We start from the raw sequence: 71,742 nt of genomic DNA, 5'->3' as shown, positions 1-71,742 counted from the left end.
GGAAGGAGAAATAGACAAGATCTACTGAAAAATAGGGAGCAGGGGGTAGGGTGGGGTGGGGTCGGGAGGGCAGAAGGGGAAGAGGAGGGGAGAACAAGAAGGAGAGGAGAACATGAGGGAATGGAATGGTCAAGATTGGGACTGGACAGAGAAGGAGAAAAAGAAAAGGGATGGATACTTGAAGGAGCCATTATGGGGCTAGCAAGAAATCTGGCCCTACGGAAATACCCAGGAATCTGCAAAGATAACCCTGCTAAGACCTTAATCAATAGTGGAGAGGGTACCTGAACTGGCCTTGCCTGTAATCAGATTGATGACTACCTTAATTGTCATCCTAGAATCTTCATCCAGCAACTGATTTCGGAAGCAGATGCAGAGATCCACAGTGAAGTACTGGGCCGAGCTCCCAAAGTTCAATTCAAGAGAGGGAGGAGCGATGGTATGAGCAAAGGGGTCAACCCCATGATGGAAATCCCCACTGAAATAGATTACTTGAGCTGATTGGAGCTCACTAACCCCAGACAGACAGAAGGGGAACCTGTATAGGACCCAACTAGACCCTCTGAATGTGGGTGAGAGTTGTGTGACTGCAGCAGTCGGTGGGGCCACTGGCAGTGGGACCAGGTTTCATCCCTAGTTGCTAGATGTAGGGAGAAGAGGCTTGGTCCTGCCGCAAAGTGATGTGCTAGACTTTGCCTACTCCCCATGGGAAGCCTTACCATCTCTGAAGAGTGGATGGGGGTGGGGTGAGGGAAAGTGGAAGGAGCGGGAGGAGGGGAGGGAGTGGAAACTGGGATTGGTATGTAAAATAAGAAAAGACTGCTTAAAAAAACAAATAAATAGGCCGGGCGGTGGTCCCAGCACTCAGGAGAAAGAGGCAGGTGGATCTCTGTGAGTTCGAGGCCAGTCTGGTCTACAGGAGCTAGTTCCAGGATAGCCAGGGCCATTACACAAAGAAACCCTGTCTTGACAAGAAGATTATCGTGGACATACCTTGAAAATGCCATCATTGCCATGTTTTTACTTTTAACTGTCAACTGTGTTTAGAAGACTTGAAGAACCGATAGCCCACATACATTTTACTATATATATTTACATGGCTCATTTGCTGTATCTGCCTCATCTTGGCTCTTCTTTCCTAAGCTTCCTGTCTTTCTCCTGACATCATTTACTTCTTATGGAAGGAATTCACTTCAGTAATTCTTTCCCATCAAGCCTGCTAGCAACCAAGTCTCTTAGAGTTCCTCCAGTTGTGTGTCTTTATTTTTTCTTCTTTATTCCTAACAATGTCCTCCAATTGCTGCACAACACAGAACTCTTAAGCATTCAATTCCTTTTATTTCTTCAAAAATCCCGTGACGCTTCCTTCTGGCCGCTATGGTTTCTGATGAGAAATCCAGTTAACTATTTAGGTTTCTTTATAGGAATGTTGTTTTCCTCTGAGTCCACTGGAAGGTAGTCTTTTGTCTTTCGTTCCAGCCATGTGGTTAGGATGTCCTGGATGTGGCTTGCTGCTGCTGGCTTACTCTACAGACCATTCAGTCAGCTTCTTGAACCATTGGTTTACATCTTTTTCCATCTTCAAAAGCCTCAAGCCTTAATCCTTTCCCTTACTTTTTTCTCTCTCTCACTTCACTAGCTCTCCTTCTGGCTGTGTGTGTGACATAGCCAGGGGAGCTTGTGTTGTTTCCATTCAGTTCCTTGAAGCACTCGTGACTTTTCAACGCACATCTGGTTTTAGTCTTTAGAGATGAAAGGTCATTCGGTGATACCCTCCAACTTCAAAGACTCTCCCGTCCTTTTCAACGCACATCTGGTTTTAGTCTTTAGAGATGAAACGCCATTTGGTGATACCCTCCAACTTCAAAGACTCTTCCGTCCTTTCTAGTTTGCTACTGAGTCCTCCCATGTTACATCATCGTGGTTGTCACCGTATTTCTCAGTTGTAAAATTTCCATTTGGTTCCTCTCTAAAATACAGCTGATATTTTCTATCTTACCTTTTCTTTGAAGGGTGTTTTCTAATAATTTCAATATCTGCTTTGTCTTGTCATTGGTGATCATTACATACCTTTCTCATTTGAGTTGAAAATTTCATGACCAAATTATGTCCCAGAACTTGGAATATTTCATTATAAAATACTTGTTCCTCATTTAAATTTTATGTAGGATATTAATATTATTCTATTTTGAAATTAAAATATAATTATATCATTTTATACTTTCCCTTTTCTCCTTCCAGCCCCATCCACCCCTGCTTGCTCTCAAATCCATGGCCTCTATTCGCTTTAATTGTCATTACAAATATGTGTGTGTGTGTGTGTGTGTGTGTGTGTATAATTGTGTGTGTGTATATTATTGAATACTTAAGTATAGTCTCCTCAGTATATATGTTATTTGTATGTATATGATTTCAAGACTGGCCACTTGATTGTTGATAAAGAAAATTGAGGGAATCTTCCCTGAGGGAGACTGTTTTCTCCTGCTTTCAGCATTCCTTAGTTACTTAGTTATTTGTCAAGGGTTTCCTACTTCTTCAGCCAAAGCCAACGTCCTCTTTCGGGTTCTGCCCAAACCAGAGAGTCCACAGCGTTGGAGGAAGTACTGCATTTCAGTGGGGAAGTACTGGAGATGGGAAAGCCAGAAGACACAGCAGTTCATCGGCACTTTGAATCCTGATGTTCTCTCTCAATCTGCCTTCAGATTGCTCATCAGTTATCGTAATGCTCTCCCATGAATCCTATGCTACATGTATAATTTTATTCTATAATGGGCAAGAAAAGTTAAAATATGGCTTCTACCATCTTCTTTAGAACCAGAACTGTAAGTTCAGTTCCTAAGCTGTGATTAAGTTCCACTGTTCGGCTTCCTCTTTCAAAACCACTGGGAATCAGAAGGAAGAACTAAGTATGTTTTGTCTTCATTAGAACTGAGTCGTTTCTCTCACTGTCCTACATATGTGCAAAGCGAGTCGGGATTCAAGACTGTGTCTGCAGTTGTAGATCCCAAATCCAAAGGAAGGATCAAGATTCAGATAGAGGACCTGAGACACAAACTCCCAGATCCTTTTCTCACACAATAGGGCCAAAACACAGAGCCTGGACTCAACCTCTCATCAACATTTTTCACCAATGAGAAGCATAAGAGCCCATCTGCAGTCGAGAGAGTAATGCTCTCCAGCTTTAAGTTTATCCAGGATGTAAAGATGTTCCTTTCTGAGGAAAGGTAATCCAGTAATTAGCAAATGGTTACTACTAATTACTGGTTAAGATGGGGGTGATGCCTACAGTCTGTCTTGTGTGGCTACTAAGAGTGGAGAAATGCCAACAAAACCAGCAATTCTCCCTCTCTTGAGTAACCACTGAGGCTCCTGTGCTTTTGTGTCTCCCTCTGGCTTGCAGCAATGTCTTCAGAACTAGGCTAGTTCTTCAACGGCTTCCAAATATTGCGGTTGTTCTAGTGAATGGCAAATTCTAAAACTACACAGAAGATAGCATTCATAGAATTCTTGTCTCTGGTTTCAGCTCTACAGTAAAGATTGGGCTTTGCACAGGTGTTGCAGCAATTCCACAATGACAAGGTGACATTCTCACTTAAGGGGAAAAAATCAATTTGTCTTCAACTTCCCTACTGTACATTCAGAACAAAGAAACAGTGGAATGAGGCCTATTTTGCCTTTACATGTAGAGAGTTAACCAACAATCTATACATAGCTAAACTTTGTATACAATTTAAAGACAAATAACATTTTTTTTTCTGGGAGCATGCAGGAACTGTTGATACGCAGCTTACATGAGTGTTTCCCCAACAAACTATTGAAGATGACGTTCAACAAAAAGACTGGGCTGGAGGAGGTTGCAGTGAAAGACATTTGTAAGAATTACATCATAATTAACAGACTTTTTAAAAACCTGACCATTATTATTACCAAGAGAATGTAACAAAAAAATTAGCAAGCTGAATAATGACATAATTAAACCAGACATGGTGATGCACACCTTTAATCCCTGCACTTCTGAGGCAGAGGCAGGTGGATCTCTGTGAGTTCAAGGTCAGCCTGGTCTACAGAGCTAGTTCCAGGACAGCCAGGACTGTTACACAGAGAAATCCTGTTTCAAAAAAAAATGAAAGAAAGAAAATAAAGAGGAAAAAAGGAGAGAGAGATAATTAACACAGTGTGCATATATGAAATTGTGAAAAAATAAAAATAATAAAATATAAAAATTATGTAATTAAAATGAGAGAGGAAAATGTAGATTTTTATTTTCATATCCTTTATATCCAGGGACCAAAAGTAAGACTTAAAAGGTGATAGACATGGGCTTTAGAAAAGGCTGAGTGATCAGGTGGCTCAATTGTCAGGAATCTCAGTGGTCAGGAGGCTCAGTGGTCAAGTGGCTCAGTGGTCAGGGGGCTGAGCCTCAGTGGTCAGGAACCTCATTGGTCAGGAGGCTCATTGGTCAGGAACCTCATTGGTCAGGAGGCTCAGTGGTTAGGAGCCTCAGTGGTTAGGAGGCTCAGTGGTCAGGTGGCTCAGTGGTCAGGTGGCTCAGTGGTCAGGTGGCTCAGTGGTCAGGAGGCTCAGTAGTCAGATAGCTCAAAGGCACTAGTAATTCCAGTTCCATGAGACACCACACCTTCTATCTTCCACAGGCACCTGCATGTGTGCGTGCACATATGTTACATATCATCACCCACAGGAACTGAAAGCTTTTCTTCAAAAGCAGATAAACAGCATATCTATAAATAAATTTAAATTGGTCTAAATATTTAACAAAATACAAAAATAAAAGAAAAATGTAACAAATGGAAACTAACGGTGACACATGAAGAACCGTGGCAAGGAAGAAGATGCTGTGACATCACAGCCTCTGCTAACGGGTCTGTACGTGCATTACCCGAGCGGCAGGAAGAGAACCTGCACACCAGATCGAGCAGGGTTCCTTGTTAAGGGTGATCTGATGTAGGAGCCGCCTCATAAACTGCGAAGGTCCAGCACCAAGATGCTAAATGACAGCGAGGGCACAGCAGAGTTCAGGAGCCTAAGAAATAAACGCTAAACTTCACCATAGAGATGCTACCAACGTAAGACAAAGCCCTCACTGGCATTGCACTGTCCGCCTGTGCCCACCATGACCCTCTCGCTGGGAGTCAGGAGGGGAGGCAGGGAGGAACTAGGAGTGTGGGGGGGGACTGTAATCAGGGTTATTATATAAGAAAAGAATCTATTTTCAGTAAAAGGAAAAATAATGATGATCTGACCCTCTCCACCCAGTTAAGCAGATGAAAAGGAATTTTGTCTACTTTCAAATGTAATTATCTCATTAAAAATATAACCAAAGTCAATGAAGCCCAGGTGGTGGACTTGACCTTGCTATTTCAGAAACAAAAATGAAACAAAAAGAAAACTGAGAATTACGTGAGAAATGGGTAGATCCATATTAATTTGGAATAATATAAATATAAAAACACTTAGCAGGTCGAAGTGAAGTGTATAGCTAAGGTGACACAATGCTTTGAGACGTCATCAGTCCTAGAATCCATACCTCCTTAGCTCTGTGTTTCTCTATCCAACCAGGCTGGCTTCTACAAAAAGAATATTGTATATTCTTGCTTGGCTACTAGTAAGACTTTAGATCTGTGGGTCTCAACCTTCCTAATGCTGTGACCCTTTAATACAGTTCCCCATGTTGTGGTGATTCCCAAGCATTAAATTATTTCCATTACTACTTCATAACTGTAATTTTGCTACTGTTACGAATCTTGAGCTAATATCTGATATGTAAGGTATCCGATATGCGACCCCAGGTTGAGAACCCACTGCCTTAGATTCTAAGGGCATGAAGGATGGTGGCAGTGCTGTTGGGAATATTCTTATAGAGGTAGAGAAAAATGTATGCATTGCTTTACAGACTTTATTTTTCTTTCTAGGTAACGCAGATCGTGACCAAGCTACGTGTATGTATTGCTGTCCTTTATTTCTCAAACAAACTAGCCACTTCACATGAAATCTAGCTTTCTTCAATTTCTTCTGTGTTTACAGATTACCAGTTCTGGTACCCACCTTGGGAAGTACCCCGCCCACTTGTATGTGATCCTCTGTGCCTGTTTACCATTTTCCTGAGAGGGGCGTGTTTTATGCTGTGCGTCATCGTCGTTTTCATAATACAGTCTCGATTTCCAGACGTCTTAGCCGAAAAGCAGATGCTCACTGACAGTCAAAGATTTTCAACAGAGGAGGAAATGAAGAGCAAGGAAGAAGGCGAGACCGAGGGGGCCAGTGAGGAAGGAGAGGAAGAGGAAGAGGAAGAGGAAGAGGAAGATGAAGGCTAGAGAGAGGATGACCTAACAGAAGCCAAAGCCCAATAGAAAAAAAAACCAAAGCATTGAAAATAGAATGCTGAACTTTAAGAAGAAAATATACAAACCTCAACTGTAATATTTTTCCATTTTTTCTACACTTATTTAACAAATTTAAGTTGGAAAGCACAAACAGTGTGAATTGAAAGCTTGCGCTGCACAGAAAATATTAAGCTCATCAAGCTGTCTTAAGTCAACAGCAAAAGATTGACTTAAAAGTTCTTTGTGGTATCTGATAGAAAGAGGGAATATTTATATTTCCATCTCTCTGTGTAGCCTTTTTATATGTGTTAACAAGTATCTGAAGTATTAAGTTAATGAAATCATCCATGTAAATAAGATGCTTAGAGCTACTCCAAGTTTAGAATAGTCATTTGATAAATATTAGCTTGTTCTTACTATTATTATTATTATTATTTTAATTAACAGTAGTAGTGTATGTGATATTTCCATGTGATATCAAAACATAAAATGTTGTTTATGTATGTTTGTGAAACAGTTTCCTTGACACAGTTAGAAGATAAATGTATAATTCCTACTTCGTGGTCAGTAATTCATCAAAGACTTTTTGCAATTTTTGTCTTATAGGTCCAATAAATCCAAAAACAATTCATTGTATATAAGCAATATGGCTGCTTTTAAGTTTATTTGATAAAATGCACGTCAAGTAATTATTTACAGTTAGAATGTTTAGATTCCCTACCCGCGCCGCCCCACCCTAGCTGCGGATGCTGCCCACCCCGCCCCCGCAGCCCTAGGAGTTGAGTGGAGTTGGCCCACTGGGCCGGAACAGCAAGCAGCGAGCAGAGATAGGAGCCCCCGCAGTGTGGACACACTTTTGGCCGGCTGGGCCCGGGAGGGACCACGCCACCAGCATTTGAGCTAGGATGTCGCGACATGAAGGTTATCAGCTGTGATTCATGTTTAAAAGGAAACTTTCGAGGTCGCAGATACAAGGGTTTAATTTGCTACGATACGATCTTTGTGCATCTTGTTATGAAAGCGGGGCAACAGCAACAAGGCACACAACTGACCACCCGATGCAGTGCCTATTATTAACAAGGGTAGATTTTGATTTGTACTATGGTGGGGAAGCTTTCTCTGTAGAGCAGCCACAATCTTTTACTTGTCCCTATTGTGGAAAAAATGGGCTATACGGAAACATCTCTTCAAGAACTTGTGACTTCTGAACATACAGAAACATCAACAGAAGTGATTTGTCCCATATGTGCGGCGTTACCTGGAGGCGATCCTAATCATGTCACAGGTGACTTCGCAGCTCTTCTGACACTTGAACACAGAGCCCCTAGAGGTTTAGATCAATTGAGTGGTATTTCACCCTGGCTGGGGGCTGGGAGGCCCTCACCCTCGTAGATCAAACACGCACTTTACCGCTCCACGGACAGGCTCTCCTCTTCGCCGATTTCCTACTCTCCAAGCAGTAAGGAAGCCATGGATCCTAGAGCTGAGCAGTTATCTCAGTTCTCAGGAGTGAGATGTTTTGAAGGAGGACAGCTTAACTCTTCAGGGCCCTTCCGCTTCTTATTTGCAACAATTGCAGATGCAGCTGCGACTTGGGCAGCAGCATGCGCAGGCAGCAGGGCAACAACGGGGAGACAGCTTGCAATGCCGGTGTACTAACACAAGCTCCGTCAGCACTACAATCACACAGTCCACGGCCACAGCCAACACGGCCAGCATGGAGAACAGCCAGCAGGCTCTCCAGAACTCCCAGTTCCTCTTAACAAGGTCAAATGATCCCCAAATGTTTGAAGCAGAGCCAGTTCATGGAAAGCGAGCACGCAGACCGCAGCCTGTTTGTCCAGGAGTTCCTTCTATCCACATTAGTGCGTGAAAAGATCTCGTCATCAAATGAGGACAAACCAGGGGGAGAGATGGCAGATTCTGGTGCTATGGGCTGTGTAGATATCTTGCCTTTAGATGTTGCTTTAGAAAACCTAAATTTAAAAGAGAGTAATAAAGGAAATGAGCCTCCACCACCTCCTCTTTGCTGACCTCCCCACTCGCAGACAACGTCCTCTGTGCTACATTTGCCAATGAAAGTGGACAACAGCGATCCTGGGTTTGTTTGGTGATTGTAATTTCAGGTCTGTCACTCTTGTTACATTGTGGGCATTCAAAAGGAAGAGAGAAAAGATATATGGTAATCATTTCCACTTCACTAATTTTTACTTCTAGCAGGGAAATGCAGGTAGCAGCGCGGGGTGATCTCTGCTTCCTGTACCTTGGCATGCAGAAGGCTCTCCTAATACCCCACATTCAAACCAAAGAGGAAATTGAAATCTCTAATGAAGCTGCTGTGTGTATTTATGAATATTAATGAATAAAAACTGCTTGGATGGTTTACAAAAAAATGTTTAGTAGAAGTTTACAGTTAAAGGAAAAATAAGTTTACAACATGAATGGAAATACTAATATTAACTCAATAAAATTTTAGCCTGGCAAAATAGACAAAATAGCATCTTGTCTTATAAACCCTAGGCATTTCTAGTTATGACTAGCATTATATTAAAAGCTTTTTCTAAACTCAAGCAAAAGATAATTACATAAAACAACAACAAATAAGACAAAGAACCACGACCCTAGACTACCCTCTTTGACCTAAGTTTCTAGGGCTTTGCTATTTGTTTCATTTCCCTGGTTTTCTGAGGGAGAGGGATCTAAATTTTAGAAATTGATGTGTTTTTCCCATGGTAGAGCCACCTGCTTCTTCTATCCCGCGTCCTGGGGGAAAGGGTCCAGTAGAGAAATGGAGACGCACTCTGTGGTGACTACTGACTGTTATTATTGTGCGCTTGTATTCAAGGGTCGGGTAGAGAATGGAGATACACTCTGTAGTGAGTGTACGGGTTGGTATTAATGTTCGCTTGTATTCTGCTCCATGGCATCCCCAAAGCACCTCCGTGCAATGAATGCTCAGAGCCACCCTGTGAAGCTATTATTGTTTCCAGGTTTAAGATGAGACATGTGACTTTGATATGTGAAATGGTTTAGCTAAACCAGAATTGGCAGCAACTTAAATCTCTGAACATTTTGATGCATTTATAATTGTAAATTCTTTCTGACACCACGTTCAGTTCCCACATTTGGCCTGCTGGGTTTAGATCAGATTTACATGGCAGTGTCCTGTAGCCTTCAGCATACGGCTGTTCACACCCAGTAGTGAAGCATGTGGCAGCACCCCTCACATCACCACATTGGGTAAGGGTGTCCCGTGTCCCCGAATTTTCTTTCCCCCAGTTTTTTTCAAGCCCTCATATCTCATGTTCTGGGACCCTTAGCTTCTAATTTTCCTTTTTAGTAAAAAGCAAACTTCAGGTTAATCTCTTCTGTGAGCCTAGGAGATTCACACAGAACCCAGAGGTGTCTGGGTGAATTAACCTCTCTTCTGTTTTCATGGTATTGAGTTCAGGAATGCAGTTTCAGGAATGCAGTTTCAACAAGGTATTCTTTTTTTTTAATACAGTGTTCTGTCTGTATGTATGTATGCTTGCTGGCCAGAAGAGGGCACCAGATCTCATTAAAGATGGCTGTGACCCACCATGTGGTTGCTGGGAATTGAACTCAGGGCCTCTGGAAGAGCAGTCAGTGCTCCTAACCTCTGAGCCATCTCTCCAGCCCCCTCATCAAGGCATTCTTGCCTACCATAAAAATTTGTCCTTAAAGTACTTAAAGATGTCTTAAAGTACTTAAAAATGTCCTGAGATGCCACCGGCCCCTGTAGAGTTATCTCAACCAAGTGTTTGCCGAAGGAATGGTCACGTGTGTCTAGGCTGAGAGAAAGAAAGATAAGCTTCCGTAGTGGCCTTTTTCCTGTGGATGGGGAAACTCCCTGTTCTCCAGGAGGTAACCCTTCACCTGTAAGTATGCTCTGTAAGTAAGCCCTATAAATTCCTTAGTTCCCCCAGGGTAAATTTTGGTGGAATCTTACCTTGATTTGTCCTTGGAACCTTAAGAGGAGGGGTAGGCCTTGCCTAAGTCTCCCCACGGAAAGTAATTTTAGCAATGCTTAGGGAGCAGGATCAGACAATGCTTGCCTAGACGTCAGGATAGGACAAAACTCAAGAGCGAGTTTAGTAAGAGCAATATGGTGTCGCCCTTCATACAGGGAATGAGATCAGAAGTGAAATGAAGTTGATTGGGGGACAATTGCAGGGGAAATTCTGACATGGTCGTTTGTCCCTATAGGAATAGCGAGGACAGTGGTTGGGACATGAACAGGGCAGGGAGTAGTGAAAAAAAAGTCACTACAATCGGGCCATCTGGGCAGCGGCCTTCTGTAGGGGAAATCTTAGGTACGGAGTGGTATGCCTGATTGACGGATGAGGTCTGCCTTGGGTGTATGGGGATGCTCCGAGTACAACCGAAGGTCTGAGACAGACATTGCAAGGCCTGAGAGAATCGCATCAGGGGCAAAACTATCAGCAAGCAACTGCAGAGGCAGCCTGGGGGGCACTTTCTCAAATAAGGTCAGTGCAGGTGTCAGGAAGGAACTGGAGCCAGAAACGGATATACGGTCGGAGTCTCGACTCCTGGCCTCTGACTTTGCAGGTAAATTGGATGAGAGCAGAGGAAAAACGGAGGTATTTGCCTGCTGCCTCTTACAGCTGGGGGCCAATAGGGGAAGACGGCCCAAATTATAGAACCCCTCTTGAGACAGCAAAACTGGTGGGCGGAGCCAGGTAGCTGAGGAAGGGAATTACCTAGGAGTAACCAAAGGCTCTCCTCCTCCGTCCTACCTACCTTCCGTTTGGAGAAAGAGAAAGCATAGGGTCTAGTATACTGACAAAGGTCTAGCAGTGATCTGGAGCCAGAGACTATGGTAATCAGAACATCCAATGCCAGGACCTGCCGGCTCTGGGGAAGACTTCCAAACAAGCAGTGGAGGAGCCCCTCGCCCCCGCCGCCGTGTGAGGCTGTGGGGCATGTGGGCAGACAGGGTCAGTTTGAAAGCTGAGAAATATAACCCAACCCTTCCTTCCTGAGGAAAAGGCTTCACAATCTAAGGCTATCCCTCATACAAGGCTCATACAAGCCTTTGGGACAAGCGCTTATCTCAGCTGAGGTCCTCATGAATATCAGGGGCAGGAAACAATAGAGAAAGGGCAGGCGCTACTAAAAGAACTAAGTATTGGGAGAGAAAAAAAAAGAACTAAGTATTGGGAAGTGGTGTTTGATGGCCAGGTCACAAGCCTGGTCAAGACTGTATTTATGGGAGACTAAGAAAGAAATTAAACCAAGGCCGTGGGACCGGTGTAGGACATGGGTTGCAGTCGAGCTACCGGGACCTGCGTGAAGTGGGCCAATCTAACCATTTCGGATCCGCATGTAAAAATAGAAAATGTTCACGAGGTGCTAAGGCAATAGGAGCAAGTTGAGAGGGGAGGAAGCCAGGCAAAGTGCGCCTTCACATTTTCCGAATAACAGACGAGCCTGGACTTGCACCTAGCCAGAACCCTTAGCCACAAAAACTGGTGGGTAAGGGAACACCGTGTTGGGCAGCTTATGGAGGGCTCTAAGGCCAGACCAGCGATTCATTCCAAGATTAAGGGGACAGGTGATCAAAAAGTGCAGGTAGTTCCTACTGTACGCACCCTGTTGTCGGAGGTTTCTGTCCCACCCAGTATTGCAGAACTTCAGGCCCAAATAAACACACAGAGGCCTATATTAACTATAAAACTGGTTGGCCTAGTAGCTCACCTTCTTATTAACTAATTCTTACATCCTACATCTTAACCCATTATTCTTGTCTGTGTTAGCCTCGTGGCTTCATACCTTTCATTGGCGAGGCATTCTCATCCTGCTTCCTCTCTGTCTGGGTGACAACTGCAGACTGAGCTTTCCTCTTCCCAGAATTCTCCTGCTCTCATCGCCCTGCCTCTACTTCCTGCCTGGTTGCCCCACTTATACTTTCTGCCTGGCTATTGGCCAATCGGTGTTTTATTAAAAATAATACAAGTGACAGGCTAAAAGAGCATTGTCCCACGGCCGGTCTCTCAGGATGAGACCCTTTCTGGCTACTCCCCTGAAGTAATGGCCAAGGTCGCCAGTAGTTTTGAACAACTGTAATAGGCTGACATTCCCAGGGACCAATGGATGTTAAATCGCCTCACCAAGGATTAGCTCCACCCTCTAACTCTTCACTTTGAGGTGGCTTAGGACTTTCCATCATTGTTCTGCCCTGCCTCTGTATAAAGGTCATCTTACATGTGACTGGCATAAATACAAAACTTGGGAGTGTTTTCTGAGTTGGAGACTCAGTTAAGAGACAGACAGGCAAGTGAAGTGGAAGAACCAAGCATGGGGACTTAGTTCACAATGAGCACAAATGGCCAGGCCAGGTGCTGCTATGAATTCTCTGCGTGGTTGGGAAGGATGCAAGTGATAACCATCAAGGTAATTGGGGGAAGTTCGCAGTAGCCTGTGCCTGCAGATGTTAACGGGTATGTAAAAGGTAAACGCATGCTCCTCGAAGCCAAGAAGAGATTAGTTAGCATGCCAGCTAGTTTTTATGTCAGCATGACACAAGCTAGAGTCATCTGAGAAGAGAGAACCTCAATTGAGAATATATGTCTCTAAGATTCGACTGTAGGACATTTTCTTAATTACTGATGGATGTGGGAGGGCCCAGTCCAGCCTTCGCCAGTGGTATCGGGTTCTATAATGAAGCAACAAGCTGAGCAAATCCTTGAGGGGCGGAGTTTGTAAGTAGCTCCTGCCTCTGGGTTCCTGATCTGCCTGAGTTCCTGCTCCGATTTCTTTCAGCGATGACCTGCGATATGGAAGTGGAAGCAAAACAAACCCTGTCCTCCACAAGTCACATTGGTTGTGGGGCTTTATCACTGCAGTAGTCACAGAAGTTAAGACCGTTGGGAATCTCGGTGTACTTAGGAGTAAGTTACTTTCCTCGGCATCGTTGACCACAGAGGCCTTAGCAGACGCTGAAACAGTAAAGCCTTTGCCACAGCTGTCATGGTAAGACTCCGTTGTTAAAGAGATTGCGTGCTTTGGCTGTCGGACTTGGAGAAACGAAGCTAGGACTAGGATCGAAATGCCTCCCTCCTAGCTAGCTCCTGTGATGCCAGAAGTTGCTAAGGACTCTGGGAGAATCAAGGTTAGAGGTCCTGTCCGACTTGGGTCCTGGATACTTCACAACGGAAGTGCCAGGCAACGCCTGTCAAATAGCACCATGGTGGCCAGAGTGTTTCTGAGTAGACCTAGATTTCTGGTTGGGCTTAAGGACAGCGCCACAGGGGGGAAAGTCACATCTGGTACCCGGTTACAGGGAGACAAGAGGCAAAAGTCTGTGACCAGGGAAGTCAGTTTTCCGTGGAGAAGCATACATGCCATCTAAAGTGCTTCTCCACATTTGTTCACAATCGTTGTTTGTTACTGCAGTCTACATATTTGGAAAATTTTCTGTTCCTATTTTTCATCCTTTTCCTTGTGTTTTGTAGGAAGAGAGATACCACCCCTCCCCTAACTTGCTAACAGCTGTGAGGTGCAGGTGACATGAAAGGGGACAAGGGTGTGTTCCCTCATTTGATTTAGAGAACAAACATCTCTGTCACCGCCCTCTGGAAACCTTGTGGAAGAGGAGGGCAGAGGGAACGTAAGAGCAGGGGGAAATGGTGGGGATGCTGGATGCTGTGCAGGACTACCCGCAAACCAAACAGCCGCCATTTTGAGGTGTTCAGCTGCGCCTGCTTGCAAACAATCATCCCAGCTGGACTTGTTGACTTGTTACATGGCCTCCTAGAGGATGAGGAGGGTCAGGAGAATCACCTGTGTACCCCATCCTCTCCCTACCACCTGCTCTATGTTTCTTTGCCCTAACTGTACACGTGCCCTGGAAAGGGGCTAGAGTATATATAGCAGGACGGAGAAGAGATTAGCGTAGGGAGGGATCCATCAGTACTCATCTCTACTTGACAGAGTTCTGGTGTGGCTTTGGAGGAGAGCTCCCACCCTCTAGCAAGTAACCCCTCACCTATGCACAATAAGGAAGTCCAATAAACTTATCAGATCCCCAGGGTGAACCTTGGTGGAATCATGCTTTGGATTGTCCTTGAGACCTTAGGTGGAGGGTTATGTCCCCCCACACCATCTGCTAAATTAACATATTACAAACATTTTGCTTAATTACTAAGATATTCGTACGTCCAGTACAGAGGTTGATAATAAATGCCTAGTAAGGGGAATAGAGAGAGCCCAGCATGATTCGGCCCTGAGTGTTCAGCATCTCATCTCTCCACAGTCACGGAGTCTAAGAAGTATGCAGGGGTGTCAACACAGATATAGCTGCTACGGGGAATTTCGGCTCACTTTGACGAGGAAGGGAAAACGCTGTGACTCAGCTTCTCTGATGTCTCTGAGCGGGTGGGGGTTTAAGTGTTTCTCAGCTCCCCTTTGCCCTTAGATAGGACAGGGCAGAAAAAGAAGCCTCAGATTGGGACTTCTTCCTCACTCACTTCTGCTAGGTTCTGAGCAGACCCAGGAGTTGAGATTCCAGGAAACGGCCTCTGCTGAGAGAAGACCCTTGTCCAATGATAGTGCTCCAGGGCACATCAGCGTGACTGCCCCCCACCCCAGAATCCAAGGAATTCTCTTCCTCTGGTATTTACAATGAGGATCTGGTGGCCTTCCTAAAGATGAGCAGAGAAAAGCGTGGCTCCTGGGCTCCCTTGATTGGGTTCGCTGAGGTGGTCTGTTTTAACTACAATTTTCCTTATGTCCTTGGACAATTGTATGAATGTGTATACAAGTAGCATTCTGGCAACTTGCACCCCATCACCCTCTCCTGTCTCCCTCCTACCACCAACATCAACTTCCCTCTTCCAGACAAGTTCCCTTCTCCCATTCATGTTTTGTTCTGCTTTGCAACCCTCTGAGTTTATCCTGTAATCATGAGTTTGGACCTGGCCATTGGCCCTGGGTCCCTCCACATCTTTGCACCCAAGCCCCAGCGTATAAACAACTGATAACAATGGCTGCCCCCACCCCTGACTGCCCATAACCCATAATCTACCAGTAGCTTATAGTTCATCCGGGGAGGGGAAAAAAGGGAAGGGCAAAAAAGGGAAGGGCAGGGCCTCATAAGCCTCTCCCAGACTGTCACTAATGTCAGGCCGAATCTCCTGCAGGCTGATGGTTTAGTCACCTAGAGCCACTCCTTAGTTCCGGTTACAGCTTTCTCATCTTGTGGCTGCTCTCCACGCTCAGGTAAGTTCTCAGTCTTTCTGTTTGGTTCTCTCTTTCATCTGCAGATCAAAACTAGCTGCCCCTGTCCTCTGTTCCTTTGTAGATCCAAAAGGAGCTGCTGGCTTTTCAGTCTGTTCAGCTTCTTTCCTTTTAGGGAGGAGTAGTAACTTCCAGGGGTTTTAGGGAAGTCTCCCTATTGGCCTTAAACAAAAATCACTCTATTTGGTATTATTGTTAACCCATACTGTAAAAAGGGGAAATCAGCAAGTCTCAGTACAGCTTCTAAGTGCAGGAAATTGGCTCCTTATTTATTCAACTGATTTCCGTACCGTCAAACCCAGCATGGTAAGCAAAGCGGGCCACCACTGACCCCCAGCTGCCACTCACTTAATTTGCTTCCTCTGTGAGAACCTCGTCCTTTCAGTTATTGGTTTTAGTGTTTGTTTCTTAAAGTTCTTTTCCCAGACACTTTGAAATTCTCCCTTCCATCCCTTGACATGAAACAGTCTTGCATTCTAGCCAGGACTGTATCTTAAACAGTTGTATAATTTTTTATGTTATATACAATTATTAGGGCTTAACTAAATGTTTGGCACCAATTGATGTGTTAACATCGAAGTGGCCGTTGCATAAGAATTCCTCTAATACTAAACTTAATATCTTAAAACTGTGAAAATCATTATGTTAAGCATCTAACAGTTACTAACCAACTATTCTTCTACAAGTAGACTATAATTTCAGTTTTAATGTGAGCGAGCTGATCTGTCAGTTTATGTAACTTAAAAGCAAGAAAATATTTTTGCAGATAAATGAGGAAACGTTGTCTCATCATAAAACCCCAACACTGGACTGTAAGTGATCTCTGTACTGCTGTGTCTCTGTTCTGTCAGAGAGGGAAAGGAATGATTTGGTTTTGTTTGTTTTACCTCCCGGAGTCCTGAGTGGAGCCCAAGAAAGTCTTTTCTCTTAGTAGATCCTGTTCTCCATTCTGCCATAAGGAGATATCACCCTCACCCTCCAAATCAGGACTAGGTATAGTGTTTACTAGAACTACTGTACCAAAGTACAACAAATTAGATAACTGACAAGTGTGTTCACACGCGTTCCTCAAGGCCGGAACCCTGGAGTCAAAGGCTTGGCCAGACTATGTGCCTTCCAGAGCTACTTTGCCAGCTGCTGCTGGCCCCAGGAATTACTTGCCTTATGGCAAAAGTGTCCATTCTCTGCCTGCATTTTTCCCATGACCCCTTCCTCCTGTGTCTGTTCTTATGGCTCTCCTCCCCGTCTCTCCTCCTCCCCATGTCTGTCTTGTTTCCCTCTGTGTTTCTGTCCTGCTACCCCTGTAAATCTCCTCCTCCTCCTCCTCTCTTTTCCTCTCTCTCTGCCTCTCTCTCTCTGCCTCTCTCTCTCTGCTTCTCTCTCTCTGCCTCTCTCTCTCTGCCTCTTTCTCTGCCTCTCTGCCTCTCTCTCTGCCTCTCTCTGCCTCTCTCTCTCCCTGCCTCTCTTTCTCTGCCTCTCTCTCTCTCTGCCTCTCTCTCTCTCTGCCTCCGTCTCTCTCTGCCTCCGTCTCTCTCTGCCTCCATCTCTCTCTGCCTCTATGGTCTCTGTCTCCATATATATATGTATACATATATATATGGTCTTTGTTTCTACCTCTCTGTCTCTGTATCTCTCTCCCTCTGTGGATGTGTGTGTCTGGGTCTGTACTCCTAAAGAGAGCAGTAACACTGGGCAATACAAACCAATGGTCTCCTTTTAACTTGATTGTGCCTGCAAGGCCCTCGTCCTTCTGTGTTAGAAGAGATCAGGATTTCAAAGTTTTGGAAGTTGTGTTGGTTAGTTTTGGCCAGCTGACACAAATTAGAGACACCTGGAACAAGGGACCTTAACTGAACAGCTTTCTCCAGATTAACCAGTGTGCATGCCTGCAGGGGCATTTTCTTAACGACTGATGTGGGCGGGCTCACCCCTTGGCAGGTGTTCCTGGGTTATAAAAGGCAAGCTGAGCCAAGAGAGTAGCAAGCAGCATTTCTCTTTGGTCTCTGCTTTAGTAGTTGGGGCCTCCAGGTTTCTGCCTTATCTTCCCGGGTGATGGACTGTAAGCTAGCTGTAAGATGAAAACAGCGCTTTCTTACCCAAATTGCCTCCTGGCCACGGTGTTATCGCTGCAACAGAAAGCCAGCTTCTACGGAGGGTCATAACTCAACTTGTACAATGGGGTTTAGCTCGGGATGTCGATGTCTCTCTAATAACTTTTCTGCAAACAAGTCATTTTTCCACACACTACACAAAGCAGAAAGTCTCTGCTGTACATTCTTTCCTTTTGTATGCCTGCAGTGAGTCAGGTGACCCTGAGATAAAAACAGGCCTGTAATCAAGAAGTCAGGATGGGGGGGGGGTGAAAATGCTGCTGGTATCATATTACTGCATTACTGGTTCTGGATTGCCCTCAGCAGGCTTCTGACTTCTACGCTGGCTTGTCATTTAGCCACAGTGAATACGTTTTCATACAACTAACACGCTTTTCTCCCTTTGAGAACAACTTCTAAAGAATGAAAGTGAAAATGAACCACCAACCTGTCTGTACTTTGAAGACTGTGTTAGTGTTTAAGTGTGTTAGTGTTTAAGTATGCCCCGGGTGTAACTTCGTATGTAAACATTCTAAAGTCAATCATGCTTATTAGTAGTTCAATATGGCATGTCCTGTGAGCTCTGAAGAAGCAAATGACAGCTTTTTAAAAATAGTTAGTATACATTTCAATTCTCCCTCACATACACACTCAGTACAGTTTTGACTGTGAATTTATGTAAAGCCTTTGTTATGCTGATGTATGATCTTTCTGTGCCTAATTTGTTCTTGAATTTTATCATGGAGGAATGCTGGATTTTAACAAACCCTTCGTCTGTGACTATTGAGATTGGATTGTGTCCCTTCAGTTGAGGTGCTGTACTGTGTTGAACCGTTCTTGCCTCCCTAAGATGAATCAACTTGATTGTGTTGCTTTTTGATATTTTACTGAATTTGATTTGGTAGTAATGTTGCTGGGAATTTTGGCATCTTTTATCGGGAATATTGGTCTACAGCGACAGTTCTCCACCTGTGGGTCACCACCCTTTTGGGGCTCAAATCACCCTTTCACAGGGGTTGCCTAAGACCACCAGAAAACCCAGATATTTTACATTAGTTATGAAGTAGCAATGAGAATTTTATGGTTGGGGGTCACCACAACGTGCAGAACTGTAGTAAAGGTCGGAGCATTAGGAAGGTTGAGAAACCACTCCTCCACAGCTTCCTCTTGTGATTTTCTCTAGTTTTAATAAGAGGGTCATGCTGGACTAATTTAATGGGTTTAAGGGAATCTCTCTCTTTCAGTTGTTGGAAATAGAAGAAAACTGGCCTTAACTGGAGGAATCTTCACTAGGAAACTTCGGGAATTTTCTGTTTTGAAAGGCAGTTACAGGAGCCACAGAAACGGCCTAGTTACCTGCGACACTACTAAGGGCAGTGATGTCTAGTCCAGGAATGGAACTCGGCGTATATCAAATATCCCCGGATTCTGTTGTTCTTCAGTTCCTGCTTCTAAGTTTGCTTTAACTTCACTTACTGTGCATGGCTATTTTGCTGGCATGTGTATATGTGTACCACATGTGTGCCTGGTGCCCAAGGAGGCCAGAAGAGAGCATCAGATACCATGGAACTGGGTTACAGACAGTAGTGCCAACCGTCATGTGGGTGCTAGGATTAAATCTGGGTCCTCTAAAGATCACTCAATACTCTTAACCACTTAGCCATCTCTCCCTCTCCCTCTCTCTCTCTCTCTCTCTCTCTCTCTCTCTCTCTCTCTCTCTCTCTCTCTCTGTGTGTGTGTGTGTGTGAGTGTGGGTGTGTGTGCGCACGCGTGTGTGCGCATATGCGTGAAAATACTGGTATGACATATTTGTAATTGTTGCAGGCTTGCAAAATGAAAAAAAGAGGTTAGAATTGATGATGATAGGTTGAAAAATAATGAGGCCTGAAGCCACCACCAGTATGGTGGCAGACAGGGCAGACATTAGGCACCAAGGAGGTGAATGTTACAACGAAATGATCGAAATTGAAGGCGAAGCAAGTCTAGTTGGTAAGGCCCAAGCTATGTCTCCACGACTCATTTGTTAAACCATAGAATAGAGTTGGACTAGGAGAGCACTAGATAATTCAAATAAAAAGATTTTATAGGCCAATGCCAAAGTCTTCCAGGACCTTAAAGGAGACCTGTGGATGATGATGCTAAGTGTAGTATTTGGTATAAAATGAATTCCACATATCTGAAACACTCCCAGGACAGGCCTGGTCGTGGTGGTCTGGAAGCTGTGGTGGGAAGCTGGCAGTCTCAACTGTCAACAACCCAAGATACAGGAAATGAGATTACACAATTCAGCCTAGTTCTTTAGCAGGGAAAAGATATCATTAGGGGAAAAGAAGCACAGAGGTGTCAAGTAGTGGCTCCCCGATGTCATAGCCCAGAAACAATGGGGAGAACAGAGGAAAGCCACCAGTCTCTGTATTAGTACCAAGGTCTGAAAGCTCTTTCTGCTATGAAAAGGGACAACTTGTGTTTACTTATTTCCTTTCTTTTCCTGTGTGAATGTGACTTAGTTTTCTAACTTTGGCCCTTAGAGTCTTCATCCAATATGTGCCTATCACACGGTACGGTTGGTGAGTGCCTGAAATACTAGAACTTGGAGAAAATGGGAACCAAGAGCTAAAAGTCATCCTGGCCCCATAGCACGTTCAAGACCAGCTTGAGCTACAGAGAGCTTATCTCAGTGACGTAAAATAAAATTAGATAAATGTAAAACACAACGCCTATTCTACATGCTATGGTATGATTCGCGAGCCGGTTAAGGGGCTGGAGATTGAAACACACAAAGGCAGAGAGAGGCATGGGTCATCCTTGAAACAAGAATATCCCCTTTATTGTCAGCTTATCTAGGGCTCTAGCCATGTCCTGGCTCTCGGGATCTTTCAGCTGCAGACCCACCAGAAACCACTCCCCTGCCATCAGCGTCTCGTGCACAGAGCAGCTGCAGGCCGCTCAGAGCAGAGGAAAACAAGTTGTTTACAGGAAATTCAGGGTCTGAGGGTGTCCACAGTCCCCAACAGATAGACATTTAAAAAGTGTAATGTACCTGTGTAATTCCAAGGTCATAAGGAAGGAAACATGAATAGAATATATCAGGTGATAGTGTGGTTAAAAATACAAGAGGATCATGGTGACCTGGCAGAAGATGGCTGTGCCATCTTCTTTTGAGTCCGTGGAATATTCTGTCATGCACAAGTTAGTCTTCTAGGTAAGGTCAAATCCAAAGAGCTGAAAAGATAATGAATGTGTAGCTACAAGGTTTTAGAGAAAGAGGAAGTTATGTTACCATGGTAACTTCACAGCAGCTCTCAACCTTTACGCAGAATAGCTGGGTTTCCTGTATGGTTTTCTATTTGTGCAGTGGTCTTCTCGGCTGCTGAGAATCTGGTAAAGTAACTACCAAGGGGTAAGTCTTCCAGTAGATTTCACGGGAGAAGCTTGGCAGCGCCCACAGGCAGATTCTCTTCTTACAGAAGGACAGGAAATCTCCGACGTTTATGTGAAACCCACTTACCTGTATTTCAGCGTCAAAGGATTCATCGAGAAGTGAGAAACACAAGAATACGAACGCCTTTTTAAATACCTAAAACATACCAGTGCTATGGAAAGTCTAAAATATATTTGTAGTAATTGTAAGGCGTGTCTGCTATTCATTCTCAGCATAGTCTGAAGAAAATATCTCCACAGGCTCATGTACTGGGGTGTGGTAGCCCATTGATAGGTTTCAGGAAACTTACTCATAAGAAACTTTTGGAGGGTATGCAAAGTAGGAGATGGGCTTAGGAGGAAGAGGGAAGTCATTAGGGACAAGCCCGAGAAAGATGTACTTTTGTCCCCTGACCCTCCTCCTAGCTCACTGCTTGCACAAATGGTGCGGTGCGCTGCACTGTTCCTCAATGCTGTATCCACACGCGTCACCTTACCCTGGCCTAGAAACAATGTGGACTAAACCCCTAAACTCTCCTCCTCTGAGGTGTCTTCCTGGGAATTTGGTCGCAGCAATGGAAACCCTGGCTCATACAATTACCTTCAAATTTGTGTTTTAAGCCACTGTTTCAGTGTGAGCACAGCTGATCCTGGCACCCGTGATGTTGATCCGGGAGCTCTTTTCCTTGGTTTGTCACCTCACAAATCCAAAGGCAAATATGGAAGTTCCAGGTCAGATCCATCTTTGGAAAAACTGTACCCCAAGATCAGCTAAAATCGGGAAGTGATAAGCTAAAACTAGCCTGCAAAAAGTAGGCGGTACTAAGTATTGACAAGACTCCTTGACCAAACCCCTAGGGACATTCTAAGCACTCAGCTGTGCTAGGCCTTCATCTGTGGCCCTTTGCTAGGCCTGGATGGACCAGCTTTTACAAAAAAAAAAAATGCTTTTCTGGCAGTCCAGAGAGTGTGTCAATCTCTCCTATCTTGATATCTGAACTTCCTGTCTTGACGTCAGCACTGTTAACTCTGCTGTCCTCTTGATGTCCTCCTCTTCGTAACTCTTAATTCCTCAGGTGTCTTTATTATGTTTGAAGTTGAGCCTAGTCCTATACTGAGATTTCTTTTCCTCTAGTCATTCCCAAATAAAATTTATTCTGGCCTCTTCCATTATTATCTCATACTGTTACCTTACAATATGATATATACATAAGTGTCTTTATTGTCTATTAAGATGTCATCCTTATAAGTACACACTAATATAAATTAGTGTAGTCCTAAAGGTAATTTCACATTATTCTCTCTCTATAAAGACTTCTACAGCATTATTTATGAAAAAATTTAAAAGAATTTGAATATGTATGTATATAATAGTAAACAAATTACGGTGCATTCATCTGTAAAAACAGCTCATGAAGTATTTATACAGAGTCATAATAACCAATAGCATTCTTAAACTTTGGCTATTAAAAATAATACAAAATGCATAAAATTATGGCCTCTATGAAACCTTCGAATGTTTAAATTGTATTTTTCAAAACAGATATGTGTTCAAATGTGCATACACACATGATTGAATTAACAGCAGTATGTTAGAGAATCTTACTGGGTATGGTAGCTCATACCTTTAATCCCAGTACTGGAGAGGCAGAGGTGGGTGAACCTCCGTGAGTTCGAGACCAGTCTGGTCTGTTTTAATGAATTCCAGGACAACCAGGTCTACAAACTAGATAGAAGCCAGATGTGGTAGCTCGTGCCTATAATCTCAGCCTTTGAGATGCTGAGGCAGGAGGATGACAAATTTGAGGTCAGCCTAGGCAAGAGAGTAAGACCTTACATCAGACAGGAAGACCCCCAAAGTCAGAATTCCTGGTTACAAAGATGAACTGCCTAGCTTGAAATGGTGGTGACCGAAAGGTCGTGGGAGCTGAAGAGACGGTCTCTCTAGAGCAGTGGTTCTCAACCTTCCTGATGGCTGCCATCTTTGAACACAGTTCCTCATGTTGTGGTAACCCCCCACCATAAAATTATTTCATTATTATTCCATTGATATTTAATAACAATTTTGCTGCTGCTATGAATCATAATATAAATGTGTTTTTCGGATGGTTTTGGGCAACTCTGAAAGGGTGTGGGGGGGGTGGTAGCGCGACCCACAGGTTGAGAATCGGTGCGCTGGAGGCATTTGAGCCCAGGGCTTTCCAGAATCTAATTAGAGAGGGTAAGAGTACAATGAATCCTTATGTCATTTCTCCCCCACCCTCTCATGCAGTGACAGTTATGATACAGGAGGGTACTAGTACTCTTCCATGTGTGTACAGGTTTACCACGCAGTGTCTGTGTTAATTTGCATATGACTCTCCAAAATAACGTCGGTTTTCTTATTACAAGAGATAGTGTGTTTCCACTGTAAGAAAACAAATAATCAATGAAAATGTAGAAAATTAGAAACAGAATTTGCTAAAACACCACTGTGGCAAAGATTTTTTGCTGGCCATGTTTTTGTCAACTTGACAGGAGCTGAACTCACCGGGGAGAAGAACCCTCCGGTAAAGAATGCAGCCATCAGACCGGCTGTTAGCAAGTCCATGGGGCATAGTTCTGATTCATAATTGACATGGGAGGGTGCAGCCCATTGTGGGCAGTGCCACCCCTAGGCAGGTGGTCCTGGGGACTATAAGAAAGCAAACTGAGCAAGCCAGTAAATAGCAGTTCTTCTTAGTCTCTGCTTCCCTTCCTGCCTCCAGCTTAGTGCTTGAGGCTCTGCCGGGACTGCCCTCACTAATTGGGTGTGGTGTGAAAGTTCTTAGGTTTCTAAGTACTTAAAGGAGTGTGCTAAGCTGTTCAAGCTCTCACAGCTAGTTGCTACTTGGAATGAAACTCAAACGCCACCCCCCACGGCTTCCTCCCTGCCTCCTTCACCATGCACGCCTGTGTGTGGACACGTGTTTCACAATTCTACTTTTGAATTCTTCACAAAGTCTTACTTAACCACATTATAAACCCTTTCCTCCCACAAGTTCTTCTGCCCCGTGTTTGGTCCCAGCAACGGAAAGAAAACTAGGGCAATTTTCAAGATAAAAAGTCCTGGGAGCTGCATGTGTGCAAGGGGGGTGGGTGCTCAAGCAACCATTAAATTTGGCACTGAATTTGCTTGCTGTGCTGAAAGTCACCCCACCTTAGTCCAGTATATACATACTATCATTTGGGTCATTAGTTATTGTCACTTAACTGTTTTAAAAACAAAACAGATAAGCTTTAAGTATTGCTAAAAACCATGTCCTAGAAACCTTTATTTTACTTAATAATGGTCTCAGTGCATATAGTGGTGATGCTGGCAAGTTTATCAGTAACTTCGACTTTACTACTACGTCTGGATAGGGAAGTGTCTGTTCTCCGCGCTCATAATAAACTGATAAATCAGGGACCACTCTATTCCTGCCACTGTTTGCACAGAGGGTTCCAAAAAAAAAAAAAGGCTTTGCAAAAACATTTGCCAGTCATTTGGTAGAGATTCGTGATGATGATCTTGACTGTCAAATCGACTACATCTGGAATCAACAAAAACCTAGGCAGCTGGGCACTCCTGGGAGGAATTTTCTTACTCAGATCATTTGTAGCCGGGCGACCCACTCTAAATCTGAGCCACGCCTTCTGCCTTCTGGTGATAGCTCACATTTTTTAAAAGGGGGACCAGGAGTTGCTTTTGGTTTGCTTGCTGCCTTCCCTTTTGACTGGTAAGTTCCTTCACTTCCTGTTGTGGTTGGTGTTGAACTCGGCTTCTTCAGGAGTCCAGTGTAGACTGAATCCTCCAGGGCGCCAACTCCAGAATTTGAGTGCTGTGACATCCTGCCTCGGAGAATGGAGAATGAACAGCTACAAGTGTCTGGCCTCTACTGGCGTGAGTCAACCATTATGGGACCCCTCAGGCCACATCCTCTAAGCCAGTGTAACAGATCCCCTGTGAATACGTATAGTCTGTCATTTCTGTTCCTTTAGCAAAGCCTGACTAACACAGGACTTATTTCTGGAGCCCACAGAAATTCCTTTGGAAATACCTCAGCTCAAAGCTTGATGCCGCCTAACAAGAATCTGTGTTTTGTAGGTTCCGTGTCACCGAGAAGCACCGACGGGGACAGGGTTAACAACAAACTGAGCTGCAAGCCATATATGGAGAAATCTAGTTCGTGAGTTTCATGACTCAACGTTCTGCTTCAGACTTCTCCAGCTGAGAGGTCAACTGTGCTTGGTGAGGCTGGTCACAAAGAAGCCGAGTGCTGAAGATGTAGCTCGGGGGCGGAGCTCTTGCCCAACACAATCGACCCTGGGTTCAACCTTCCAGCACAGAAAAAAAAAGGTCTGAAAACGGAGAAAACCAAGCTTTCTATCAGAACCCAGGGGTTCTGGGTTCTAGGTCCAACCGCAGCCAGAGGCAGCATGCAGGCCACTCTTGCTATAATGCTCTGCATGGCTTCTTTCGTTTCTAGTTCTTCATATACCGCAAGTACTTTGCCAGATATAACCAATGAGGATTTCATCCAACAATGTGTTCAAATCCACAACCAGCACCGGTCCAAAGTGAATCCGACAGCCAGGAACATGCTGTACATGGTGAGTGTGCGAACAGTGTTTGTGGCACGCATCCGTCAGAGGCAGCCTGCCTGTGCAAAGCTGGGTGTGAATTCTGGGTAAACCCGAATGTGTTGTTGTTTTGCTTGTGATTTCTGTGTGCAGTATACTTGTCCTGTGATCAGAACCCACACGATGGATCCCTCCCTCCAACTCTGTCTTAAGCAATGCCACAGGCGGCATGGTTCAGTTCTTTCTGGATACTTCCCTTTCGCCAGCTACGAGCCATAGACTTCTCCTTGCTGCCACTTCTTTTCCTGTTAGTATGTGTGACCTTTTTTGTCTTAAGGACTGTTGTTTTTATTATCATGTTCTGTATAAAATAATGGTGACTTCATTATGATAATTTCTTACATCGCTCTTTGATTATATTCCTCCTATTGCCCTTTTGGGCTTTTGGTCCTCGGGTCCTCTGATCCTGTGTCTCTTCAGAATCTGCTCTATTTCATTTAACACGGTGATCTCCAATCCATCCATTTTCCTGCAAATGTCCAAAGTTTGACTCAATACTCCACAGTATGTATGGAAATACACACATACACAGATTTCCCTCATCCCTTCAGCTATTTGTGAACAATCAGATGTGATCCAGAACTTGGATATTGTCAATAGTGCCACAATAGACAATGGATAAGCAGATATCTCTAAAGTGTAGATTCCTGTAGATAGATCTGCCCAAAAATGCTATAGCTAAATCTCATGATAGTCTTACATCTATATTTTTGGGTGACCCTATACACTGATTTCCATAGTGACTGAACTAGTTTGTGTTCCTCTTAGGACTTTTCCCCACCCACGTCTTTGATGCCGCTTATTTTCTGAATTAGATATTGTACTGACTAGGGTAAGATGTGCTCTTAGTGTACTTTCCCTTAGCATACCCCTCATGGCTAAGGATGTTGGCCCACACTTCTTCTGAGGACTCTGTCCGGTTCAGTTGTGTTGGTTGTTGGATTTTTCATTCTGTTCGTGTTCAGCACTTTTAGTTCATTTTGGAGATTAATCCATTGGTGGATGAGTATCTGGAATATATGTTCTGCCTTTTATCTTTTTGAGATACACTCTCTCACCAGTCCTGGCTAGCCTGGAACTTGATATGCAGATGAGATCAGCCGGATGCTCTGCGTCCCACCCTCAGTGTCGTAATTAAAGGTGTGTACCATCACACTCAATTCCTCTGCCTCCTTTCGGATGTCACTTTGCTGTGGTCGTGCCACCACTGTGCCCATGGTTTTTAGTTGATGCAGTCTCACTGCCATTACTATTGCCATTTTCTCTTACTTCCCGTGCTACTGAAGCCCTACTCAGAAAATTATCACCTATGCCTCATATACTGAAATCTTAGCCAAAGCAATTAGTCAAAAAAGAAGAGCTACAGATAGAAAAAGAGGAAGCGAAACTGAGGCATTGGCTTGGCAGTTTCAGGTTTCATCTTAAGGGTTTTTTGTTTTTGTTTTTTTTTTTTTTTTTGTAACACATTCTGACTTGGTTTTTTACACACCACAAGAACCCAGGTCCATGCTTCCGTGCGTGTGTATCCAGTTTCCCCAGCCAGACATCATTTGCCTAGTGTTCTCTTCCAGTAGACTGTGTTCTGACCACGCTTTATATTTTTGAAGTCCAGATTGACGATTCCTCTAGTGGCGATACTTTTGCTCAGAAGTCCTTTGGCGTATGGAGTCTCTTGTGTTTCTGTGTTAACTTTCTGACTTTCTTCTTTCTTCTTTCTAGCTTTAGGAAGGAAGCATTAGCAGTGAAGTGAATCTGTAAACATCTTTCATCGGTACTGCCATTTGAAAAGATCAACAACAAAAAAATCCATGAGCAGAAACAGCCTTCCCACTCTCTAGTGCAGTGGTTCTCAACCTTCCTAATGCCGCAACCCTTCAGTACAGTCCCTCGTGCCGTGGTGACCCCCAACCATAAAATTATTTTCATGGCGACTTCATAACTGTAGTTTTGCTGCTGTTATGAATCATAATGTAAATATATGATATGCTACCCCTGTGAAAGGGTCCTTATCCTCCAAAAAGGTCATGACCCCCAGGTGGAGAACCATTGCTCTAGTGTCTTCTACAGTATCTGTCTTCAGTGTTTGGTTCTCATTGTAGAGGTCTTTCACCCCTGTGGTAAGGTTGATTCCTACATATTTTATTGTCAGAGGACTAGTGGAATGGAACTATTCATTTTTTGTTTTGTTTCTTAGCAAGTTCACTATTACTTCATACAGAAGGTACCACAGGGTAGCTTGCTGATCTCTGTTTGCCCCGCTTCTTCACTGGACTTTTTCAGTTCTTAGAGCTTCTGGTTATCAGCCCATGTCGCCTGCAGACATGGATGCTTCTGCTTCCCCTCTCCTAGTCGGATTCTCTGACCTGATGACTTTGTATTCTTGCCCTAGTTAGCAGGCTGAGACTAGTTAGTTACTCTAGGTTGTAGCTCCTCTGCAATTTTCGCCGCCCTTCATTTGCCGCTTTTGACTCCCACTCCAAAAGGAAGCAGAACCGGTTGGTAAAGTAAGTAGTATCCGGTGGGCTCTGCACATCTGGATTAACAGGCAAAAGGCCTTGCATCGTCACAGTTTTGAAAAAGAAATTTAACTCTTATATCATTTAATTATTTTTCAGTCTTGGGACTCAGACCTAGCCCGCATTGCAAAATCGTGGGCTAAAGTTTGTCAGTTTGAACACAACCCACGGCTGAAATCACGGCTGCACCCGAACTTCACCGCAGTGGGAGAAAATATCTGGACTGGGTCTTTAAGCCTCTTTTCAGTATCTTCAGCCATTTCATCCTGGTACAATGAAGTCAAGTACTACGACTTCAGGACTAGGAGATGCACGGGTGTCTGTGGTCATTACACTCAGGTAAGTACATCCCTACAGCCTCTTAGAGTCACCTTTTTAAAGGTGGAAAACTGAATGTGGAGTTGAGAAAATATATAGTGTGCTAGTAGGGTTATAAATATGAGAGGAAAATGTACTTGGAGAATTAGTTACATGGATAAGGTCATATGTAAGAGCCATCAGCTCAGGCAGTATGAGATTCCCATATGAGATAGCCTGTATGTTATGTTACTTAAAGCCTTGCAATGTCTCTGATAAGTGAATCTGAACTCTCCTCACTAGCTAAGTGGCTGTAGGGACGCATTGTAAGCTCTCCAACTCAATTTGTTGACATATGGATGGTAGAGCCTCCCTTCTATGCTTGTGGTAAGAACTGAATGAGCCTTTCAGCTTAGAAAGGTGTAAAGCCCATGCTCACTTTTAAAAAATGGTTGTCGAGAGTTACATCCTCTACTGAAGAGGTTAGGACCACTAATTTGATCTCATATCCATATGAGAGATAGATATGATTTTGGAAGTCCGTTTTCTCATGTCACAAGTACAAGCCGTCCTTTTACCCTGTGGATGTAAAGGGAGATATTTTAGGGATGTTTCCGCTGCCTCAAGTCTATATGATATGAACCTGACCTTACTCCTTATTGTGACTCCCTGGCAGGAGGGGATACAAGTATGGCTTACAAGTCTGTTATAAAGTAAGCCATCTTCTGAGTACCACATATTTTGCATGCTTGGTTACTTAAAATTCAACAAAACACCAGACTTATTCATATACATTCTACACACCTTCTATACCTGGTTAATTGATCCTAAAGCCTTTCTTTTCATTTGACAAATTCCACTTTTCAAGAGGCAAGTCATACATCTCTTGCAGTGTGGAACCCTGTGCGGGCCCTTGGCTATATAGTTTCTGTGTCTCCTTTGCGCACATGACCTGTGTCAGGTGTCTTGCATTGGGCTAGTCATGCACACATGTGTCTCCCCAAATCAGAGGGAGCTAGCCTGAGAGCCAGAAACCATTTCCAACTGTATCCTGCCTTCCCTGCCTCACTCCTGTTTCTCTTGACTCATATCTCTGAGACTGCAACCCAATAAAGTATGGGCCCATAAGTTAATTTCTCAGGGGGTGATGTGCAGGAATCTGGGCCAGCACTTGTTGGTAAGCACTTAGCAAAGGTTAGCGATCAGAATCTAATTTTCTATCAAATCACATTGGAAGAGGATGTTGCTATATCTTGGCTACAATTCCTGCTTCAGCCTTAGAAGAGACTGTGATGTAGGTTTCAGGAAAATTCGGCTTACTCCAGCTTCCTGCTGGAAAGTTACCTAAAGTGGGGATTGTAACCTCTCCTTACCCTCATCTTTATGCAAATGATGTTGTTTGCATCTGTTGCCCAATGATAGCTGGTACGAGTATGGGGCATAAGTTCAGATTGAGTATCTGAACAGTACAGTATTTCTTGACACGCTAATTCAACATTTTACCTGTATATTCACTGGAGACAGGCTAGAAACTTCCCATTTTTGTTTAAAGGATTCACTAGGGGGAAAGTTCCAGATTCAATTTGGATCTGAGTTTAGATTCTGCCTTGATGCTGTGTGACCCTGGCTTGCTCCTTTGACTCTTAGTTAAAGATAACAACAGGACCAACTCTATGGCCCAGCCTGATCTGAAATTTACTGCACAGCCTAGGTAGGCCTTGAACTCAGTGAGCTTCCTGTTGCAGCTTCCCAAGTGCTGATATTACAGGTGTGAAGTACCATATCCAGTTAACCCAACTTTGAAAACTGTTACGGTTGAGATCATCAAGGTCTCCTAAAGGCCTGAAGCACTGTGTAGGGAAGTAGTGAAAGCTTTACTTAGGTAGGGTCCAGGCAAATGAAGATAGGGGTATTCATTTGAAAAGGATATAGGGACTTTACCCTCTTTTCTCTAATTGGACACCACAAGGTGTGACTAGTTTCTATAACCCTCATGACAGACCTAAAGGTAATGACAACTGACCACATCCTGAGATCATGACCGAGAACCCCCTGAGATCATGGCTTAGAACCCCCTGAGATCATGGCCTAGAACCCCAAGATCATGGCCTAGAACCCCCAAGATCATGACCTCAAACGCCCTGAGATCATGGCCTAGAACCCCCAAGATCATGACCTCAAACGCCCTGAGATCATGGCCTAGAACACCCTGAGATCATGGTCTGGAACATGCCTTCCCTCTGAAAATTTGTGTCAGTGACTAACTAAAGCATACCATGCATGCTAAGCTATATTTGCAGATTTCTAAAAAAGCACATCCAAAGATGAAGGAAATCTGGAAACACTATGGAAGGAAGTGCTGAAAAGCTAAGAGATTAAACAAAATGCTGAGAGAGCTAAGGTAACAGGCAGGAATGGTAAAAACATGGATTCCTGGCATGAGGAAGGAGCACCTGGAAGGAGCTGTTGAAATGGAGTTGAAATGGAGTTGTGTGAGACACTAAGTGTGTTTCTCACTTAGTAAGTCTGCTGTGGACACAGAATTCTTTACCTCAGAGCGTCTCAGATAAAACCAGTCACCAATGAAATGAATAAAATTGAAAATTTCAGAATAAAACAGAAGTGATTGGAAAGATTAGTACAGGGGTCACATTGGCCCAACAACATAATTGTTTTTCCACTTTTTACTCTCCCCACTCCCCCTCCCTCCAGTCCAAAGAGCAGTCAGGGTTCCCTGCCCTGTGGAAAGTCCAAGGTCCTCCCCCCACCCATCCAGGTCCAGGAAGGTATGCATCTAAACAGACTAGGCTCCCTCAAAGCCAGTACATGCAGTAGGATCAAAACCCAGTGCCATTGTCCTTGGCTTCTCAGTCAGCCCTCATTGTCCGCCATGTTCAGAGAGTCCGGTTTGATCCCATACTTTTTCAGTCCCAGTTGAGCTGGCCTTGGTGAGCTCCCATTAGATCAGCCCCACCATCTCAGTGGGTGGGCGCACCCCTCGCAGTTCTGACTTCTTTGCTCATGTTTTCCTTCCTTCAGCTCCTCATTTGGGTCTTGGGAGCTCAGTCATGTGCTCCAATGTGGGTCTCTGTCTCTATCTCCATCCATCGCCAGATGAAGCTTCTATGGTGATATGCAAGATATTCATCAGTATGGCTATAGGAAAGGGCCATTTCAGGCTCCCTCTCCTCAGCTGCCCAAGGAACTAGCTGGGGACATCTCCATGGATACCTGGGAACCCCTCTAGACTCAAGTCTCTTGCCAACCCTAAAATGGCTCCCTTAATTAAGATATCTTCTTCCCTGCTCCCCTATCCACCCTTCCTCCATCCCAACCATCCCATTCCCCCAGACTCTCCCCATCCTCCCCTCCTCACTTTTCTCTCCCCAACTCCCCATATCCCCTTACCCCCACCCCACCCCCCAGTTTCCAATTTTTGCCTGGCAATCTTGTCTCCTTCCAATATCCAGGAGGATAGCTATATGTTTTTCTTTGGGTTCACCTTCTTATTTAGCTTCTCTAGGATCACAAATTATAGGGTCACTGATCTTTATGTCTAGAATCCACTTATGAGTGAGTACATACCAAATTCATCTTTTTGGGTCTGGGATAACTCACTCAGAATAGTGTTTTCTATTTCCATCCATTTGCATGCAAAGTTCAAGATGTCATTGTTTTTTACCGCTGAGTAGTATTCTAGCATGTATATATTCCACAGTTTCTTCATCCATTCTTCCACTGAAGGGCATCTAGGTTGTTTCCAGGATCTGGCTATTACAAATAATGCTGCTATAAACATAGATGAACAAATGCTTTTGTTGTATGATAGGGCATCTCTTGGGTATATTCCCAAGAGTGGTATTGCTGGATCCTGGGGTAGGTTGATCCCAAATTTCCTGAGAAACCGTCACACTGATTTCCAAAGTGGTTGCACAAGTTTGCATTCCCACCAGCAATGGATGAGTGTACCCCTTACTCCACATCCTCTCCAGCAAAGACTATCAGTATTTTTGATTTTAGCCATTCTGACAGGTGAAAGATGGTATCTCAAAGTTGTTTTGATTTGCATTTTCCTGATCACTAAGGAGGTTGAGCATGACCTTAAGTGTCTTTTGGCCATTTGAACTTCTTCTGTTGAGAATTCTCTGTTCAGTTCAGTGCCCCATTTTTAATTGGGTTAATTAGCATTTTAAAGTCTAGTTTCTTTAGTTCTTTATATATTTTGGAGATCAGACCTTTGTCTGTTGCGGGGTTGGTGAAGATCTTCTCCCAATCAGTAGGCTGCCTTTTTGTCTTAGTGACAGTGTCCTTTGCTTTACAGAAGCTGCTCAGCTTCAGGAGGTCCCATTTATCCAATGTTGCCCTTAATGTCTGTGCTGCTGGGTTATACGTAGGAAGTAGACTCCTGTTCCCATGTGTTTTAGAGTACTTCCCACTTGCTCTTCAATCAGGTTCAGTGTGTTCAGATTGATATTGAGGTCTTTAATCCATTTGGACTTGAGTTTTGTGCATGGTGATAGATATGGATCTATTTTCATTCTTCTGCAGGTTGACATCCAGTTATGCCAGCACCATTTGTTGAAGATGCTTTCTTTCTTCCATTGTGTACTTTTAGCTCCCGTGTCGAAAATCAGGTGTTCATAGGTTTGTGGGCTAATATCCGGGTCTTCTATTCGATTCTATAGGTCGACTTCTCTGTTCTTATGCCAATACCAAGCTGTTTTCAATACTATAGTCTGTAATAGAGTTTGAAGTCAGGGATGGTTATGCCTCCAGAAGTTCCTTTATTGTATAAGATTGTTTTGGCTAACCTGGTTTTTTTTTGTTTTGCCATATAAAGTTGATTATTGTTCTCTCAAGGTCTGTGAAGAATTTTAATGGGATTTTGATGGGGATTGCATTGAATCTATAGATTGCTTTTGGTAGAATTGCCATTTTTACTATGTTGATTCTCTCAATCCAAGAGCAAGGGAGATCCTTCCATTTTCTGGTATCCTCTTCAATTTCTTTCTTCAAAGACTTAAAGTTCTTGTCAAATAAATCCATCACTTCCTTGGTTAGAGTTACTCCCAGATATCTTATGCTATTTGTGACTATTGTGAAAGGTGATGCTTCTCTGATTTCCCTTGTGGCCCAGAAGGAGGGGAGGGGTGCCTTAGGGATAGGAAGAGAAGGGCAGTAGCTGCGGGGAGAGAAGCCCCTGCAGAATAACCAGAAAGATTAGGGGGTCGAGGAATGTCTGTGCTCCGTGACCCGGGCTTCTGCAGCCCGCCAGTCAGAAACACACTCACCCTCTGATGGATCTTCTGTTACCTCCAATGTTGTTGGCAATTTTTGATACTGCTCATTCTTAGTCAAGATGAGCTACATGATTTATGGGAATAGGTGGGAAATGAAGAGGTGGAATGAAGAGCTGGGCAGTGGTGGTGCATGCCTTTAATCCCAGCACTCGGGAGGCAAAGGCAGGTGAGTTCGAGGCCAGCCTGGTCTACAGAGTGAGTTTCAAGACAGCCAGGACTGTTACACACAGAAACCCTGTCTTGAAAAACAGAGAGAGAGGGGGAGAGAGAGAGGGAGAGGGAGGGAGGGAGAGAGAGAGAGAGAGAGAGAGAGAGAGAGAGAGAGAGAGCGAGAGAGAGAGAGAGCACCACCGAAGGTGCTAACTATGCAGCCGCATATTGACCTAAACTAAGTCTAGAGCACGAGACCCAGTTTGACAACACAGCTGTCTTCTTGGGAACCAGCTCTGTTCTTCATTTCCTCTACATCAGGGACAACATTTTACATCTGTTTAGTGACTATTTCCTTAACCCAGGTTTGTGGTTACCCCGTTTTTTTCCTTGCCTGTATGGTCTGATTTAGCCTTGTGTCCTCCAGTTTTCTATCTCTGTTGCTAACCCATGCTCTGAACTGCAGATGTTTAAGGCCAGCAGCTCTGCCAGCCTTTACTGGGCAGCTCCAAATAAACATGTTGTGAGTAGAACCCTGTGCCCACGTTCCTACCCATCTGGATTTTTCTAGTTTTCTGTCTCAATAAACATCACTTGGGTCCCCAAACCCAAATGCTTCCCATATTTAAAACAAAATGATTTCAGTTACACCTGTCAGATGTGACCTCCATCAGTTTCTAGGAATTTCATTACCCAAGAGTGAGTTGCCAGGGTTTCTCTGTAGTGATGGAGCCTGTCCTGTGCTGGGATTAAAGGTGTGCACCACCATGGCCCAGTGTGTGTTTATTCTTCAGTGTCCAGAATTGCCTCCTCCTTCCCTTGCTCTTCTCAGTTCACTTCCTAAGCACCAAGTGGACCGTGCTACGATGCAGAAAGAGTATTTTCTTACTTAACAGAATTCCTCTGGTCTGCTCCTCTTCCTTGCGCCTCTACTTTGCTTTCTTTTCCTGCTGCTCTAACATGTCTAGGGACTTGCACCCCAGGAACCTTTATCTCTGAGAATGGATGTTGTCCGTTGTCATGTCTTCTATGTTTGTTCTCGGTCCACATCCTCATCACTTGCGTCTCACTTAAAGGCATTTCAGAGTCTCCCCTAACGCCCCTTTGAATCAGGTGCTTGCTTCCATCAGGTTACCCTGTTTTATTTCATCGCTGTAGCTTCCTGTAGGAAGCATGGCTTAGAGCAGTGGTTCTCAACCGTCTTAATGCTGTGACCCTTTAATACAGTTCTTTATGTTGTGGTGACCCCCAAGCATAAAATTATTTTAATTGCTACTTCATAACTGTACTTTTGCTACTGCTATGAATCATAATATAAATGTATGATATGTAGGATATCTGAGATGTGACCCCAAAGAGGTTGTGACCACAGCTGAGAGCTTCTGGCTCAGAGTATTCATTGGAATTTGAGCACCTAAAATTTCCGTGGTAAAGAATGTTGTACCCCTAGAGTTCCTTCCCATAATTATGAAGCCCTGACGATAATCAATTATTCCTTTCTATGCTAAGACGCTCTCCTGTACTTTCAGGTTGTTTGGGCAGATAGTTACAAGGTTGGCTGTGCAGTGCAATTTTGCCCTAGAGTTGGTAACTTTGAAAAGCTTTCCAATGGAGCACATTTTATATGCAACTATGGACCAGCGTAAGTGCCTGAATTAAATTCTAAAAATATATTATTACAGGTATGCATCTTCAACATAGAAAATGTATAAAAAAAAATCGCAAGGCCTTTAAATTCTATACCCGGAGACATACTCCATTAATATTCTAATACATTTTCCCGGTATGTATGTGTATGAGCTTTATTAACACTACAAAGGCCTTCATCTTTAAGAGTAGCAAGACCAAAATGCTTACCAGGGACATAAATTGATATACTGATAATACAATTTTATTGATAATATAAGAAAGGAGGATTTATATTAACTTATTTTATTAAAATAATAGAATACTTCCCACACTTAGAACAAAAAAACAATAAGGTGGAATTGCTCAGTTCATATTAATTCATTTCTTTTGCCGGTTGAGTTTTTCAGTTTGTCCCCTCTGGCAACGAGAAAAGCAATTCTACTTTACTGTGCTTGTGAGTCATACATACTCAAAAGCCTGTGGTCAGACCAGAAACAGACATTTTGCTGCTTGGTTCTAGTAATTACAAAAACAGTGGTGTTGGGAAGTGTACAGATGCACGTGTGTGTGACTACACATGTATGTTGGTGTGGGGAGGTACAATGCACATGTGTGCAGGTACCCATGTAAGTTGGTATGGGGATACAGACATGCATGCACACCTGTATGTTTGTGTGGTGTACAGATGTATGTGTGCAGGTACAGATTCACATGTGTGCAGGTGCCCATGTATGTTGGTGTGGGGGATAGACTCACGTGTGCAGGCACACATGCATGTTGGTGTGGGGGTAAGGAGATGCACATGTGTGCAGGCAAACATGTGTCAGTATGCATGGTTTTTATTTTAGATTTGCTCATGTATTTGGTTTACTTGCATGTTTCTATATATACCATGTGTGTGCCTGGTGCCTTCAGAGGTTAGAAGAGGGTGTCAGATCCTTTGGAACCAAGGTCAGGAGTGATGGATTGTTGTGTGAAGCAACATGTGGGTGATAGGAACTGAACCCAAGTCCTCTGAAGGAGCAGGGGCTCATAACCACTGAACCATCTCTCAATGATATTACTCACTGGGACCTGGGGCTCGCTGGTCAATCAGTAAGTTCCAGAGACCCACCTGCCTACCTCTCCAAAGCTAGTACTTCAAACAAGCACTGCCACTCTTGGCGTTTTAGAAAAAGTTGGGGAATAAACATGGGGTCTTTGTGGCTGCATGGCAGGCATTTTCCAGAGCTCTCCCCGTACCTTAGCTCTTTTATTACAGTAATTATCAGTTACTATTCACATCCTTGTTTAAATGCAAATGAATTGTTTCTAATTTTCCCATTGTTTCTTTTGGCGTTCATTACCCGAGCCCAATAGTGTATCTAGTACAAACTATAGTGACCTGGTACACTGGAAATACATAGAACGTGGAATTGTTTTTCTAGAATAGGCAGTGTTTGGATGGAAGTAATCAGAGGCTTTTTGGGTTAAGTAGAAAAAAATTCCAACATAAGACATTTCTAGATTTTTTCCTGACTCATATATATAAATATAATCTGAGATTTGGGGGGGAGAGTTATTAATCTCCCAGATCTTCAGTTTCCCTACCTGCTAACCAGAAACAAAAATAATTCATTCTCAGTAATCATAGTTAAATGAGATGGTATAAATTATACACCCTCCAAATATTAGCAGACTTCTGCTTGCTTCCGTCTCTAGGCATTTTATTAGCCTCCCGAATCTCCATCCATCTTATTCTGGGCTTGGTCAGGCATTCAGAGTAACGCACAATTGTGTCAAGGGCCCTCCACTAACTGTCTTCTGCTTCACAGAGGAAATTACCCAACGTGGCCATACAAGCAAGGAAGCACTTGCAGTGACTGCCCAAAAGATGACAGGTGTCTCAACAATCTCTGCAGTAAGTAAGATACCAAAAAAAATCTCCCCATAGAATGAAGGTATAGGTATTTGTTTTATCCTGGTAGCTATTTTCTAGAGAGCTGTAACAAGCCAATAGCTTACTGTTCTAGGACCACACATAAGCTTAAGGGAGTGTCCTTTAAGATGTGCCATGGTATGAAAGAAACCTGAAGCTACCACGGTTATGCCAACCCCACGGTTCTTTTGTGTGATATTTGTGACAAACTGCCTCATGAGTAAAGGCCAGGATAAAGGGGTGTGCAGGAGGGAGGAGGGCTGGCAGCCCAAGTTTCACTGTATGAATCCTGTTAGGAAATTGTGTGTGTGTGTGTTACAGTTGGAAATTGCTTTTTTATTCATAAAAATATTTTTCTCAAAAAGGGCAGACAATATAAACAGTGAATTAGCAAATTATGAAAAACGAAAACAAGAAAAAATAACATACAAGTAAAAAAAAAAAACCTCAAAAACAAAAAAAAAGATAAGCAGCATTCTCTCACTGCAATTCCCAAGGTCCCTTCCAGATCTAAATTTGGTAAACTGCTCCTCCTTTCCCCCCATTTAAACACTGGACTTTTCAGGTATGAAATACGCACCTGACCCATTTTTCTCCTAATGCATTATTATTATCATTATCTTACTCATACATAGCAGCAGCCTCATCAGGAAACTTACTAACATGCACCCATGTGCAGTTAAGTTCTTCTCAGAACCAAGGTGCCACAATGCCAGTCTAATGTACAGTTCTATCTTTGCGACCCTGTCGCTCTGCACCCCTCTCCTCAACAGTAACACACTAGCACCTGATAGCTCACTGAATGGTTACACTCCCTCGGTCTGCACATCTGCCCCCCTACAGAAATGCTATTGATGTCAGAGCTCCTAGAGCTCTAACTGGAAACGGTGTCTATGGTTGATAAAACAGGTTAGGGCTGTAGTCCAACCGCAAAAATCCCTGGGCTCAGCGAGAGACAAATTTGCATGGTACAAACAAGACCATTTACTTTAGATGATTTAACCTCTAGGCTGTCACTCATCTATTTACAAAGTTCAATTTCTACACTTTTTAAAATGGAAATGTTGGCCTGTTTGGAAGCACTCCACTTCTTTTGTACCAACACTGAATAAGAGTGTTTCCAACTGGAAAAAAAGAAAAACCACCCCTTTTGCTGTGAGGTTTTAGAGGGTAAAAATTGTAAGATAAGAGCTCTTTTTTTTTTTTCAAGACGGAGCCTGTCCTGGAACTAAAGAGCTCTTATTTAACCTAATGGACAGATTATAGTACTAGATGAGGAACTAAAATCCACTGTTTACCATTCACTATGCGAGACTACTGTGTGAATGCCGGAACATGCCTGTCGCGCATCAGGTGGCCTTAGCCAGGGCACGGATGTCCATCTGTTTCTGTAGTTGAAAGCAGACCTACAGCTCTGCAGATGCACAGGGGAAACCTAGAACATGCACACAGCAAGTTCACGGGTACAGCTGTCAGGAGATGTCAGGGAAGTGGAGAGAGGGGTGATGGCGAGTGCCCCATCCATCCAGGCATTCAATAGCAGTCCATGTAGAGGAAAGCTTCTAGAATACCAAAGCAGTTAGGGCACTTCTCTTTCCCAGTGCTGAGTATAAAAATCTGGAGCTTAGCACAAGTCACAGTCATGTCTCTTTTTCTCTAAGTCAGATGGCCCACTGCATTGGATCATAAACAGGATCTATCATTCTTGGAGAGGGGCTTAGGAAGTAACTTTAATTGCATTATTTAAAACAAAGCATGCTTTAACCTTTAGTTTCAACCATAGCCCAAAATAAGATTCATCTGGTGGCTGTGGCAATGTTAAGTATTTTTTCCATTAACTGTGGTAGAACACAAAAATTCACGTATTTTCAGTCTTTTTATATGAACTGAATAAGTTGATAATAGCAAAAACTTGGTTGACATTTGAAAATCAGTCTTAGGGTTTCTGTTGTTGTGAAAGGACACCATGACCACAGCAACTCTAAGAAAAACATTTAACTGGGGTGGCTCACTTACAGTGTTGGAGGTTCAGTCCATTATTATCACGGTGTGGAGCATGGTGGCGTATGAGCAGACATGATGCTAGCTCCATCTTGACCAGAAGGCAACAGGAAATGGTCTCTGACACCGGGAGTAGCTTCAGCATAGGAGACCTCAAAGCCCATTCCCACTGTTGGCCGAGACCCAAAATAACGGCACAGAAACTATTATTTGCAAAACTGCTTGGCCAATGACTCTAGCGTATTCCTAGCTAGCTCTTACATCTTAAGTTAACTCAGGAGGCTCTCGGGTGACTGTCTCCTTTTGCAGCAGCTACATGGCGTCTCACTGACTCCACCTACTTTCCCCAGTGTTCAGTTTAGTTTTCCCGCCTAGCTCTACTCTGCCCTATCACAGGCCAAAGCGGCTTCCTTATTAACCAATAAAAGCAACACATAACAGAAGGACCTCCTCCAACAAAGCCACACCTTCTATTCATGCCACCCTCTTTCAAACCACTACAATCACAGCAATTAAAGCTATATCAAGTTCATGGTTTTAAAGATGTAAGTCAAAACCTAACTTTTTAATTCTGCTTTTACAGTTAACCCGCGAAGAGACGGTGTCTCACGTAAGTATGCAAACTTTAAACTGTTTGACTGGGCACTGTGGACTGGGTCAGCACATGAGAAACTAAAGCACAATCATTTGTTTCACAGGTTACTACTCTGGCGACTACCCAGGAAGGCCCATATATCTACGGAACAGATACACATCTCTCTTCCTCATTATTAAGGCAGTCCTTCTCTTACTGTCTGTTATAATTACCATTTTGGTAAAGCACAAATATCCCAATTTAGTTCTTTTGGACTACTAATGCCATCGTTGGCAGGCGACTTATAAGTGGCTATTGTAAAACATTTGAGAAAAATGTTTCAATAAAGCCATAGAAGAACTGCTTAGTTTCCTAAATGTACAAAGAGGTAAACTAGGTAAACTCTTATGAATAAGGACTGTCTAGGTTGCCACAGGTAGGCTTTCAGCAAGAAACAGATTCCCTGGGGTTCAGATTTGCAGAATACATCTTTGATAACTCTAAGCCCAATTGCCCTATCAGCTCAGAGGTAAAAACACTTGCTGCTCTTGTGGAGCAGATTAGACACCCATAGACATTCTGGTACTATTTCCTCAGAGTTAAAAGTGAGAGATTTGATTTAGAGTCTTGGCTTTTCTGCTTGTGGGTTGTTTTATCCTGGAATAAAATTACAGAAGCCAAAATAGTTGCCAGTAGCAGTGAAAATCTTGCATTTATTTTCCTCAAAACCAAACGATTTGGGTGTTTATAAAGACTAACCAATGGCAAAAGACATTGGATTTGATCAATAATCTTGTTCCAAAATCTATATAAAAGAGGTATTCCTAAAATGGTGTCTAGACTGATTGAGCACAATGTAGATCGGTATCTATCATCGTCTTGCACAAACTTTAGAATACATATAAACGTATTTACAAAGACTGTCCATGAACAGACAACACTGAGCATGACCACTGCCAGGTAAGGCAGCGAAAGCCGTCTCAAAATCCTTTACGAAAGGAAACACCGTTCAAAGTTCAGTTCCAGGGTTTTTTCCAGTGTTACTTTTTTCTCTTCTGTTTCTTTTCGTCGGCCGCCATCTTAAGCTTAACCTCCTCTGCTGTAAGAGCTCCCAGCTTCTTGCCCTTTGCTTTCTTAACCTTTTCCTTAATAGCCGCCACATCAATCTTAGTTTCAGCAGGAGCTGCAAAATTTTAAAAGAAAATATGCAAATTTCAAATAATCCTTTTTAACAATTAAGAGACCAGTCAAAGAACTTTGAGAAAACAAATCATACAGATGAAATGGCATGAACTCCTTTACAGTCAATTCCTTTGAGTATTCATTAGTATGTCATGAATGCCATTAAGTCAATTCCTTTGAGTATTCATTATTAGTATGTCATAATTTTCTATATTGCACACAAAATGATTTAGAATTGGATTCCATAAGAAGTATTCAGTATAGTCCTTCTAGCTTCAGTAATTTTAACAAGGCTCATTTTAACATTTTTGTTGTGATAGCACCTGGTGATCTTAACAGGCCAAACTGTAGCACTGGTGTCAAAAGACAAAATGTAAAGTCACTGGAGGTAGACATTTTAGACCTCCACTCTGAAGCAACTGCATTACTGTAGTAATTATAATTACTGAGACAAAGAAAAATGTCGCCTTTGGAGGGTTGCTCTGACAAGCGTCACCAGAGGCAAAGAAAATGGAGAGGGTGGACAGAATGAGGCCAGATACCTGATCGAGACCTTCCTGTGGCTTTGCTTTTAAGCTAAGGTGAAGTGCGAGCTAACACAGATATCAGCTTCCAAGCCACAGCTGGCAAAGGCCCACGGCAGCTCTGTCTTCATAGAGGCAACAGATGCTCTCAATTTACATCTTTCCAGCCCAAGGCAGAGGCTGTGGGGTCCTACATGCAGCACCCCTCGATTATAAAAGCCTTAAATACACTTCACTTTGCCTAGATGTGTGAGATGGACATGCATGTAGAGTTACTAACCTTCCTTTGGCTTCACAGCCGGCTTTTCTTTAGGTGGAATGAACGCCTTGTTTCTTTCTTCCTGCCTCTTCGTAAGAGCTTCTGCTTGCTTGGCCTACACCAGAGAGAAACACGTTAGTAAACACGAGTGGTACCAAACTTTGCTGGGAATGTTGTGAGCAACCCTCAGAGCCTCACCTTGATTGCTTCCATCTTCTGCCGCTTCTTCTGTTTCGCCTTCAGAAAGTACTCGCCACTAGCCAACTCTTTATCAATCTATCAGAGACGGGGTTCACAGTTAGAAATAATGCAGATGAAGGTGCTTTCCCAATAAGCCACAGCATTCTGGGATTAACTGTGGAATCAACACTCTAATTAGCTGATCACAAGGAGGGAAGTGTGAGCTGAGGCAAGTACAAGCATAGAGATAGGACAGAAGCTGCTGTCCATGAAACAAGCTCATTAACTCAGGTAGGACCAGAGTCAGGGTTTCAGAAAAGAGTGAGGAATCAGATGGGTTCGGGGTGGAACTTGAGACTCCAAAAAGGTGGAACATGACTTAGAATGGACAGAAGCCATGAAGATTCAAGCCAGGTGAGGCTGAGCAGGCCTTTGGTCCTAGTACCCAGAGAGGCTAAGGTAAGAGGATGTAACTCAAGGCTAGCCACGACAGGGCTAGACCTTGTCTCAAAGGGAAGAAGAGAAGAAACACAAAGTCACTGTCTTAATTCTTGAGGTTGAACCCTCGTTAACAGCTCCACAAGGACACCGACCCACAAACACGTCAAATAAAATACGCTGCTCACAGTCACAGAAAGGTATGAGGGCAGGTTCAGGACGGCACTGCTGTTTCAGGAAACTTCTAAGCCAGACAAATGGAGGTGCCTGGCCTCTCCCTCCACAGAGTCAAATAACAGGTATAGTCACTGTTTGGGGATGAATGAGCATAAACACATGGGGTATCACCAAGAGATGAGTGTTATAATATTAAAAAGCCCAAGAAAAACATCTTCGCTACTGAGCAAAGGGAGAGAATGTTCCTACTCTGCAGAGATATGGATGGAAGAACGGCCAGTAAATCAATTTGCAGAGACAGCTCTTCACAAATCAATACATGCTAACACCAAAGCAGAATGAAACACATGATCCAGTCACCTCAATGGATACAGCGAAAGAAGTTAATAAAATTCAACATAAACGTTATAAATAATGGGAGACCCAGAGTCAGCATCACACTGGAAAACTTAAAAAATGCTCTGTAAGATCAAGAACTAAGATGTCCACTCTGAATACTTTTATTCAGCATAGCACCAGAGGCTGTAGCCACAGCAATTGGGTAAGAAAAAAGGCAAGCAGGCAATCAAATTACCTGTTTACAGATGTAACTATGTAGAAAAAGCTAAGGACTCTAATACACTAGTATTAGAACTGATGAATGAATTTGGGAAAAGATCATCATACAAAGCCATTAGCTTCTCTACGCCCCTATAACAATTTGCTAAGTTCAAGGGTGTCCAATCTTTTCATATTACAACATGACTCATCTACAAATGCAGTGGGCTACATTAATGGCTGACCTGGGAAACATGACCAGCAGGCTGAGCAAGACTGGAAAGCAATCTTACTCGTTAGAGCACACATGTTCGTACACAACTAGAAAGTAAGACCTCTGCAATGAAAATGATAAAACACTAAAGAAAGAAAGTGAAAAAGCCTCTTCCCTGCTAGTAGATTCCAGGAGTCAGTACTGGTGAACGCCCACGGTACCCACAGCGACCTATGGAGTCAATGCAGTTAGTATTCTTCACAGATGGAAAAAGCAAGCCTACAGTCCACATGGAAGCACAGATCTTAAAGAGCCAAAGCACTCTTTAAAAGGGAGAAAAGTCAGAGGCATCACAATTCCTAATGCCAGGACTTCCCACAAAGTCGAAGAAGTCACAGCATGGTACACTGGCACCCCACCCCCGCTCCAATCTCCCATCTGGTCACACTTTCCTCCTTTCCCAGAGGAATGCCTGCCTGGCATTCCCATTTTCTCACCATAATCTTCACTCTCTCCAATACCTCCTACCCCTGGCCTTTAGACTTTCCCTGGAAACTCAACATAGGACTGTGAGGAAGAGAAGACTAGACATTTTATGGTGCAGGCAAAGGAGAGAGTAATGAAACAAGACTCCAGGTGAGCAGAGATGAAATCCTAGCAGGAAGAAAAGACTGATGGGGCGGACAGGGGATCAAAGGAATTTTTTCTGATGGCCTCAAATATTATAGAATGCCAGTATCTGATGGAGGGAGCTAAAAAGAGACTCAAAGGACTGCCACACAGGCCTACCACAGATTGGAAACATGAATTTGTAATGACTTTAATCCACTTTAATTTTTTGGCCTAAACTTTTAAGATTTTGGGTTTTGCTGGGAGGGTGTGGCTGAAGAACAAAGGTGCACGAAAAAGAGATAGGCAAGAAAGGAACAGAAGTTCCGACCAAGAGCGTAAAGGAGAGAACCAGAAAGAAGGTAAGAAGTGAAGGAATCCATAACTTAGAAGCAAATGGATGAGAGTAAAGACTTCTAAAATGATTCAGTACATGGTCACAAAACGTTAACTCCCTGGGCTACTTTTACATACAGAACACTGGCTGTCTGACACCGCCCCCAACAGTTTACCACAGGTGATGATCACTCCCCAGACCCTTGCTGTCAAGTTCTCACATCCCGACACCTGCACACCTACACCCAACCTAAACTCTCAGTAACAGTCCCCAAATAAGCTGTTTCGTCTGTCCTGGATTTACCACTCGACACTCACCTGACTTTCCGGCTGCGGAGGAGGGAATGGCGTGTACTCCTTCTTAACACTCTTCTTCTTCGGTTCCCTGCGTTTATTCACATTTTTGTGCTTGAACTGTGGCAAAAATCTCTCCCAACTCTGGGTTCGTAACTCGGAATCTTTGGCCAACTCCCGTTTAATCATCAAGGTCTTTAGGCACATACATATAAATTTAAAATTTTAAAACTCACACATTTGTTAACACACTGCTTCTAAAAAGCAAAGGACAAGCTCCTGGTGTGTTCAGAACGAACCAATGGCAAGGATGTCTACTTTAAACCTGCACAGCTGGCCAAACATCAGAAACTGATCTGGACTGAGTGTAAATATGAAAATGAAGCTTAGCTTCCCTGCCAGCATTTCACTCAAGTTCAACTTGATAACAGATAGGTCTTAATTAGCGGGCGCTTCCTGTGGGCAAGATGCTTCAGGAGTAACTGAGGGAGCATGGGGAAAAGCCCAGTAATTGAAAGTTTAACTTTTACACCCATCTTAGTGACTTTTCAACTTCACGTTTAAGTGCACACCCCACAGCTCGCTGTGCTACAGCAGCATGCCAGCCCCATCAGTGACTCAGCACACACAGGAGCAGGACAGGCCTCTCCCAAAGGGGGCGACAATGCGAGCACTAAATCCCAAAGGAAGCCTTAATGCACTTAGAGAGTCCACACTTAGACAAAGATACACAGAATGCAAATGTCATCACCTACAGTCAGTTCTGTAGACTGGGGCTTATTTTCAATGCATCAGAGCGCTACAGTAAATGACAGTATCTCCTTCCCTAGTTTGTACAAGGGCGATACAAGCACCAAATGGTGGGGTGAATTCTACCCCCAATCAACCCAAAATAGCTTTGCCCAATCTCTATGCATATTATATTTTCATAGAACATTTTATTTCAAAAGCAGTTCATGCAGTCAGAAGTCTGACAATCATTAATGATGTACAATTAGCACTCACTTTAATATTATAAATTGGATGGATGTTCTTCATGGTATCAAGGACGACTTTTCGAACCTGAAATTTACAAAGGAAAATGAAGTAGTCACAAAGATTTCAATTAACTGGATAGAAAAGGACTAACTTACTGTAAAACATCCTATGGGTCAGGGACTAATCGCTACACTGAATATAGCTTCTCAATTGTTCTGAGTGGCTTCTAGATCTCCTAGAACAGGAGTCAACCTTCTCAATCAAAAAGATGTTTCATTACTGTGACCAGACAGTAAACAACTAACACAACAGCCAGGACCCCAGAGGTGTGCTTTAGAGGAAGAGCGCTGGATTTAGAGTCAAAAGGTAAGGGTTCAAATCCTGGCACAGGGGCTATAGCCGAGGATTAGAGTGCTTGCCTGTGGTACACAAGGCCTTAGGTTTGATTGCCAGCTCTGCAAAATAGATGATGATGATCATAATGATAATATGATGATGACGATGATAATTGATGATTATCATCATCGTCATCACCACCACCACCATCCTGGGACTGCCACATCACGTAAAAGTCAATTAGTATTCCCATTTCATCTTTGTATCTGCAAAATGGAGATGAAACTATCTCAGATCTACTTTTAAGAATTATGTAAAATTTTAAAAACTGAAATCTGATATATTACTGCTCCATTAGAAAAGAGTCAACAATTTATGAGAGAGAGGCCAACAGAATTACTACTAAAGATGCCCCGAGAGGGAAGCTGAACAGCCAGCTCCAGCTCAAAACAGTGTGAAGACCTGACAGAAAGATGTGCCCCAAGGGTATTCTCATAACGTTTGATAAGTTACAGAAACCATTCATGAAACACTAAAGCCAAAGAAAACGTGGCTTGAAGGAAGTTTTCAGAGTCTGACCTCTACTGGCTGCAGACGTTACTACAAACAAGGCTTCAAATACTGCCCACATGAACTACCCTTTCAAATCTCCTAAGGGGCGGCTGAAGATGCACAGACCTAACTCAGAAGTGGATGCCATCCACAGCTGTCAAAGGCTTCCCAAAACACCTCAGGCTCCAGGAGTGATGACGCCTTCAAGTTATGTGGCATACAAAAATTTACAAATGAGAAATCAAAGCACATTCCAAAAACACAAAATGATTATTAAACATTACCCAAGGAACAACTATATTAGTACCAAGTTATTTTAATTTCATCTGGTGAAAATATTAGGTCCTAGTCCTCACCTCCTTCAGGCCACTGAAAGGCCCAATGGCTGAAACAGTATTCCCCTGAACCATGACGTAACAGTTTGTTAGGAGTTCCAACGCCTGCATCAAAACAGGAAATTCAAGCTCAGTGCACAGAAAAGTCAATTACAGAGATGTTCCCACTCCACTGATGACAAGGACCTTCAGTGTAGATCCTTTGGGGCCAATAAGGCGCTGTCTTCTTTTCACAAATCTCTCTTTATTTCTCACCAGAGAACCGATTTTAATGATGTCACATGCAACATCATCCTGAAGTATCCGTACTGCCTTTCAGGAGAAAAATAAAATAAAATAAAAAAACTGCATCAACATTGTTCTTCTTATTCTTATAATAAAATCTAAGCACAAACATGAAAGTTGCGGGAGGGCAAGAGAGGCAGAAAGACAGTATTCCAGGCTGCTGACAAGTCCCCCCACTTTCCTCCCAGGCACCACCCACCTTGTTTTAAGCAGCCTCTCACTGGCAGGAGCTCCCCAAGCTAGCTGTGTACACACACCCCGGCCGGGTCCCAGACACACACACACCTGTTCAAAGGAGACACTCCTCGCCAAGAGCTTTATTAGGTCTCTGGCCCTGACAATGATGTACGGGTCAAAAGTCTTCTTGGTCGTACACACAGTCATGCTACCCTCGATCAAGTCCAGCGTTGCTTTAACATGCTACAAGGAGGAGGAAAGGGTTTGCTTTTAGATCATTATACACGCCCACCCACCTACCAATCGCTCCGCCTTTGAGCTAATTCTCAACTCGCACTACGAAGATGCTGGGCAGTTAACATACAAATAATGAGAACTGGATTAATTTCGTATTTGACAAGGGATAAGAAACCGAAGCAATTGGAACCAAGACTGAGAGAGGATTTTCCTTTCAAAATTCTTTCTACATTATTAAGGGACTAAATACAAAACAAATCACAGGTTACAGAGAAACAGGCATCAGTAAAGAGAACACTGATCTCAACAGCAATAACCTGATGTTCAGCAAATAATTTCCTCTGTGCACATGGGAGCATGAGAAGAGGGAGCGTGCACGTTCACACACATGGCATGTAGAGCCCAGAGCTCAATGCCCTGCACTGCTCCCCAAACCCTGCCTGGAGCCCCCCAACTCATGGGTTCTGTCATGGGTTCCGGGGATAGAACTCTTTTGGTCCTAGCGGTTGACTGCAAGCATTTTACCAACTGAGCCATCTCCACAGCCCCAAGAACTACATCTGAACAGAACAAAGCAAAATGCTCTTTGTGGACTTGTGACACATTTAGAGGAATCCTCAATCATGGTGAGCAGTGCATAACTCAACAACAGTGCTGTAGAGATTTGTCAACAGGAAAAAAAATAGGGAAACACTGGGGTATCAGCAGTTCTTGTTTAAGATAAAACTTGAGACGGGCGGTGGTGGCGCACGCCTTTAATCCCAGCACTCGGGAGGCAGAGGCAGGCGGATCTCTGTGAGTTCGAGACCAGCCTGGTCTACAAGAGCTAGTTCCAGGACAGGCTCCAAAGCCACAGAGAAACCCTGTCTCGAAAAACCAAAAAGATAAAACTTGACACATGGCCTGGCTCAACCTGGCCAAGTACATGGTAACCATTACTGCCTGGAAAAGGCATTTGGAATTCTAGATGTCACGGGTGACTTCAGACAGTTTGAGACACCTCTACATTATGAAACTCATAGGAATTTCTCACTTTATTATGCACAAAATTAAAAATGAACTGTAGGTGGCTGGAGAGATGCCTCAGTGGTTAAGACTACTGGTTGTTCTTCTAGTGGACCAGGGTTCAATTCCCATCACCCACATGATAGCTCACAACTGTCTAACTCTAAGATATGACACCCTCACACAACATACAAGCAGGCAAAAGAACACCAATGCACATAAATATAAATAAAATAAAAAAGAAAGTTACAAAGTTTTTTTTTTAAGAAAAAATAAACTCTAAGAATAAAGTTTACCTTGGTTCTTTTAAATACAAAAGGAATCAAACTACCAGATAATGTCAGCATCTCTGAAATCAAAATCCATCAGCAAATGCAAATTTCATAAAAAGTAAAGACAGGCTGAGCTGTGGTGGTGCACCCTTTAATTCCAGCACTCAGGAGACAGAGGCAGGTGACTTCTCTGAGTTCCAGGCCAGCCCAGTCTACAGAGCGAGTTCCAGGACAGCTAGGGCTATGTATTACATAGAGAAACCATGTCTTGAAAAACCAAAAAAGTAAAGGCAAACGCAAGAGCAAAATCTCAAAAGAACTCTTTAAAGCCTGCCTACATGCTCGTTCAAGGCTTTCTGCACCAAAGGCCAGCACTCCTTCAGGTAAGCCTCTCTGTATTTCGGGAACAAGGTCGCAAAGCTGCTTTCCTCCAAGAGCCCTCTGGGATTGTCCTCTTTGGAGAAAGCTGGTTCCTTCCAACCATCAGGGACAGTGAGGAGTTCCGCCTCATCTGCAGAAGAAAGAATTCCACATCATAATGGTCCTTCAGACACTGGGTGCATATTCTGTGCACATCTTCATAAGCTCCCCGATACACTCCTCCATTTCCTCCCCTCCGGCTTTCACGTTATTCAACATCATGACCACAACTCTACCATCATCATCATATCATCATTACACCATATCGGACCATCTGAACACACTGCAGTTGCCTCATCAGATCAAGTCTTCGCGGACTGGGGCACGCTTGTATCCACTCTAACTGGGATGTATCAGTAGACAGCCATTAAGACACTTCTACTGCACTTTAATAATCTGGCTTTCCTGGTATAGAATCTCTGCATGCACCCATGTATGTGGATTGTGTGTGTGTGCGTAAATGTTTTAAAAGTGGATTCTGGTGTATACCATCAATTAACATCAGTGTGATAGAATTTTAAGCTGTCCAAAGAGCTGTCAACACACGTTTTATGAATAAAAGAACCACTATTATTACTTCTACTTTATAGAAGATATTCAATCCAAAAGAACTACCAGACCCAAAGGGACAAAAGCTGAAACAGCCTAGCACACTGATAACTAAATTAAAACACCTCCAGAGAGTCCTGCATGACGTCTTAAAACTCCCTGGCTCAGATCTTTAAAAACCACTCAAATCTAATAGCTATGCACTGATTCTACTCAAAGACACCATCTATGTGAACTTGTAGCACCAGCACACGTGTGAGAGTTTACGGGAAGTGCTGTCTGGGCTCCTTCAAGACACAGTTATCTCAATCTCTGGGGGAGGGCCAGAAACCTCCACTTAAACGATCTCACCTGGCACTGTGTAAACCACTGAGCCCAAAGAGCTGGTCCTTGGCCCACGTTATCAGCCCCAGTTAGGGAAACTTGCTTTCTGCGTTTCTCCTCGCACCCACTTTACTATTTCCTGGTTGAAGTCCTAAGAATGAGCCCTCACAGACCATTCTCCCGTAGCTTCTTTTTTAAAATGTGAACTAAAACGCTACAAGAACTGGTAAAATGCATGCGTGCATCCCTGTTCCATTTAAACACGCCAAACGCTATCAGTCAGTCCAGGGGAAATGGGGACGCACCAGAGCACTGAAGGGCAAAAGAAATGAAGGAGGTTTGCACAAGAGGAAGCACAAATAGCCCCAAATGTGTCAAACTGTGCAACTTCATCAGGGATGCCCAATTAAAACAACCACATACAATCTCTTATCTGCAAAACAGCACACTTTCAAAACTGAAACGATAAAATTACTTCAAATTTGCAGGCACGAGAAATCTTACCTATGAGTGAGCCATACTGGCACAGCTTCCTCACCATGGCTGACTATACCTTCACAAACCTTCCCTTAAAGAAAAAACCTGGCACAGCTCCCTGTAGCAGTGTTAGCACAACCTGAACACACCCTGCAACTCAGTTTCCAATCCTATGTTCCTTACAGAAATCCTTGGGCACTCCCAGATAACATGCACAAAGGTGTTTATAATAGCAAAGAGTGGGCAGAACTTAAACGTCCATCAACGGGCGAATTTAAAGGTGTTTCATATAAGGCAGTATTATGTAAGAGCGAAAAAAAAAAACAAAAACATCAAACCTGCAAACATCACCTTGGTTAAATAACCAAGGAGAGGCTAAGACGCTGCAGGCATACCAGTTCCTTTCATTCTGCTGAGGCAAAACCAAAGCACTGTGTTGAAAATGATAATGGCTGGAGAAAGGTAACAGCAAACTTGAAGGAGTCAGATTAGTTACTCCCCTGTGGCTGACGTGTGGGAAACGTGAACTCTTCCTAAAAGTCTGTCAGTTCCTCAAGCGCTGGTTTGATCTTTTACCGATGCCTATAGTCCCTGCCGTGCTTTACGTACTTAGTTTTTAAACGCAACAATTGAAAAAAAAATTTAAATACATTCCCTCAGGGTCTATTTTCATACTGAAGGTAGGTTAAAAAAAAATAATAACAACGCAAGAGAGTAACCACACTCAGGCATCAAAAATCAAACTATCAGTCAAAGCTAAAGACTGAGCTGTGTCATCTAGTAATTTAGCTATCAGATAAAAGTTCTGACAAACTTCCCAGCTCGCTCAACCCCCACCTTTTAACATCCTCCTCACTCCGTTACCAGCACTCACTATACATAGGATTATCGATCCCACCTGATCCCGATCCGCATCCTCGTAACAATTTTCTCTGCCCAGAGCGCTGCAAAGTACTGCCTTGCCTTTCACGACTTCGTTAGATCTTCTTTTTTGTTTGTTTGTTGGAGAGAGAGTCTCTCTGTGTAACAGTTCTAGCTGTCCTAGAACTCACTCTGTAGACTAGGCTGGCCTCGAACTCACAGAGATCCGTCTGCCTCTGCGTCCTGAGTGTTGGGATTAAAGGCGTGCGCCATCGCCGCCGGGCTACCTTCCACAATTTCCTAACCCCCGGGCTTTTACCGGAGAGAGAATGCACATCAGCTCTCCTTGTCAGGGGTGCACTCCCTAAAAGCAGTGGGTTAGAAACACGTGGCCGACGCAGTCCACACCCCCCAATTAGCAATCCCAACTGAGGGCAGTCACAGTCTAAAAGAGAGTTAACCCAAACCCGCAGCTAAACAAAAGACGATTGCTTTAAGATCCACCAGCTCCCGGCTTCGCTCCTCACACTGTCTCACCTTGGTTCTCGCGCTTCTGCTTCGGCTTTTGAGAGTCACTTTTTCGAGCTGCTTTAGCAGGCTCGTCCGCAGAAGATGCCATCACGAAATTGCTTCCGGCGGCACCGGAAGTAGGACTGTTCTCTAATCCCGCCGGCTGCTACGTCTAAGATACAAAATGAGTTCCGGAGAATCCCGGTGAGGTCTGCGTGGTCTCAGCGCACATGCGCGCATAGCCCATCGGGGGAGAGTGGGGGGGGGGGGGGAAGAGACGGAAAGAGCCCTACACTTCCTTCCCAGGGTGCACTGCAACCGCAGAGGTCCACAGCATGCTGGGAATTGTAGTCCTGTTGGACCAAGCTCTACAGTGTAGCGGCTTGCAGTAACTGGCTGGGAACTTCTTTTTCTAGAGAAGGGAGAGAGAAGGGAGGGAGAGAGGGAAGAAGGAGAGACAGAGACAGAAAGATTAAAGGCGCACACTTTTAATCCCAGCATTTAGGAAGCAGAGGCAGGTTGATCTCTGTAAATTCGAGGCCAAGTCTGGCCTACAAAGCGAGTTCCAGGGCTACGCAGAGGGGCCTGTCTCAAGACAAAACAGAAAGGTTCTTTTTTGAGGAGGATTATTGTGAGTCTCTCACTTCCCAGATTGATTTTAAGTGATTTTTCAACATGGATATATTTATTTGTTTGTTTGGTTGATTAGTTTGGTTTTACACGACATGGTCTCTCGCTGTGTAGCCTCCGCTGGCCTGGAACTTGCTATGTAGACCTCAAACTCACAATGATGTGTCTGCCTCTCATTCCAGAACATTGGGATTAAAGGCGTGCACCACCACACCCAACTTCAACATTCAAATTCAAAATCAACTTAACTCGTCTTTTAAAAGGTATTTTAAAAGATTCTTTCAAAATATTATCACAAGTAATATAAAAACATGAATAATTAACTATTAAGTTTAAAGTCTTAAGGCTCTGTAAGCCCCCCCATTATAGATGCTTTCATATCAAAACTGTCCATTATACTTCCAAAGGAAAAGGTTTATCAGGGCCCAACAATAAAATTGTTGCAGTATCACACGATTCATTCTTTTGTCTAACCATGCTGTCAATCAATCACCTAAATACAAGTTAAAAACTGGACCTATATGTTTAAAAGGTAAACGAATTTAAAAAAAAAATTTTACTTGCATTCAGGAGCCAATGATCTTACAGAAAGTGCTATCACCATAAGGAGTAGGGAGGGCATAACTACACATGAGAAATGAAAGCCTCCATTTAAAAACAAATCTAGCACCACAGATCAATAAATTAATTGAAAAGTAACATTGAATATAATTGCATTTTCAAGACAAAGTTTCTCCTTAGCTTTGGAGCCTATCTTGAAACTAGCTCTTGTAGATTGGGCTGGCCTCGAACTCACAGAGATCCACCTGCCTCTGCCTCCCGAGTGCTGGGATTAAAGGCGTGCGCCACCACCGCCCGATGAAGACTATAAAACTTATGTTACACATTTTTTGCCCTTGATGAAAATAATATGATTAAAATGTAGAACTATACTAACTTGATGATATTAGATATCATAATAAGAATTATACAATTAAATGGAGAAGACTTTACATAAAATTGACAGAACATTTTCCTCAATACATATACATATTTTCAGTCTGGTTAAAATAAAAATTAACTACGTTTTTCAACAGTAACTTAAAGAAGAGTGCTGACATATATTTAGTGAAACTGCTTTAGACAAGTGTTTCTCAACCTGTGGGCCACAATCCCTTTAGGGGATCAAACAACCTTTTCACAGGTTCACCTGAGACCATTGGAAAACACTGATATTTACATTATGATTTATACAGTGGCAACATTACAGCTATGAAATAGCACTATAAAATTATTTTATGGTTGGGGGGTTACCACAACATGAAGAAAAAGGGTTCAGCAACCAGGTTGCAAACCATTGGCTTAGACTATGTTTTAAACAAATCTGAATGAAATTTTCTGTATACAAACTGATGCCTTATAATGTAAGCCCTTGGACCATGACCCATAGAAATGCATTCAACTAGTTTTAGGAATCAAGCATAATTAGCATGTGTTTGAATGAGTCTGAACTCAGAGCCCCTCTCAACCGTGCTTTTCACACATGGGGATGTTGGTCTGGGTTCCTTTCCTGAAAGCTTCTTCTTCCGAGAACCTTTTAGGCATAGAAAGCACAAGAACGGTATCAATAAATACCACAAAGTCATCTAAGGTCAACTTAGAAGGTTAGAAATTCAACGTGGTTATCAGATTGCATTCACATGTCCTGTGCAATTTTTCAACTAAATTTTAGTGAGTCTGTTACTCATTTATTGTAAAATATTAAATCAATAATTTGAAAGGTTATATGCTGTTCATCATAGTTGCCTACAGTCCCAGTACTTGATAGGTTGAGCCTGGAGGAACACCTCCTGTTTAAGGCCAACCTGGTCTACACAGTGATTTCCAGGTCAGCCTGAGCTACGCAGTGAGATCCTGTTTCAAAAACCAAACAAGCACCAAAAGAAAGTTTATATCAAAGAAACCATGTCATAAAAATTAAAGATATGAAATTTGAGAAGATATTTGCAACACACTGATTGGCTAATATTCTTGGCTTAAAATGAATAAAAGGAGATAGATCACTCAAATAAAAAATTATTAATAGGCAACCTAACTGGGCCAAAGTGCCCATATATGGCCACATACTTCCTGAGATGTTTCTGTGGTCTTTAGGTGAAGTTTACCTTTATAGTAGTGAGCAGGCTTTACACAATAAACTCAAGACTGGATAGAACAGTGAAGCTGACTATTCCCTGGCAAGAAAGAATTCTGCAGCAATAAGCCGTTGAATTCGAGCTTTAACTACATCTGTTTTTCTCAGGGGCAGCCAGCCATCTCACGCTCACCATTTTAGACTCTTACAATTCTTTCTGTATGTAAATACATAAAATACATATTTATTAATTAGGAGAATCCACACGAATGGTGGTTTCATATATGACTCTCAACTTCATTACTACTGGGACAGTGTACAGACGTCACAATGAAAAATCACTTCTGGCTGGGCAGTGGTGGCACATGTCTTAAATCCCAGCACTCAGGAGGCAGAGGCAGGCAAGAGGCAGAACTTTGTGAGTTTGAGGGAAGCATGGTCTACAGATTTCCAGGACAGCCAGGTCTGTTACACAGAGAAATGCTGTCTAAATAGAGACACATACAAACAGATAAATAAATCACTGCTTCCCCACCAGGTTGGCAAAAAGAAAGAATCACAACAAAATTAACACAGCTAGAAGAAAGACGATTTTCAAACACTTCTAGTGGAAATAGACACAATTGCCAGCATTTTGGAAAACAATCTATCAACATAAAGTGTGCACATCTGCCACACTAACCCCCGGGGAAACAACAAAAAGAAGCAAGAACATCAAAGAAGAAATTGTTTTCAACTATCGGCCCAATTTATATTGTACACGGGTAAGGCCAAAGGATTTGCACCCCAACAACAAATAACTATTTATCTAAAAATGTCAATAGTCCTAAGATTGAGAAACACTGGCCGGTATATCTATGATTTGGGGTTTGTCTGATTCCATCACAAAGAGCTAGTAAATGCTTTGGTCTGGAGCGAGCATGCCATACAAAGTCAATTTCCATTCTTCTGTCTGTGGAGGAAGAACTTCTATCAAAACCAAGTCCAGGAAATTTCATTATTCTGCTGGGGTTCTTCCCCAAAGCCTATTATTTCTTCTTTGACAATTTCCTATATTTACCCTGTATCTCCAATAGACCCAACTCCAGCTTCCCCTTCTCTCTCCCCTTGGACATCCCTCCATGCCCCTCTCTTACCTTCATGTCCTTACATTTTGTTGTAATCCACTGAGTCTAAGTAGTGCTTCCTGCTAGAACCTCGTTGGCTTCCCTGAGCGAGCACTGTGCAGGAAACTCTAGCTGCAGCAATTTCATTAGTGGAAGGGCCACGTCCTATCTGCAGACAGTGCTTCACAGCAGTCGTGTTGACCTTCCAGCTCTGATACTCTTTCTGCTCCCATACTGTGACATTCCCTGGCCCCTAAGGAGGGGGTTGGTGTAAGCTGTCCCATTAGGGTTGAGCATTCAACAGTCACTTACCCTCACCACGTTGACCAGTTATCAGTGTCTCCACTGTGATGTACCACTCGGGCTCTCTCTGGCCAAGTGAGAGAGCACTAATCTATGCATAGCCGTAGTATTTAGAAGGCAGTTTGACAACATGTCTGTTTATCTTCTGGGTTTCATGATGGGCAACCCTGCTCTGTTTCTTTCATCTTTGCCTCCATCATACAGAATTTAGTCGCCTGTTTACCCAGGAAGACTTGTAAGGACAGGGGATGTTTGGTGGCTAAAGATATCCAGCACTTCTTGAATATTAGTCTCTTCGGGCTCTAGACCAACAGAACACTTATATGTCTCTGGGAACTTATTCTACCTTTGCCTACTTCTTTCAGTTTGATCTTTCTCTTCCTACTTTCTCTTACTGATAAGCAACAGCTTTGATGTAATTTGCAGTTATTCTTCCTCCCTAAAGGAGAGCTCGAACTCATTTCTTAGTATTAGGTTGTAGCATAGCAGCAGAGGTTGTTAAAGGCCTGCACGAATATTCGAGATTTAATCAGAGGCACATGAGACATAGTGATATTGCTGAGAATTATTTTATGCAAAGAGAACAAACTACAGTATTTTATTTCTATACACACAACATGGGAGGAATATTTGAACATTTGGGAAAGCAGATTGTTCGTCAATTGTTAAATTTATATGCATTCCCCCATCCATGATGGTGGTAATTGCAAATGGTTGGGAATGAAATAAAATTTTTACAGAAAGTGTTTTAAACACTTAATGGATATATATTTAAGTAAGCCACTTCATGGCATTAGTAAGCATTGTAACCTCATTATTGCAAATTCTCCATTTAAAAAATCTTGCTGCCCAAGGCCCATTGGGAGAAGTGATAACTCAAACTTTTGATAATTATACTTTATGAGCACATGGTGATTATAAGCTACTTTTCTTTGCTAGTCCCTTTATTGATCTGATAAGTCTCCAGATTGTTCCCTAGAAAAGCACGTTCAATTGAGAACACATAAGAGCACCCTTCCCAGAAGCCCCAGCAAATCAATGTCAAGTTTATGCATCCAAAGCATCATGGGAGGAGTGTCTCGAGAGCCTGGGTCTATGAGCAGTGAGTACTCTGAGATTAAAACTCCCCGGGATAAATTGGAACACTTATTTACCTTAATAAATAAGTTTAGATTTGTGATTCCTTTAAGATTTTTATATGATTATTTTTTGGGATAAATAATAAAATGGTTGATCATTTCTTTGTAACCACAAAATGTAGCCTGCCAGCAAAAACTGGCTAAGAAAAATATTTTGCTTGCTTATACGTAGAAAGCCTATAACAAGTTGCTTAGACATGAATGTGTGTGGGTCTTTGGGAATCATTTGTTTTCACCTGTAATACACAAAACATTCAGTCATGTAAGGGGAATGAGAAACATGCGTTTTTTTTCCTTGTATTTGTCACAATCATTCACTTGAAAAATGGGATGTAATCACATTGTAAGTTGTGTACTGCTTGAAAGATTGTGCCAGGGTAAAAATAAAGTGAAGTGGAAGGAAGACATCAGAAAAGATGTAAAAGAGAAACAGCAGAAAAGCGAAAAAAAATAAAGACGAGAACCCCTGACATGTTGAAGATGTGTGTGCGTGTGCACGCATGTGTGTGCGTGTGTGTGTGTGCGTGTGTGTTCCCCTTTTTCAATGGCTTCAAAGGATTAAGTTTTGCCCTGCTGCTAGCCACAGAGAATTAAGTTCTGCTCCTTCAGAGAAAAAAGTCAATCGTTTGATTAGCCCCCGACTCTATGTCTTCTCTTCAGTTATTGACCCGTTGAGAGCCTGTTCTCGTCAGCAGCAAATACCTATTTGAAACTCCATTGCTTACTATGGGGCCACACTTGTCTTGGCCCCGTCTCATGACCAAAATCCTCCTCTGGAGAAATGAAATGAGTGAAAAAAATAGTTAATGCTTTGGTGAGTTGGAGTGCAGTGATTCCATCTTAGGATGTACAATGTTAACTTCTTAAGAGCTCTGATGAAAAAAGAACATACATGTTTCCTTTCTTCTCTAGCTCACTTATAACTAGTAAGTATTTGTTGAATAAATGTATTGCCTACTGTGCCTTGGGCAGCTTCGGGCACAAGTCTACAATACCAAAAGGATAGCATAGGCAGGCTCATAGTGTATGCATCCTAAAATACAAGATGAATAACAACTATAACACACACAGAGAGAGAGACAGAGGCAGAGAGAGAGAGAGAGAGAGAGAGAGAGAGAGAGAGAGAGAGAGAGAGAGAGAGAGATTCAGCCATTCAGCCAGTGCCAGAGCATTTGAGAAGAGAGGGAATGCATAGCATAATTTAGAGTCCTCCTGGGTTCATCAACAGTAATCCAATAGGTAAAGGGGAAAAAGCTACCCTGATGTCTTATGCTGTAAAGAGACACCATGACCAAGGCAACTCTTATAAAGGAAAGCATTTAGTTGGGGCAGATTACAGTTCAGAATTTTAGTTAACTGTCATCATTGTGGGAAACATAGAGGTATGCAGATGGACATGCTGCTGGGGAAGGAGCTGAGACTTCTACATCCAGATCTGCAGGCAGCAGGAAGAGGGTAAGACACTGGGCCTGGCTTGGGCTTCTAAACTCTCAAAGCCCACCCCAGTGACACACTTCCTCCACCAAGGTCACACCACCTCCTAATCCTTTAAATAACCCCCTGGTGACTAATTATTCAAATATATGAGTCTATGGGGGTCATTCTCATTCAAACAACCATACCTGGGTTGCTATATACTTTTATTATACATTCACTACTCATGATATGAGCTGTGTCTTTCCATTGTGTGTTTAATAGCCCAGTTTTACAAATAATAAAATAGTTTCCAATGTGTTTGTTTTTCTGCTTTATCAGCTTTGGGTAATAAAGATGGGATGTGAAAGTATTAGAAAAATGAGCAAACTGTTAGTCTATATCATCTATTAATACAGCTTCGGAGAGAAATGGCTGCTACTGTGCTCAACGAATGTAAGCCTGAGCTAGAAAAGAGATGAAGTGACTTTCTAGTCACAGTGTATGCTGATAGAGGGCTGGCGATGCTTATTTCCCTTGACTAAGGGCATGATAAGATTCTAAGTGGAAGACTGCTCTGCTAGCTAGACTCTGCTAGCTAGTTTACTTCTCCCATCAGTTACTTGGGAGACTGAGGCAGAAGGATGGCTTTAATCCATGAGTTTAAAACCTGGAGTGTGAGGCCATCATAGGCAACTTAGCAAGTCTCACCTCTTAAAAAATCAAAATGAAAGCAAAAGCCCACTCTTGTTTCATGAGTAAAGTAGTTCCTACCCAATGAGTATCCTGGTCTTTCCTTAATGGTGGGGTCAGGGGCTGTTTGTTCTTATTGTCTGGGTTAGTTTTGTTGTTGCTTGATGGGTCTTTGGGTTTTAGTTTTTGTTTGTTTGTTTGTTTTGGCAGGGTTTTACTACTTAGCTCAGGCTGGACTTGACCTCTGGATACTCTTGCCTCTGCCTCCCAAGAACAAGGATTATAGGCCTGCAATGTGGTGCCCAGCTCTTTCCATATTCATTTAAAGTTATCAGTGATGCTGAAAGAATAAATTCTGTTTCCCTTTTTCCCATCCCCTCATCTTCTCAGATAGGATCATGTCCTTGGTGCAGGCTTAGTAAATATTTCCTGCATGAACAAATATTGGGCAAAGAAACAAATGTAAGCAATTGAATCCCAGCTATGCAGGTTTAGTAGCAATGTGACCTTGGTCGGGTTACTTAACTCTTCTACCTTTCTACAAAAGGACAAGGGTAAACGACATGTTTGCTTATAATAAAAATTAAATAATTATTACATCAATCCCTTTTGTGGGTGGTGGCTTCAATGACCTTACCACCTTCCATGAAGCCCCACTCCTTACAAGGGCGGGGAGCCATTCAACTTTTCCTTAGAGACCAAGTTTCTACTGCACAAACCATGAGAAAGCAAACAGCAATCAAACAGTGGGTTCTCCCCTCATCACCCCTCTGTCTCTGTCTGTCAGTCAGTCTGTATCTGACTCTCTGTTTGTCAGTCTGTATCTGAGTCTCTGTCTCTCTGTCTTTCTGTCTCTCTCGTGTGTGTGTGTGTGTGTGTGTGTGTGTGTATTTGTGCGCGTGTACAGACATGAACATCTTGGAAACAGTGCCCAGATGCACCTGAGATCGATAAAATGCAGTTCTTCTACCACAAAAGCTTTTTGCTTTCAGGTAAATCTGGGATAGTGAAGATGACAATGACTATAATACAATTCGAATGCATTTTCATTCCAATAGTGACTTCAGATTCTGCTTTAAAAAAAATTAAATTTGCCGGGCGGTGGTGGCGCACGCCTTTAATCCCAGCACTCGGGAGGCAGAGGCGGGCAGATCTCTGTGAGTTCGAGGCCAGCCTGGTCTACAAGAGCTAGTTCCAGGACAGGCTCTAAAAAAGCTGCAGAGAAACCCTGTCTCGAAAAACCAAAAAAAAAAAAAAAATTAAATTTCATGTTTGGCCAGCATTCACTGACGATAACCGAACATCTAATACAGCTTTCCAGGTCTCGCCATTTCTGACACTTAACAGTTTGAATACACTAAGAGAGTGGTTGAAGTCTTTTCAAGTAAAGAGGGAGACTGACAAAAAGGGGGGGGGGCTCAACTCTCGAGTTACTTTACAGCTTATAGATGGAATGCCCGACATTACATAGATGAATACATGATTCTGTAGATGTAACTGCCAATCTTGCAATGTCTGTTATCAAAACCTCATCAAAATATCCCATGCTATCTTGGAGGAACACTGTGAGCTCTGAACTGAAACAAAGCTAGTAGAAATTTGGAAAAGCAAAGTTCAATAAAAGGTAATATTGTAGAACGAAAAACCTCACAAATGGGTAGATTGCATCATTATCTATGTCTATAACATGTTTGTGGAACTAAGAAATGGGAAGTTATTGATCTTTAATTCAACAGATGTTCAATGAGATGGTTTTTAGAATATCAACCTGATTTGATGAGAACATATAGTGGCTGAGCTTTACTGGGAGTTTTAAATGAATGAATCAGAGGCAATATGACGGTTAGGGCAAATCCCCTTAAGGTCAAGATCCACCTGTTTTGACCCTAGTTCTAAAGGAAACAAAACTACTATGTTCAGTTAAGAAGTCTACCTGTGACAGGAATGCTAGCCTGTGGGTGGAAGGATCCGGATATTCTCCTTATCACCACTAGAGGGAGCCCTTATGTGTTGTAAGGAGAACTTAACTGATGTTTCAAGATCACCACCCCTAACTGTGGCTTCTCACCCTGCACTGAGCATTGGGTTTATACTTTGACTTAGAAATAGCGACAAGCGCCTCCTCTCTCTCGAAATCAGTTACTGCCTGATTTCCGTCCACTCCCTGGCAAGCTTTTCTCACTGGGCAGTCTGTTCAGTCTGGGGCATTTCCCCCCGGATCTTAAGCAACATCTCCATTTGGGATGCAATTATAAAATGAATTCTGTCGAGGTTTGTGAAGAATTTTGCTGGGATTTTGATGGTCATTGCATTGAATTTGTAGATCTTTAACTCAATTTCATATAGAAAAGCAAAAAAACCCAGGATAGCCAAAACAATCCTGTACAATAAAAGAACATTTGGAGGCATCACAATCCCCAACTCCAAGCTCTACTACAGAGCTCCAGCACTGAAAACAGCCTGGTACTTGCATAAGAACAGACAGGAGGACCAATGGAACTGAATCAAAGACCCGGATATTAATCCAAACACCTACGAACACCTGATTTTTGACAAAGAAGCAAAAAATAAAAATGGAAAAAAGAAAGCATATTTAACAAATGACTGTTATTTATCATAACTCCATATCAACATGTATAATAATAAAAATAGATCACTATCTATCACCATGCACAAAACTCAAGTCCAAATGGCTCAAAAACCTCAACATAAAGCCAGTCACACTGAACCTCATAGAAGAGAAAGTGGGAAGTACACTTGAATGCACTGACACAGGAGACCACTTCCCAAATATAACCCCAGCAGCACAAACACTGAAAGAAACAATAAGTGGAACCTTCTGAAACTGAAAAGCTTCTGTAAAGCAAGGGACGCAGTCAACAAGACAAAACGGCAGCCTACAGAATAGGAAAAGATCTTCACCAACCCCACATCAGACAGAGGTCTGATCTCCAAAATATACAAAGAACTCAAGAAATTGGTCATCATAAGAAAAAATAATCCAATTTAGAAAATGGAGTACAGACCCAAACAGAGAACTCTCAACAGAGGAATCTAAAATGGCTGAAAGACACTTAAAGAAATGCTCAACATCCTTAGTCATCAGAGAAATGCAAATCAAAACAATGCTGAGATTCCATCTCACACCTGTAAGAATGGTCAACATCAAAACCACGGATGACAACTTATGCTGGAGAGGTTGTGGGGTAAAGGGAACACTCCTGCATTGCTGGTGGGAGTGCAAGCTGGGACAGCCCCCTTTGGATATCAGTACAGTAATTTCTCAGAAAATCAGGAAACAACCTTCCTCAAGACCCAGGAATACCACTTTTGGGTATATACCCAAAGGATGCTCAATCGTGCCACAAGAACATGTGCTCAGCTATGTTCATAGCAGCTTTGTTTGTCATAGCCAGAACCTGGAAACAACCTAAATGTCCCTTGACCAAAGAATAGATAAGGAAAATGTGGTACATTTATTTATACAATGGAGTACTACACAGTAGGAAAAAATTAATGACATCTTGAAATTTGCAGGCAAATGGATGGATCTAGAAAACATACTGAGTGAGGTAACCCAGACCCAGAAAGACAATTATCATATATGCTCACTCATAACTGGTTTTTAGACATAAAGCAAAGAAAACCAGTCTACAATTTACAATCCCAGAGAATTTAGACAACAATGAGGACCCTAAGAGAGACATACATGGATCTAATCTATATGAGAAGTAGAAAAAGACAAGATCTTCTGAGTAAATTGGGAGCATGGGGACCATGGGAGATGGTTGAAGGGGAGGGGAGAGAAAGGGAGGGGACCAGAGAAAAATGTAGAGCTCAATAAAATCAAGAAAATGAATTCTATAACCACTGCATTGGCACCCCAAAGTAAGGCATTGTAAACACAGCGCAGACAGCAGAGTCCAAAGATAACTGGGCAAAAATGAAGTTGACTTTTTTCAATCTCAGCTGGCTAAGGTCTAGGGATGGAAAACATGCGAACAAACTAGCTCCACACTGCACACGAGCCAGCCAGCTCAGTGAGGACTCCTTAGCGGTGATTCCCAGCAGGCCCTGTCTTGCTTTCTCTAGCCCTCCAGTTCGAAGACCTGCGTGGTTCAGCTCCTACCCGAGGTTCCCGACTTTACATCGGTCTCAGATCACCGACGTCTCCTCCGACAATGGAACATTTCCCTTTCCCTTACACATAGATCCAAACAGGACGGGCCTGGGCGCTCGTCAATGATGGAGGATGTAGGCGATGAGGAAGTCAGAAGAGGAATGCGAGGGCCACTCTGTTCTTGTGTGGTGTGGTGATGTTGGCTCTCTGCACAACTTCTCCTGCTCACCCAAGTGACAGGACAGCCTGGTGATGTGAGGGAAAAACAGTCCCCACCTGTCGTTGGTGAGCATTTATATTTTTAAATGATGTATTTTTGAGAATTACTTATTATTACTTTATTTGTTGACAATTGCACATGTGTGTATAATATACTCTAGTCACACTTGTCCCTCCGGTTTCTCTCTCTGCCTCTCACTACCATCAGTCCCCCACTCCTTCTACGAAGTCCCCACCCTGCTTTCACATCTTTCTCTTTTGTTTCTGTTTTCTGCTCTGTGGCCCGCATTGGGTTTTACTGGGGCCTGGTGAGTATGTTCTGAACCATAGATTCTGTCATTTAGTCATACCGTGACAATGTATCTAATGACAACGTTATTACCCAGATGGTAATAACACTGGGTTTTATTGAGACAGACACAGTCCCTACCACACATGAGCCCGTTGTGCAAAGGGGCAGATATTACACTACCCTAAATGTAATGGTGGAAATTAACTATTTTGTTCAGGATCCCATGTGGCAAGCCCATGGCGCAAAAGAAACATGCTTCATTGTGCTTCTACTTCTTCCAAAGAGTAAAGAAAGAAAGCAGCCAATGGCGTTCATCCTGATTTCCTAGACTTGATTTCCTAGATTTTAGTTTTCCCACATATAGCATGCAGGGCTTGAAGCAAATGGGCAGATACATTCCGATGCTGAGATAGTGGGATCCCATGCAAAGGTCACGTGTTCCTTTTGTGTCGTTGCAACCACACAGCTGACAAAAACACATTATGGGTAGGAATTACATATTTTGACTTGGGGTTTCAGAGGTCTCAGCAACTCAGGGTGGCAAAGGAATGGCAGAACAGAGCTGCAGGTCTCATGGTAGAGAGAAAAGGGAAAAAGGGAAACCCAGGAAAAAGGTGAGCGTTAGACATAGCACCCCCCCAAAGACACACGCTGACAACTTCGGCTAGGACCCACCTGTTAAAAAAGGTGCCCATACTTTCAGTACACATTTCCTACAAATTATAGGGTGACCTTTTATTTCATTATAGAAACATGTTTAACTGTGTTGCGAGTGAATCCAACATAAAAAGCGTCAGAGGGGAGCTGGAGAGATGGCTCAGGGGTTAAGAGAACTAGCTGCTCTCCCATAGGTCCTGAGTTCAGTTCCCAGCTCCTACATGGTGGCTCACAATCATCTAGAGTGGGATCTAATGACTTCTTCTGGCATAAAGTCACAATGCAGACAGAGCGTGCATAAACATAAAATAAGTAAATCTAAAAACAAAACAAAAAGACTCCAATGCCCAGCACATGAGCCTATGGGAGACGTTTTGTAATTAAATCATAATATTCTCCCTATTCCGCATGGCAGATTCAGGGTCTTCCATGTGAGAACAGATTTAGAGGTCTTTTGGACAATCAGCAGAGACAGCAGTGGTCTGATTGTGCCCACAGCGCCAACAACGACAATCAACACTGGAAATCCTAAGGTCCTCACCGTGCCAGGAAAAACCCTGAGAAGGCATGTGACATCCGTCCCCCAAAGCCAGGCCCTGTTTTCCTATTCCTCCATCACCACGGCTGGTACTGTCCTTCCAGTTCATCGTGAGCTGCCTCTGTCCTCAAGGTGCTACCTCAGAAGACTGTCCCCTTCATTGTCCCCTGTACTACCACATAGAGGTACTGTGTCACGTGCCCACGCATATAGAAGCATCCTGCTGGTTCCTGTAACTTGCAAGGTGAATCCCAGCAGCTGCTGTAGTCTGACTCTTCCAGTGCTCCTCAATGGCTCTGCTCTGTTGCTAACACTGGAAGAAGATGCTGGAAATGCTTCCCAGTCTCTCTCTCTCTCTCTCTCTCTCTCTCTCTCTCTCTCTCTCTCTCTCCCTCCCTCCTTCCCTCCCTCCCTCCCTCCCCCCTCTCTCCTCTCTCTCTCTCCTCTCTCTCTCTCCTCTCTCTGGGAAGGGTAGTTGTGCAATCTACTTCTCACCAAGAAGCTATGATCAAAGCTCCTGCTCTCTGCTGTGTTTCCCTGAGTCGTCCTGTTTAGAATATGCCTGTGATGCTGGAACTTCTACCAGATACCATGAAACCATGAAACTGAAAGTTGTGTCTAAAACAGACACAGCAAGAACAGACAAAGTGAGTTCTTTTTTCTGTTTTGTTTTGTTTTGAAGACAGGGTTTCTCTGTGTTGTAGCCCTGGCTGTCCCAGAACTCACTCTGTAGACCAGACTGGCCTCAAACTTCAATATCCACCTGCCTCTGTCTCCTGAGTTGCTTCGAATAAAGGTGTGTGCCACCACAGTTGGGCTGATGTATTTAACAATACCTTAGAGAGGAAAAACTGTCTCAGGCTTGCATGACCTAGATCAAACCTGACACATTTATTTTATTTTCTTTAGAACTTGTTCATCAGAGATTAAGATTAAGTACTACTACTACTAATAATAATAATAATAATAATAATAACCACTTATAGAAAGGTATTTGGGAGATTTTTGTTTGGGTTTTTGTTCTGTTCTGTTTTTTTTTTTTTTTTTTTTTTTTTTTTTTTTTTTTTTTTTTTTTTTTTTGAGACAGGGTTTCTCTGTGTACCTCTAACTGTCCTGGAACTCGTTTTGTATACCAGACTGGCCTCAAATTCACTGAGATCCACCTGCCTCTGCCTCCTGAGTGCTGGGATTAAACAGGCATGCACCACCACGGCCTGACTTCATACCACCACTGCCTGACATTATAGAAAGGTCATAATCAGAATTTCCAACTGACAACAATTGGTCAGAAGATGCTTATACTTGTTTGAGTGGTGTGAGGCCATCTTAGCAGCAGTCATTGGAATAGCCTGACCAAAATAAATAAATAAATCTGCCAGCACCATCCCCTCTCCACAGGAAGTACTTTTGATTTTGAGAAACCCACCATTTGAAATGGTGAAGACATCAGCATAGCTTTAATGGTGACCAGTTATGTCTCATTCAGAGACAGTCTGAAACTGAGATGAGGTGATTCGTTTGTTTTGTTTTTTGTTTGTTTGAGACAAGATTTCTCTGTGTAACCATCCTGTCTGTCCTGGAACTCGCTTGGTAGACAAGGCTGGCCTTGAACTCACTGAGATCCGCCTGCCTCTGCCTCCCGAGTGCTGGAATTGATGGTGCGCACCACCACTGCGTGGCTGGAAGAACTGTGGTAAGACCTTAAAGTCCCTAGCACCACTGTGCACCCACCCACACAGGGTCTTGTTGTGTTTACATTATTATTTGCATTATGAGAAATAAAAATAAAACTCAAATTGCCCAAGTTTACTTATTTTCCAGTTTTGTTCAAGGCAGTTAGCAGTGGTGTTAGAATTAAATTGAAGCCACTGAATTATTTATTAAAATTAATATTTCCCTAGCAGAGAGATTAACAGCCAGAGAGAAATAATTTTTTTACCCAGTTTCGAGAAGCTAATTTTGTGTTTCTGATAATTCCATAAATAGAACCTGGGTTTCAACACTATATTGACACTATAGCAATATGTTCATCTTCCCACAATCAAAAGCGTTCTTTGTAAACAGACAATACTTGGAACTTTTAGACTATAATTGACCACAATTAACACATAAAGACAAAGTAACTATGGTTACAGATGAAAATGCAAATTGCTAGGCAATGTGAACCCAATAGGTGTCCCTAATTGCCATAGACATTCTGGAATCTTACCAGAAACTGGCGAAAGGGAACAATAGGGAATGATTTCAAATACTGTCATTACAAAACAGGTAGAACACAGAATCCCCCAAAGACACAGAATCACAGCCTCCCACACTTCTGGTTAGCTAAATCCGTTTGATGTCTTGACGGTTTATTTGGTTCCCCACTTTTTTTTTTTTTTTTTTTTTTTTTTTTGGTTTTTCGAGACAGGGTTTCTCTGTGGCTTTGGAGCCTATCCTGGAACTAGCTCTTGTAGACCAGGCTGGTCTCCAACTCACAGAGATCCGCCTGCCTCTGCCTCCCGAGTGCTGGGATTAAAGGCGTGCGCCACCACCGCCCGGCCTTCCCCACTTTTTTGTACTTAGCTGTTGAAGCTCTCCATTTTTCATTCTTTGTTTACTCGTCTACTAGTTCCTACACACCCTACGCACACTTATTTCACAGTCTTTTCCAGATTATTCTATCCGGCAAGTCCTCATGGCACTTTAACCTTACTGACTCTCCTCTAGAGAATGCTCACACACCCCTTGTGAGAGGAGATTCTATACCAGGCTGCCTAGCTAACAATGGGCCTCATATACAGACTTAGTTTTGATTACGGTTTAAATACAGAGACTCAGACTAAGTAATATTTTGTGTAGCTCTTTGTATTTCTGCTAGCAAACAACTCAGACAACTGGGCAAGCAAGCAGGTTCTCTACCATGTCCTTATTAAAATCCACATCCAGTTCCTTAGAATTGCATCTAAGTCTTGGCTCCTTGGTGAAAAAGGGTTTAAACAAAGTTTCTTCACAAATTCATGTGTTGGAAAGGTTATTTATATTGCAAGAACAGACTACATGAATAATCTATCATAAAAGATATCATTTTATGGAGATATCTGAAGCATACATCTTCAGTTATGAGAGAGAAACTTGTTAAATGAGTGCGAGATGCTTCCAGTGTGCCATTATCCTACACAAGAATAAATAGATTTGACTGGATATCATCTGTAAATAAAAAGACACAATTCCTCTCTAGCCTTCAGTAAAGTATTTTTCTCATTAAATAAAACCAATGGGTACATTAAAAAAATCCCAACGTTCTTAAATTGCCTATTTAATATTAAAACTTCCAAAAAAGATGATTTGATTTTGTTATTTGAAACTCTTTTTTGTTTTAACTTTTTATAATGAAAAATTTCATTGTCCATGTGATGGTAAGTGTGGGGACTGATAATAAGTTTGACATAGCCTTTGCTCAAAGAGCATCATGACTAGAGCCGTGAGCTTGTGAAAATGGTTATAATATTATTTGGTAAATGCTACAATGATCACACATGATTAGGGTAAGAATGCTTGCTATGGAAACAAGATGTCCTGAGTTTGAACACTCAGCATCTCTGCAAAATCCAGGCATGACTGCTTATGCCTGTAATCCCCAGTGTTGCTGGGTGAAGACAAATTCTGGGACAGCCAATTTAGTTGAAATGCTGAGTTCTGGGTTTAGTAAGAGACCCTGGATTAAAAAATTAAGATAAAAGCCATACATGAAGGCATCGAGAATCCTCCTCTGGCCTCTGCATGTTTATGTATGGACATACATATTTGTATACAATGCATACACAAAAATAAGATAAAAATAAAAAGCAACAGAATCTTATGCCTGGAGGTACGAAGGATTTATGGAAGACCTCACTTAATGTGAGCTTTAAGCTATTTTACACAGGCCAGCTATTGTATGAGGAACTACTAAAGCACCCTGCCATTAGGCATGAACTATACAAGTAAAGGGTGGCAGGAGAAACATCCCAGAAGATATCAGAAAACTGTATGTGGGGTGGTTGGAGAGATGGCTCAGAGGTTAAGGGCATTGCCTGCTCTTCCAAAGGTCCTGAGTTCAATTTCCAGGAACCACATGGCGGCTCACAACCATCTGTAATGGGGTCTGGTGCCCTCTTCTGGTCTGTGGGCATACACACAGACAGAATATTGTATACATAATTTTTTAAAAAAACTGTATGGGCCAGTTTTTGTTTAGACAAAACTGATATAGATCATGCATAGGCCAAGATAGGTAATGCTGGCTAGACAGAGGACTATGAGTCAGGACAAAATGGCTGAGACTGTTGTATATACAGGGAACCAAGGGCAAATAGTGTTGTAATCCATGACGTAAGATTCCTTACACTAGTTGTAGCCATGGGTTGATTTTATATGAATCTTTATAAATATGACCTTTATAAATATGATGGGTGCCTTTACTAGTCTTCCTACATATGTCAATCCATAGGCCTGTATGCCTACATCCATGCAGCCTACGTGCTGGTCTACTTGTGTGCATGTGCCCACCTGTGTGTAGCCTGCATGTTCTAGCATATGCCTGGTTGACTGCTTCACCTACCTGTCTAGTGGCCTGTGTGAAGGCTATAGAGCCTGTCTTATTTGTCCATGGCTCCTCAAACTCTTTTTCCCAGCTTGTTGTGATCCTACTTTCTTGGCATGGAAGCTTGAACTTCACAACCCACTCGGAACTTGGGAAACTTGCAGCCCATGAGGAAAAGTTAAACTTATTCTAGAGAGGGTAGAAAGCCAATGAAGTTTTAATTGAAGGGGCAATGTGGTCAGGTTTTATTCTATAAAGATAGGGCATGCGAAAGGCTGAATCTAGAGACAGGCATGCCCATGAGAAGGTCATTGCTGGATGCTAAGAAGCATGTTTTCAGATTTCCTAAACAGGTTAGCAGTAGAGTTGAAGGTAGAGGTGACACAGTTGATAAATATTTAGGAGGTAAAACTGTGAAGACTTGGCAAGTGACAGGATTTAGTCAAGAAGATGAGCGGGGAAAAAGAAGTCTCAGGCAACTCTTCAGTAATGAGGATGTAGGAGCCACTAAGGGAGATTAGTAAGACCAGAGAAGCAGGTATGTGGATCCGAAAGAGAGTAAGCACCGAGAGCAATCCAGAGGAATCTGGTGCTTGTGGGAAAGGCAGAGCTATAGAAGGATACATTTGCATCATTACGATAAAACCACAAAAAGAACTTGAGTGTATCTAAGGAGAGCGTGCAGAGAAGGGTCTGGGAACTCAACTGCGGAGACCATGGGCGCAAAATGGTTGATGAGATGAAGGGGGGCTGCCATGGGGGATAAAAAGCCCAGTGACCTGGAAGTGCAGAATTTCAGTGAGAAAACGCACGGAGGATGTGTACGCGTTGGGGGCAGCTGTTTCATTGCTCATCTCAGTCAGAAACTTCAAAGATAACTCCATCCACTAGCTTCACTTCTCCCAAGAATGTCTGATGGAAAATGGGGACTTTTGTCTAAATGTGCAGGTATTGAAAGGGAGCAAAGAAACTCTGAAATTACTGGATGCAGAGAAGTGTCTCCTTAGGCAGGCTGTTTTCCCATCAGGCAGCAGGATGCCACCATTATTATTATTGTTATTATTATTGTTCGTGGAAGAGTTCAGAGGCTCTTTTGGAAGAGAAAGATATCCTTTTACCCCTCAAGTTACCAACTAACATTCCTGGCTATTACACAAATTGAGAACCAGGAGGCAAATTTTAATTAAAAATATTTATAGACTGGGGAGAGCAGCTGCCAGTTTCTCTTACAGCTCCTGAATGCATTCTGCAGCTGGCCTTAGCTCCCCATTCCAATCAGCTTAACCAACCGATAATAACAGCTGTTCATTAGGCAGGGGACATTTTTATTAGTGCCCATGTGGTATGTAGTCCATACTGGTAACGAAATCTTAAAGTAATTTTTAAGAGACCTACGCCGTGACTTGATAAATTATTCTTAGACACCTTTTTTATTTCCTTAAAGTGTCTCCATTTTCTATGCCAACATACTCATTTTAAACCATAAAGACACTTTACACGACATTAAACCTAACAAGGACGAGGGTGAGAGGAAAGGGAAGTGGGGAGAGCTAAAGGAATGACTTTTGAAAGGACCCTGTTCTTAAACACATGGGAGCCTTAACCACATCCTGCTCATGAGTGTAGAATGTCAACGGAGTCAGCTCAAATTTCCCCTTCTTGTTTGTTTGTTTTGTTGATCAGACACAAACAAAAATGAGGTATGAAGAAATATTAGGGAGTGAGAAAAAA

General features: G+C 42.9%; 2 protein-coding genes and 1 pseudogene across 3 annotated transcripts; 2 read left to right on the top strand and 1 right to left on the bottom strand.

Moving 5' to 3' along the window:
• The first annotated feature begins 7,246 nt into the window (after nt 1-7,246).
• On the top strand, nt 7,247-8,374 carry LOC119803619 (annotated as a pseudogene).
• Nucleotides 8,375-15,468: 7,094 nt separating this feature from the next.
• On the top strand, nt 15,469-40,986 carry Glipr1 (GLI pathogenesis related 1). Of its 2 annotated transcripts, XM_038314566.2 has the most exons (7): nt 15,469-15,602; nt 25,236-25,741; nt 28,387-28,626; nt 35,564-35,676; nt 37,478-37,563; nt 40,166-40,192; nt 40,281-40,986. In XM_038314566.2, the coding sequence occupies exons 2-7, from the start codon at nt 25,568-25,570 to the stop codon at nt 40,436-40,438; spliced, it is 798 nt and encodes a 265-aa protein (XP_038170494.1). In that variant the 5' UTR covers nt 15,469-15,602; nt 25,236-25,567; the 3' UTR covers nt 40,439-40,986. The 2 variants fall into 2 exon arrangements, with proteins under 2 accessions (XP_038170494.1, XP_038170493.1); XM_038314565.2 differs by having other exon boundaries at nt 40,166-40,986.
• On the bottom strand, nt 40,840-52,465 carry Krr1 (KRR1 small subunit processome component homolog). Its single transcript, XM_038314564.1, has 10 exons — nt 52,252-52,465; nt 49,422-49,594; nt 47,678-47,812; nt 47,294-47,419; nt 47,129-47,212; nt 45,912-45,968; nt 44,931-45,101; nt 42,320-42,397; nt 42,143-42,236; nt 40,840-41,339 (listed from the first exon to the last, which is right to left on the bottom strand). The coding sequence occupies exons 1-10, from the start codon at nt 52,331-52,333 to the stop codon at nt 41,197-41,199; spliced, it is 1,143 nt and encodes a 380-aa protein (XP_038170492.1). The 5' UTR covers nt 52,334-52,465; the 3' UTR covers nt 40,840-41,196.
• Nucleotides 52,466-71,742: the final 19,277 nt, after the last annotated feature.

This window comes from Arvicola amphibius, chromosome 17 (genome assembly GCF_903992535.2).
Source record: "Arvicola amphibius chromosome 17, mArvAmp1.2, whole genome shotgun sequence".
NCBI lineage: Eukaryota > Metazoa > Chordata > Mammalia > Rodentia > Cricetidae > Arvicola > Arvicola amphibius.
Note: the sequence above shows the minus strand (reverse complement) of the source record. Positions and strands in the feature narration are given on the sequence as shown.

Bases quoted from the DNA above. Each gene is read 5' to 3' on its own strand.
- Glipr1 (XM_038314565.2), top strand. From the start codon at position 25,568: ATGCAGGCCACTCTTGCTATAATGCTCTGCATGGCTTCTTTCGTTTCT. The intron at 25,742-28,386 runs GTGAGTGTGCGA...ATTATTTTTCAG, and splicing joins CCAGGAACATGCTGTACATG to TCTTGGGACTCAGACCTAGC. The intron at 28,627-35,563 runs GTAAGTACATCC...CTGTACTTTCAG, and splicing joins TCTGTGGTCATTACACTCAG to GTTGTTTGGGCAGATAGTTA.
- Krr1 (XM_038314564.1), bottom strand. From the start codon at position 52,333: ATGGCATCTTCTGCGGACGAGCCTGCTAAAGCAGCTCGAAAAAGTGAC. The intron at 49,595-52,251 runs GTGAGACAGTGT...TTTCTTCTGCAG, and splicing joins GCAGAAGCGCGAGAACCAAG to ATGAGGCGGAACTCCTCACT. The intron at 42,237-42,319 runs GTGAGGCTCTGA...TCTCTGGTGTAG, and splicing joins AGAAGATGGAAGCAATCAAG to GCCAAGCAAGCAGAAGCTCT.